Here is a 72,089-nt window from a genome sequence, read left to right as displayed (position 1 = left end):
ATCATCATCGCACACTCCCTATACTTTCGAGATTAGTGTTGAAACTAAATAAGTGTTATTTGGTGTTTGCGTTGAGCATGAATATGATTTTATCATGTTTGTTGCAATACGATTATTCATTTAAATTAGAGAATAATTGTTGTTCTATTTACACGAATAAAACCTTCTATGGTCATACACCCAATAAAATGGTTTGTTGGATCTCGATCATAGTGATACACATATTCATAATATTGAAGCCAAAAGATGCAAAGTTAATAATGATAGTGCAACTTATTTGTGGCACTGCCGTTTAGGTCATATTGGTGTAAAGCGCATGAAGAAACTCCATGCTGATGGGATTTTTGGAATCACTTGATTATGAATCACTTGATGCTTGCGAACCATGCCTTATGGGCAAAATGACTAAGACTCCGTTCTCCGGAACAATGGAGCGAGCAACTGACTTATTGGAAATAATACATACTGATGTATGCGATCCGATGAGTGTTGAGGCTCGCGGCGGGTATCGTTATTTTCTAACCTTCACAGATGATTTAAGCAGATATGGGTATATCTACTTAATGAAACATAAGTCTGAAACAGTTGAAAAGTTCAAAGAATTTCAGAGTGAAGTGGAGAATCATTGTAACAAGAAAATAAAAAAATTTCTGCGATTTGATCGCGGAGACGAATATTTGAGTTACGAGTTTGGTCTTCATTTGAAACAATGCGAAATAGTTTCGCAACTCACGCCATCTAGAACACCACAGCGTAATGGTGTGTCCGAATGTCATAACCGTACTTTATTGGATATAGTGCAATCTATGATGTTTCTTACCTATCTACCACTATCGTTCTGGGGTTATGCATTAGAGACAGCTACATTCATGTTAAATAGGGCATCATCTAAATCCGTTGAGACGACACCGTATGAACTATGGTTTGGCAAGAAACCTAAGCTGTCGTTCCTTAAAGTTTGGGGTTGCGATGCTTATGTGAAAAAGTTTCATCCTGATAAGCTCAAACCCAAATCGGAGAAATGTGTCTTCATAGGATACCCAAAGGAGACAGTTGGGTACACTTTCTATCACAGATCCGAAGGCAAGAAATTCGTTGCTAAGAATGGATCCTTTCTAGAGAAGGAGTTTCTCTTGAAAGAAGTGAGTGGGAGGAAAGTAGAACTTGATGAGGTAACTGTACCTGCTCCCTTATTGGAAAGTAGTTCATCGCAGAAATCTGTTCCTGTGACTACTACATCAATTAGTGAGGAAGCTAATGATGATGATCATGTAACTACAGATCAAGTTACTACCGAACCTCGTAGGTAAACCAGAGTGAGATCCGCACCAGAGTGGTACGGTAATCCGGTTCTAGAAGTCATGTTACTAGACCATGATAAACCTACGAACTATCAGGAAGCGATGATGAGCCCAGATTCCACGAAATAGCTTGAGGCCATGAAATCTGAGATGAGATCCATGTATGAGAACAAAGTATGGACTTTGATTGACTTGCCCAATGATCGGCGAGCCATTGAGATTAAATGGATCTTCAAGAGGAAGACAGACGCTGATAGTAGTGTTACTATCTACAAAGCTAGAATTGTCGCAAAAAGGTTTTCAACAAGTTCAAGGTGTTGACTACGATGAGAGTTTCTCACTCGTATCTATGCTTAAGTCTGTCCGAATCATGTTAGCAATTGCCGCATTTTATGAAATCTGGCAAATGGATAAACAAAACTGCATTCCTTAATGGATTTATTAAAGAAGAGTTGTATATGATGCAACCAGAAGGTTTTGTCAATCCTAAAGGTGCTAACAAAATATGCAAGCTCCAGCGATCCATCTATGGACTGGTGCAAGCATCTCGGAGTTGGAATATACGCTTTGATAAGTTGATCAAAGGATATAGTTTTATACAGACTTGCGGTGAAGCCTGTATTTACAAGAAAGTGAGTGGGAGCACTACAGCATTTCTGATAAGTATATGTGAATGACATATTGTTGATCGGAAATAATGTAGAATTATTCTGCAAAGCATAAAGGAGTATATGAAAGGAGTTTTTCAAAGAAAGGCCTCGGTGAAGCTGCTGAGCATCAAGATCTATAGAGATAGATCAAGACGCTTGATAAGTTTTTTCAATGAGTACATACCTTAACAAGATTTTGAAGTAGTTCAAAATGGAACAGTCAAAGAAAGAGTTCTTGCATGTGTTACAAGGTGTGAAATTGAGTAAGACTCAAAGCCCGATCACGGCAGAAGATAGAAAGAGAATGAAAGTCATTCCCTATGCCATAGGTTCTACAAAGTATGCCATGCTGTGTACCAGATCTATTGTATACCCTACCACTGAGTTTGGCAAGGGAGTACAATAGTGATCTAGGAGTAGATCACTGGACAGCGGTCAAAATTATCCTTAGTGGAATAAGGATATGTTTCTCGATTATGGAGGTGAAAAAAAGGTTCATCGTAAAGGGTTACGTCGATGCAAGTTTTTGACACTGATCCAGATGACTCTAAGTCTCAATCTGGATACATATTGAAAGTGGGAGCTATTAGCTAGAGTAGCTCCGTGCAGAGCATTGTAGACATAGAATTTGCAAAATACTTACGGATCTGAATGTGACAGACCCGTTGACTAAAATTATCTCACAAGCAAAACATGATCACACCTTAGTACTCTTTGGGTGTTAATCACATAGCGATGTGAACTAGATTACTGACTCTACTAAACCCTTTGGGTGTTGGTCACATATCGATGTGAACTATGGGTGTTAACCACATAAAGATGTGAACTATTGATGTTAAATCACATGGCGATGTGAACTAGATTATTGACTCTAGTGCAAGTGGGAGACTGAAGGAAATATGCCCTAGAGGCAATAATAAAGTTATTATTTATTTCCTTATATCATGATAAATGTTTATTATTCATGCTAGAATTGTATTAACCGGAAACATAATACATGTGTGAATACATAGACAAACAGAGTGTCACTAGTATGCCTCTACTTGACTAGCTCGTTAATTAAAGATGGTTATGTTTTCTAACCATAGACATCAGTTTTCATTTGATTAACGGGATCACATCATTAGGAGAATGATGTGATTGACTTGACCCATTCCGTTAGCTTAGCACTCGATCGTTTAGTATGTTGCTATTGCTTTCTTCATGACTTATACATGTTCCTATGACTATGAGATTATGCAACTCCTGTTTACCGGAGGAACACTTTGTGTGCTACCAAACATCACAACATAACTGGGTGATTATAAAGGTGCTCTACAGGTGTCTCCGAAGGTACTTGTTGGCTTGGCGTATTTCGAGACTAGGATTTGTCACTCCGATTGTCGGAGAGGTATCTTTGGGCCCTCTCGGTAATGCACATCACTTAAGCCTTGCAAGCATTGCAACTAATGAGTTTGTTGCGGGATGATGTATTACGGAACGAGTAAAGAGACTTGCCGGAACGAGATTGAACTAGGTATTGAGATACCGATGATCGAATCTCGGGCAAGTAACATACCGATGACAAAGGGGACAGCATATGTTGTTATGCGGTCTGACTGATAAAGATCTTCGTAGAATATGTGGGAGCCAATATGAGCATCCAGGTTCCGCTATTGGTTATTGACCGGAGACGTGTCTCGGTCATGTCTACATAGTTCTCGAACTCGTAGGGTCCGCACGCTTAAAGTTTCGATGACAGTTATATTATGAGTTTATATGTTTTGATATACCGAAGGTTGTTCGGAGTCCCGGATGTGATCACGGACATGACGAGGAGTCTCAAAATGGTCGAGACATGAAGATTGATATATTGGAAGCCTATGTTTGGATATCGGAAGCGTTCCGGGTGAAATCGGAATTTTACCGGAGTACCGGGAGGTTACCGGAACCCCCAGGGGGCTTAATGGGCCATAGTGGGCCTTAGTCCAAGAGAGGAGAGGCGGCCAGGGCAGGACCGCGCGCCCCTCCCCCCTAGTCCGAATAGGATAGGGAGAGGGGGGCGGCGCCCCCCCTTTCCTTCCTCTCTCCCTCCTCTTTCCCCCTCCACTCCTAGTCCAACAAGGAAAAGGGAGGGAGTCCTACTCCCGGTGGGAGTAGGACTCCTCCTGGCGCGCCCCTTCTGGCCGGCCGCACCTCTTCCCCTTGCTCCTTTATATACGGGGGCAGGGGGCACCCTAGAGACACAACAATTGATCGTTTGATCTTTTAGCCGTGTGCGGTGCCCCCCTCCACCATAGTCCACCTCGATAATACTGTAGTGGTGCTTAGGCGAAGCCCTGCGTCAGTAGAACATCATCATCGTCACCACGCCGTCGTGCTGACGAAACTCTCCCTTAACACTCGGCTGGATCGAAGTTCGAGGGACGTCATCGGGCTGAACGTGTGCTGAACTCGGAGGTGTCGTGCGTTCGGTACTTGATCGGTCGGATCGTGAAGACGTACGACTACATCAACCGCGTTGTGCTAACGCTTCCGCTTTCGGTCTACGAGGGTACGTGGACAACACTCTCCCCCCTCGTTGCTATGCATGACCATGATCTTACTACGTTCCCCAACAGTTCCGGCATAAGTTCAAGGCTGATGGTTCGCTGGAGAGGTACAAGGCGCGATGGGTCGTCCGGGGTTTCTCTCAACGCCCTGGCAAGGACTTTGACGAAACCTTCTCGCTGGTCGTCAAGTCTGCCACAATCCGGGTCATGCTCACCATCGCCGCCGCCCGGGAGTGGCCCGTCCATCAGATGGACGTGAACAACGCCTTCCTCCAGGGCTTCCTCACCGAGCGGGTGTACTGCCAGCAACCTGCTGGCTTCGTCGATGCGCAGCACCCCGAGCACGTCTGCCTCCTCGACCGCTCCCTTTATGGGCTCAAGCAGGCCCCAAGGGCGTGGTTCGACCGCTTTGCCAGCTTCCTCCGCACCATCGGCTTCATCGCGGCCCGCTCGGATCCCTCGTTGTTCGTGCTGCGCCAGGCCGACCAGGTGGCCTACCTGTTGCTGTACGTCGACGACATTGTGATCACCGCGTCCACGCCGGCGCTCCTTCACCAGCTTCAGCAGCGCCTCCACTCCGAGTTCTCCATGAAAGACCTCGGGCCCCTCCACTACTTCCTCGGGATCAGCGTCGTCCGCAACGCACACGGCTTCTTCCTCTCCCAAAGCAAGTACGCCGAAGAGTTGCTGGACCGTGCAGACATGTCAAACTGCAAGCCGGTGAGCACGCCGGTCCACACGCGCCACAAGCTCAGTCGGGACGCGGGAGCACCGGTCTCTGATCCATCCGAGTACCGGAGCCTAGTGGGTGCCCTGCAATACCTCACCATGACGCGGCCCGACCTCGCCTACGCCGTGCAACAGGCATGTCTCCACATGCATGACCCGCGCGATCAGCACCTCGCTCTGGTCAAGCGGATTCTGCGGTATGTCCGCGGCTCCTCTTCGCACGGCCTTCATCTGCACCGGTCGGCCTCCCTCGACCTCGTCGCATACTCCGACGCCGACTGGGCAGGGTGCCCCGACACACGTCGCTCCACGTCCGGCTACGCCGTCTTCCTCGGCGACGCCCTCGTCTCCTGGTCATCCAAGCGTCAACCCACCGTCTCGCGCTCGAGCGCCGAGGCGGAGTACCGCGCTGTCGCCAACTCCATTGCTGAATGCTGCTGGCTGCGTCAACTCCTCGGAGAGCTCCATGTCCCGCTCCGCACGGCTACGATCGTGTACTGCGACAACATCTCTTCGGTTTATATGGCGGCGAACCCAGTTCATCACCAGCGCACGAAGCATATCGAGCTCGACATCCACTTCGTGCGAGAGAAGGTTGCTCTTAGACAGCTCCGCGTGCTCCATGTGCCGACTACATAGCAATTCGCGGATGTGATGACGAAAGGGCTACCAACACCGGCGTTCGAAGAATTTCGTTCCAGCTTGTGCATCCGACCACCGGACGCTGCAGCTGCGGCGGGGTGTTAGCAGTTGTGCTGCTGCTCATGTAGATAGCTGACCAGGGGACATGCATGCAGCACGATCCTCACTAACCTACACACGATGTGCACGTCGCGCTCGCGCTCCGCACGCCCCTGTAACTCTATATATACATGTGATATAGATAGGCAACACCCAAGGTGCTCTGCCTAATTCCTCCTACTGTCTACACCGACGATGGCCATCTGCGTACGGGCAGGAAAAGATTGTAATTGCCCGAGTAGCTAGGAAAAAGAGATCTCATGTCCGGTAGGAAAAGATCTGTGTTTTTTTTGAAACAGATCTGTAATCTGTTTGTTCTTGGCCAGCTAATACACGTTTCGTTTGTAATTTTTTTTTTTGCAATCGTTTCGTTTGTAATTAGCAGTAGGAGATCGTATACGTGACGGGCACGAGACGTACACGCTGCTGTACGAAGACACAACAAAAATCCACGTATGATTTTATTTTTTGCGAAATAATCCACGTATGAACTACTAATCCATCAGGAAACGCTCGGAGGGAGTATGTTTGTTGGAATTAGAGACCTGTCCGTGTCCGGCTTGTACATGGAGATGCGTAAGTATAGGCTTAGCTTAGTATATATATACACCAGGTCATGAAAGCAAGTGCAACACGCGCGTATTGCGATCAAGCTCGCGTATTGTTTTGGTCGGCTAGCGTAGGTAGCTCGCCGGAAGTCAGCTGATTGCTACGTGCGTGCCTTCAGCTTCGCCGGAAATCGTTCGGAGCTACGCGTGAGCACATCGTCGACCTCGTCGAGGCCTCTGCTAACAAACGACAATCTATCTTACGATGGCCGGCGCCGAAGGGCTCCCCCGCGACCTCCTCGAGGCGATCTACCGCCTCTGCTCCTCGCCGTATGATCGTGCGCGCTTCGCCGCCGTCTGCACATCATGGCAAGCCGCCGCGTTGGAATGGCGCACCCCGCTACCGGCTCTCCCACTGCTCCTCCCGTCGACGGGCATCGACCGGCGCGACCGGATGACGCGGGCATACAGCCTCGAGGATGGCAGGGTCCTGCGTGCCCCGCTGCCATACTTCCCGTATGGCAAGAGAATCGTGGGGTGCCACGACGGCGGTTGGGTTGCCGCCACCAGTGGCTCCCAGGTCGAGGTTGTGAATCTCTTCACCGGTGCCCGGTTGATGCAAAGGGACCTTACATGTAAATGCCCAACCGTTGTAGGAATGACCGACAAAATCTCCCTCGACAAAGTCGTCTTCTCGGAGGAACCTGTCACAAAAGGCTGCATCATGGCCGCAATAACAAAGAGGTGTAAAATAGTGCTATGCGGGCTTGACGGCAAGGACGACAGTGCGTGGAGCACGCAAGGATGTGGCACACACGAAATTCCCAACCTTATAGACATCACCTTCTACAACGGGGAGCTCTATGGCCTATCGTGTGATCAATTTTTATATAGGTTCGCCATTGGCCGAAACATGGACGGCGCTTCCGTGATCACCTTGTTCAAACAACTGACCACCGAAATACCCATCTACTGTGGCAATGCCGAATACATCTTCGAGCTGCGTGGCAAACTCGCTATAGCAGTGGAAATCCTCAGCATTTGCAACGCTCCAACTTTTAGGGTGTTCGAGCTCGCTGTCTATTGGGACATCATTACCAGGTCATACTACACATGGGTAGAGGTGACGTGTCTGGGCGATCATGCCTTGTTTCTAGGGCCAGGATGCTGCAAGGCGACACGTGTGTCATCAACTGGGGTCACAGATGGTGTTGTGGAAGCTAACCGTATCTACTACACCCGCCCCGAAGGCTATGCAAACCATTTACCTATGTTGGATTTGGGTAGTTGTGCCGTGTATTGCTCGGTAAGCGATGGCGTGCAACGCCCTAATAGGATTATGTCACAGGGATACTATTACCGCAAGAAGGATTACGGATGCAATTACAATGAGAAGGAAGACACTAGTTGGCATAATAGTTGTACGTGGGTTCTCCCTCCACACTTTTAGCTACTTTGCACATGCATGCGTGTACCACATTATTATCATATATAGGGGTAAGATTCATTCTCTTTACTTGGTTTTCTATCCAAAGAACTACTATTGTTATGTTTTATTTGAAGATATTTATAATGACATGTATGTTTATTTTTTTCTTATAATTTAATAGTCTATACATTGTTGATTTCTCGTATAATCAAATCAAATCATGAAAATTAGCTGACTGTGTGTGTGCATGCATGGACCTACATATATACGTGGTCATGGAGTCAAATTTTATCATATGTGCACCGAGTCGTCTTGTCTGCGAAGCTCTCCGCAAGTCCAGGTTGTATTGCAAGGAATTATGCTGGCGGGTCTACGGTGGTCCCTAATAAATTCTTACAAAAATGTAAGAACACTCATTTTGTAACAAGTACTACTATTATATATATAAATTCCAAGGATCCTATGCCGTTATACAATTACCTCGGAGAGCTCGTGATCTTCTTGGTGATAATAGAACCACGTTTGTGGATCAACAGAACCTCGGTTCGTCAGCACCCAGAAAACTCGCTTCCTCGTGCGCTATTGTTGCTACAACTCCTATTGATTGGTTCTTTAGAACAGGCTCATCTATGCTGACCTTGGCGAACCAGTCGGTGGCAAAAGCCAAGCCTGCACCTTGCAGCAGCTGGCTGCCCTATACTTTCCGTCTTCTTATTACTACCAGACTTGTAGTATTGCGATGTGTTACCATGCTCGTATTTGTCCTACCATGGCAAACATAAACATTATATAGAAAATAGTGCCAAGGTCGTCCGCTTGCTAAGGTTTTTTTTTGGTAGATCTGCTTGAATCATGTCTTTGTTTATCTACATACGTGTGTTTACATGTTGAATTCTTCTGATCTACGCTTCTCTTCATCGTCGATGCTTGCTGTTTTGGAGCGCTAGTTTTTTAAGCCCTTAGCACAACGACTTACTGACTATCTACTAAAGAAGGTTTACCCGGCTCCGATGAATGAGGGGCGATGACGTCGGCTCGCCATCGGCTGGTTCTACTGCTTATAATCGTCGCTAGGTGGTATATGGACAAGGATATAATTTTATTGCTTCTTGTGCTCTTTGTACTGCCATGATATATTTCCCGCAAAAAAAGAGTATGTCAGCTAGTAGATAGACGATGGCGCCCCGACAAAGGTGATGTGGAGCAGAATAAAGAGGTTCAGGAGAGACGAAGAACATGCATGTGTGTGTGTGTGTGTGTGTGTGAGAGAGAGAGAGAGAGAGGGACAAAGGGGGAAGGGAGACAACGAGAGAAAACGGCAAAATTATACGGATGTTATACATGAATGACTTTGTACATCTGCAAAATTCTACTCAGAGGATATATAAAAAGATGCTGTATATCACCGAGTATCTTTTGATGAGGGGTTTTACGGTGCAAATTACTAGTCACGGGAGAGACTAGTATTTGAACAGATCCACCGTTGATTTCAAGGGTAATCTAGGCACTTTATATTAGATTTTTTTCTCTTAGCCCAAGGGCAGTTTAGTCCGATAAAAAGTTTACTAATCAACTGAAAGTCCCGACTGAATCGGCCCCTACACCTGCATTCACGTCACCCAAGCCCTAATTGCCGCTCTCTCGCCGCCGCCTGCCGCTGCCGCGCCGTCCGCCTCGGGATCCTTCCTCACTGCCGCGCCGTCCGCCTCCGATCCTTCCTGCCCGTCCGTTTCGTCCGCCGCAGCCAACCCGTGGCTCTCGCCGCCGCTTGCGGCTGCCGTGCCTTCCACGTCCGGAACCTTCCTGCCCGTCCGTTCCGTCTGCCTCTAACAGGAGCTGTGGCCGCCACTTGCCGCTGCACTACCGTCGGCTAATCAGCTGTCACCGTTGGCTCCGCCTGTTCATCCGTCTCTACCACTGCTGGTCGGCCTGCAGAAAGATAATGCTTGAACATGAACAACTCTCTATGTCAGGCCGTTTCATTACTTAGTAGCTTTATTTGTCCTCGTTGTTTGTTCTCATGCGAATCCTGCAAACTACTTAACAAGTAATGAAACGGCCTGACATAGATTAGTCCCAGATCATAGCAGGATGTATATTTCCATGTCAATTGTCCTACGAAACATGAAATCTCCAGGATCACGAAAGCACATTGATAGCAGAATGTTGTACAAATCCTTCATTCAGGAAACCATGTCAAAGAAGCACCACAACTTTTCAAACTACTAGAAAACTTAGCTGCACATAAAGATCACTATCTGAGGCTTTGCACTAAACTGATATTTTTCCTAATAATCAGCTCTTTCCTCAGAGGAATGCACAGTAGAGATTATATTCCTTTCCTAATAATAATCTTGTTCCTCAGAAGGATATACAGTAGTACAACCAACTCATAGGATGATTTTTCTTCTTTGAGAAGCTGTAAGTTGCTATCAACAATTCTCTAGAGCAGGAATTGCTTGCCGGTGTATGTAGCAGAAGTACTTTGATTTACATTTTTTATGATGTAGTCTGGCACTGGAGATGCCTAAATAACATTATTCAGTTTCTTTGTGGATGGCAGTTACACAACATGGATGCTCACCACGTCAGCATAGAGGAAATTGAAGAATATTACATGGTGCTTAGTCAAACATTCACAAGCGAGGAACAAGGTTTCGAGTTCTATAACAGATATGCTAAAGCCAAAGGGTTCAGCGTGAGGAAGGCCAATGTGAAAAACAAGGGAGGCATAAGAATCCAAAGGTTGAACATGTGCAGCAAAGAAGGATATAGGTCCTTGAAAAACTTTGAAAGGTCCAACCGGAAAAGGAAACCAAGGGCACTCTCTCGTTGTGGATGTGACGCTCGACTGCAAATCGAGCTCAATATGGAAACCCGTGAATGGTTTGTCAAGGACTTTGTGGACCAACATAACCATGAATTCACTAAGCCTCTCTTGCATGCCTCTCTTGCTTGCTACAAATCAAGTTCTCTGTCAATATAATACCTCTCTTGCATGTTACAGAGTGGTGCGAAGACCGCTGATAAGATGCCAGTCCGTATGAACCAAGTAGCTAAAGATGTAGCCGAGGAAGACTCAATTGGGTACAGAATCCGTAAAGAAGGAAGGAAGTCTACATCCTTTCAGAAAGATGATTTTCTGTATTACGATGCACCGAAAACAAGAAAGACTAGGAAGACTAAAGTCAAAAATGACAGCTTTGTGTCTGAAGGCAACAAGGATGAGCTTGATGTTGACAAAACCAGAGATTATATAAATGAATCACCAATTTTTGATGATCTTGTTCACATTGATGACGTTTATCTAAAGCAAAGGCATCTAAGTGTCTTAACCAGCGACAATGTTACCCGAGAAAGTGACAAGTGGTTGGGAGAACAGGTATCTTTACTTTCTGATTTGAAAGGGAAAAAATTCATATTGTTGGTTTAAATTGAAATCTTAATTGTGTGTGTTTTTTCAAATAAAATAGCTACTTGATGCTGGCATCGAGTTGCTTAGGGCCAGCAAAGTTGAAGATGTGAGGAAGGATGGAAGGGTCTATCTCGAAAGATCAATCAAGACCCAACTTCTGAAGTGTGATGGGCTTCCTAACATGCAGAAGGAGGTTCTGTCTGGAAAATATGGTACAGAGCAAGGGGACAATTACCTTGCTCATGAGATGGTAAGAACCACCCTACACAAAACATAAACATATGAAAGCCAAAAACTAATTGTATTTTTTTAGATATTCCTGCCTATGAATCTGCAGAACTTTGCCAAAATATCATATTTGACACTCCGTTTTGCAGCTGCTAGGTATGGAAGCACATGTGAATCTATCTCTAAGAATGAAGGGGGCCCAAAATAGCAACTGGCCTGACTCACTACTGTCAAAATGGCCAGTTTTTGTGAAGAAGACCCCACAACAGTCAGATGGGTACATACACAATTGTCAAATTTTGTTTTCAAACTAAATTAGTAGGACTGCGCACTAACAATTATCTTTATTTATTGCAGTTGTTCATGTGGGCTATTTGTTCTTAAAAACATGGAATCCTGGACAGGAGACGAGCACACTGACGAGTTCAAGCAGGTAAAAGCACACAACATATTCATATGCACTAGCAGTTTGACCGGAACTAACTTTTCCTCTTGCATAGGTTCACATTGACAAATTCGGAAGGGAACTACCTGCTATGCTGGTCAGCTCGCCACTTAACAAGTTGAGGAAGCGCTACCTTGAAGCAACAGCCAAGATGGACGAAGACTCCAAGATGGACCAAGACTGAAGACATACACGCGTCCAGGAGTCCCTTTTGAGTCGTGCCATCTAGTTTCAGTCCTTTTCCGCGTTAGCAATTTTTAGGGAATAATATCGCATGAAGACAATTCGTGTTTTGTGGTTTCATTTTTGTGTGTTACCAAACTATTTTTACCATACTCTATTTCTTATGGAGTAATTCGACAGATTTCAATAAAGTGTTAGCAAACTATTTATTATGATGCAATTATGTGAGGAATCTATTTCCTTGTGCATAGCTTCATGATGGAGCAGCGATGTTGTCTTTCTTCAAATCAAGCATATTATCTGACAAGGATGATAAAAACATCCCAAAGATGCATAGTTTATACTAGTACATGCTTCTACACTGAGAACACACAGAAAGAGAAAGCTTTCACTGTACTTATCTAACAGAGACGCTGATTTCAGTACATGTCATTCACATGTTTGCTATCTAAGTGTTAGAAATCTATTTTCCAATATTTATGTTTTCTTTAGTGCGTGCCTATCAATCATCAACATCAATCTGACATTGAAGTTCTTCACTTTATTTAAGGCCTTGCAGCACGATGTGCTTCTCGGCAACAGATTGCCGCTGAATTCACGTCTGCCATGAGAGGCCGGGCTAAAATGGAAGCAGGATTCTATGGTTACCAGTGAACTGCATACTTTTCTCTTTTTCCATGCTGAATTTGATCAAGCGAATATAAACAATTTCTACCCTTTATTTGCTACATCCAAGTAAGAAAGCTTACTATAGAGAAACTTTTACAACGACCAGCTGCAGCAAAGTTATTCCTTTTATAATCTGCATTTCCAAATTCATGCAAGGAACAGAGCTGAACAGCAGAAGGACTGTTAAGATAAACTGATACCATTGCAACAGCCTTTTGCTAAGCAATCCGTTATTCAATTGTATGAATTATTATTTCATACAAGAAGTATGGAAAAAAATTATTAACGAAAGGATTGGTTCTGTTATAGAAAAACTGAGAAGTGGTGATCTAGCAATAGTTTTCCTAATGTTCACTGCCACATCCCTAAGCCACCTTTTCTGTCTGTAACAAAGACTTGTTTGCAATTCCCCAGTTTCCACTCAGTATTTCCCTATTTCAAATCTTTTTTTCTTTTGATTAGAAGGGAGTTAACAGAATTTAATTCAACAGTTTCAAGTATCTTGTTATAGAGTTGATAGAAACTTGAGATTCAAAAGATCAAATTTCACTTCCAACTGCAATTTCTCATCATGCCGGTGTGCTCCACTTTCTATGAACAGAGGAGAGGACAGAGACATACGTCTTCGGTGGGTGATGATCCTCGTCGACGGCCAGCAGCTGGAGTGCACGCACATGGGGGAACACCTTTTTTCATCCACTCTTGAAGCGACGCCAGGTGCTTGCCGTACCTGCCTTCCACCAGAGCCGACGCCGCAATTTCTCCCAGATGCTTCTCCTCTGCTGATACGGCAGGAGGCAACCAGGCGGCCGCACCTTGCTCCCCCCGCCACCGCTTGCCGCCGCCAACCGTACTAGTCCAACGAGCGCCACAGAAGTGCCGGGGTCCGCCCTCCATAGCCTCCATCTTGGCGCCCGGCCTCGCTGGCCGGCGGCGCTGCGGGTTTTACCGGCGATCTGGTGGTAGACGCCGCCATTTGGCGGTCTCCAGTGTCGACGTACCGGCTGCCGGTGGCGGCCTGGAATAGCGCGCAGCCGAGGAGGAGCTCAGTTGGCTGCCGGCGGCGGCCTGGAATAGCGCGCAGCCGAGGAGGAGCTCAGTTGGCTGCCGGCGGCGGCCTGGAATAGCGCGCAGCCGAGTGAGTGGATCTGGTGTGGAGATGTAGTGGGTGGGTGCGCCGCCGAGCGACTGGTGGTGTGTGCGAGAGAGATTTTTTCTTTAGCGAATCTGCAGGAGAAAATTAGATGCCGGGGTGGGCAAATTTCCATCTCCCCAAAATACCCTTTCTGTGTGCGGGATTTTATTTTTTATTTTAATCTCGTGCGGGAGGCGTTTTTTCCCTCTGCCCATTTTGCCCGTCGGAGAAAAAATACTACTCCTTCGCTGGACAAGTATTGATCACGTTGGACCATCAGATCTACTGATTGGATGGCTGATATTTCTTCGTCCTTACCGTAAAAGGCCTCCTTTTGATACTCCTAAAGTAATTAACTAGAGTAGTATAATAATCAAGTAGAAATAAATCCAGTAAAAAAGGAATAGAATACTAGAGTACCTTTTTTCTACTTTTCTGAAACCATTGGTCAAGCTACAAATTAAAACTGGAGCTGCATGTACGTGTCGTACCTACGTGCGCGTCCCGGTGACCAGAGCGTCCGGTGCACGTACGACCTTGCCCTATTGATGTATCTGTATATATAAGGTTTTGATCGTGCGCATCCGATGGAGTTTGATCGTGCCAATCCATTACGATCCGATCCAGTCCACCGTCTTCGACGTAAGCGATCGGGGACCTATCATTACCAATGGCATGTGGCGGCGGCGGCCGGCGGCGGTGGTCCGAGGACCTCCTCTGCAAGATCTACAGTGGCTGCGTCTCATCTCCGTACGAGCGTGCACGCTTCGCCGCCGTCTGTGTGTCATGGCGTGCCGTCGCGTCGTGGCAGCCGGCGCTGCCAGCTCTCCCCCTCCTGCTACCATGGACGGGCGATGCCAAGCGCGACCTAGAGGGGCGAGCATACAGCCTCGAGGATGGTAGGGCCCTAAGTTCCCTGCTCGGGGGGTTGCCGTGGGGCAAGCGGCTGGTTGGATCCCACGACGGTGGCTGCATAGCTGCTGTAACCGGCACTTATGTCATCATCATGAATCTCTTCTCCGGTGCTCAGGTGGAGCTCTCCGCCAAACAAAGCATCATTGGATGTAAATGCCCAACCAAACGCTTGGCATTCAATCAGAGAGCCAATCTTGTCTCCGTCCGAAAAATTATCTTCTCGGAGGACCCATCCTCAAGTGAATGCATCCTGGCTGCGATAACCACAAGATGCAAGATAGCGGTATGCAGAATTGGCAGTCCGAATCGTGGTTGAACGACAAGAGGATGTGGCGCTTCTGGATATGAGGAAGATCACGAACATCACCTTTTGCAATGGCATGATCTATGCGGCTATGCCCTTATGTCGGGCGAATTGTTCAGGTTCAACGTTAGCACGAATGAAAATGGAGTTCGTATTGAAACGATAAGGGACTTGTATGTGGGCATGTTTTCGTCCTACCAAAAATACATCTTCGAGCTACGCGGCAAGCTAGCGATGGCCACGGAGTTCTCCTTGTGGGTCGGCTACTGCAAAGTTCAAACTTTTAGGGTTTTTGAGCTGGTCGATGGTGGCACAACACTATCAATACAATACAGGTTCAGATGGGTAGAGGTGGCGAGTCTGGGCGACCAAGCCTTATTCGTCGAGCCAGCATGCTGCAAGACGGTGCATGTGCCCGTGACTGGTGGACGCGGCAGGGTGAAGAAGAACCACGTCTACTACTCCAAGCTACATTTACGTGCCGACGAGAATGTAGAGTCCTTAAAGGTGTTGGACCTTCACAGTTACACTGTGTATTATGAAAAAAAAAATCAAAGGAGTGGATCTCAAGGAGATGATCATATCACAAAGACACCATTACCGTCATGAGGATAACGCTAATAGGTGTGTTTGGGTTCTACCTCCAGACTTCTAATTCCTCTTTCCTGCATGTATCTCCATCTTATGTTAAAAGGGGGTAATATCCCTATTCTTAAAATTATGTAATTTTCTTTTTTTGGGGAGGTATAGGTATGTTCCATGGTGTACACACATGCAAGCAATTAATTATCTAATCTTGTTCCTGTACTTGTACATGATAAATGTTATATTGTATCATTGAGTTGGAAACAGATAGGGTAATCCCCTCTTGTGACTTATTACGGTTAACCACTTAACCTAGTTGTAGGAATAGGATCATTTATACGCTCAATGCATTTGTACAGTTATGTGACGGCTGCTGGAGCAGCTGCCGGGGATCAGGCCGAATGGCCGACGATTCACCGGTGGGTCGCTGCCACGGCTTGCTGCCCCGGCATCCAATGACACCGAGCTTATTCTTCCTCCAACCCACGTTGTGTGCACTACGTCTTACCAGACATTGCCGTGTTGCTAGCCGGTCCCGGGTTGAGACGGAGTGGGAGGTGGGGATCCGGATTGAGATAATTCCCAGGTCGGCTCATGCCAGCCGCGACGGCGATGACACCTGAGGGTGCCGTTTTTCTTCTTGGAGACGTCGATCTGGTCCGCCCTACCTTTTGCCACCTCACGGTCTCTGGGGTGAAAACCCTAGCGAAGCGACGACGCTCTTGGCGTCGTGTACTTCTTGAAGGCGTTGTCGTGTGAGCTATGTGGTGGTGGGCACCGCTTGGGTGCGTCGGCAGTTGCAGATGGCGTGCCCATCTTCCTCCAGGTGGTAGCTGTTTCGGGGAAAACCCTAGATCTAGGTCTCCCGGATCGGATGATGACTGAGACTTCGGTGCCGTTATCCCTCCTGGGGGCATCGTCTTGGAGCAGTGGTTCATTGAAGAGGCCAACAGGTGGATCGGTGTTACATCAACCGCATTGAAGACGGTGGGTCATTGGCGGCATGGAGCAGTGGAGTCTCAAAGTTAGACGCAGATTGATCGACGCGCGCAGACCGGTGGCACTGTCTGGTAACTAGTTAGAATGTTCATATGTCATGTTTGTTGTTAATTTTTTTAGAAGGACCACCCTGATTTCAAATCCTAGATACGCCACTGCATATATGTAGTCATAATGACACTTAGCTACTTGCTTCCAATTCTTCCTTGAATGCATGTGAAGTATTAATGATCCCGGTTAACGAAAAGAAAAATTGGCTTGCAAAGCAGTCATTAATTTTATCCTGGTATCTGTAATCTGAGTTTGTGGCCTTGTATAAGAGAATGGAGGGAGTATCATATATAGGGGTAATATTCATTCTCTTTACTTGGTTTTCTATCCAAGTAACTACTATAGTTACTATGTTTTATCTTAGTTATTTATAATGACATGTATGTTTATTTTTTCTTATAATTTAATAGTTTATACACTGTTGATTTCTCATATAATCAAATCAAATCATGAAAAATAGCTGACTGAACTAACAACCATGTGTGAGTCATTCATATTCTTCCTCTCTGGACCTACGTATATACGTAGTCACGGAGCCAAATTTTATCATAAGTACCGGGCAATCCTCAATTTTTTTCTGCATCCAAATACCTCATAGTTGAAACCGTAAAACCATCGTCGTTACAGCTCCATGTAGGTCCAAGCTCTACATCGTTCAATATATTTTTGTCTCGGAAAAAAGTAGTCTAAAGTTACTAATGGTAACATGCATATATGCGCCCAGCTAGTTGAATAAAGTTGTCTCTAGTTCTTTTCTTGCGAAGTTGAAAAAATTCTCCTATTTGTACCACCATCAGAGATTATAACTTGCTACATCTGCGTAGATATGCTTGAAAGAAGATATAAGCTTTGACAAAACCTCCATGTTTACTCCTATATTTTCCACGTTCTTCATCACATTGTTTATAATAGGGTAAGTTTATATTTTGCAGGCACATTGTTTGGAGTGATGATAACAGTATCCCAAACACAAAATTAGTTAGAGAATATACTCTAAAGTACATAAATGCCACTCCTAGTACCTAAGATAATAACTTGGTATATGCATGAGCAGATAAGTTACATTTGTGGAGGCAAAACCCAGGTACAAGTATTATGACCATTACCACCATCCTTCTCACCATAATCATAGTTTTCATCCTTCTCGCGGTAAAGGTATCCACGTGACATGATCCTTTCCGAGTCATCCACATTATCGCTTTCCCAACAATAAATGGCGCAGCTACCGAGATCCAATATAGCTAAGCAGTCCACGACGTCACCGTGACGAGAGGAGTAGTATATACGGTTCGCTTCCACAATGCTGTGCATACCAACGCCTGAAACCTGTACCGCCTTGCAAGATCTTGGCCCTAGGAATAACGCGTGGTCGCCCAAGCTAGTCACCTCTGACCATGTGTATTTGTGTGGCCATCTCGTGGAGCTGTTGATAAGCTCAAACACCCTACAATTATGAGAGCATCTCCAGCCCGCCCCCAACAGGCCCTCCCCAGGAATTTTTGACGCGCCGACGCTAAAAAATTGGCCCAGTCGCGCCTCCAGTAGCCCGTTGTTCGCCGGCTCGGGCCAAAACTGGTGCCGGCAAACCAGAGCCGAACCCGGAGCGCCTGGGGGCGCCGGCACAAGGGAAAAGGGGCGCGGGGCCGCCCTGTCGGCGAGTTAAGCACCTCTTCCCGCCGTTTCTTCCCGCTTTTCCCCCACTTCCCTCCCATTCTCTCCATTCCTCCTGCCAATCTCCCTCCCGCTCGCCTCCTAGCCGGCCGCCATGCCGCCGAAGAAGTACGTCGTCCCCCGCGCCGCGGCAACCGCGACCGCCTCCGTCGCCAGCCGAAGCAGAGGAAGCCGAGGGCACCGCCGTCCAAGCCACCGGGCATGACAAACGCCGAGTGGAGGGCGGAAGTTCAGCGACGGGAGGCTGTCACCGCCGACCGGTGGAACAGGGCAATCGCCAAGAAGGCCCGTGACAACGCGGCGCGTGCGGCTGTGGCTTCGGCGGACCAAGCCGACGCCGAGGGGACTCGCGTGGGGATGATGAATCCACCCGGCAACCATGCCCAGTACGCGCCTTAGAGCCAGCGAGCCGTCGGCTCTCCGTCGCCGCAGACATGGGGATGCACGCCATCGCCGGGCTACGCCGCCGGGGATGCGCACGGTGGGTTCAACCCCGACGTCACCTTCCCCCATGGACACCCGGCCCAGCACACGCCCTCGCCCGCCTTCGCCGGCGTACAGTACCCTCCATACAACTACTCGCCGCCGGCCTACGCGTCCTCCCCGACACCCCCTCTCCGCCGTGGCGCGCTGCCCTTCTCGCACCTCGACGACACCAACGGGACCGACGCCGACATGGACGACATCATCGCGGCAGGCTCGGCCAGGGCCGCCGCGTCCCCCGGGTTCGTCGTCTAAGTTTCTCGATGAGGATAATTAATTCGGTCGTTGTGGTCGGACTCTATTATGGATTCCCGGACGACACGGTGGATCTCAGCGGCGGCATGGACGGTGAGCTCGGCTACGTCTACGGCGAGGAGGAACCGGAGGAGCAGGAGGAGGACGACGAAGAGGAGGAGGAGCCGGTGAATGTTCCGGCGAGGAGGCGCAAGAAGAAGAAGCGGGCGGCCAGGACCGGCGAGCCTCGCATCAAGTGGGCTTCCAAGGAGCAGGAGTGCCTCGCCGAAGCGTGGAAAGTTGTCTGCCTTAACCCGACCATCGGCACGAACTAGAGCATCGAGACGTACTGGGAGCGCATCAAGACCGAGTTCGACGAGCGCACGCTCGTCGACCCCTACTTTAAAGGCGTCTACATGCAGCGCGGGGTGAAGGCGATGGCGAACCATTGGGGGCTCATCCAGGGGGCGTCCAACAAATGGCATGGGATCGTCGAGGAGGTCGCGGCTCGCCCGGAGAGCCAGCGCCAGCGTTGAGGATCAGGTATGGCACACCGGTCTCTTGCTTCTCTTCGCCGTGTGCGCCCGCCAACTGTTTGTTCCTCCGCGCAGCTGCTGCGCATGTTCGCCATGTATCGGCAGGGCAACAGCGACGCCAAATTCAAGTACCTCCACGTTTACAAGCGCATTGACAAGTGCGAGAAGTGAGCGGAAGTCCGGCGCACCCTCGACAAGGCCAAGGAGACATACAAGCCGGACGCGCCGACGCCGAGCGCGTCAGAAGGGCGCCCGGACAGCAATAAAGGGGCCAAGAAGGGGAAACACGCCGACGCGGCTACCGCTCGAGTGCAGGAGTCCATCGAGCATTGCCTCGCCGACGCAAAGGCCCGCGCCGCCCTACGTGAAGAGAAGACCGAGGCGCGGTGGTCGGCGTTGTTGTCGAGCAGCGCCGTCAAGCTCGACCTACTCTGGACCAACGTCGCCGCGAAGAAGAGAAACACCGACCTGGCTTTCTTCCTGGACGGGGCGGACATGCTCCAGAGCAACGACGAGGCGCTCAAGGCGTGGTACTTGGCGGAGTGTGGCCTCATCCTGAACCAGCTTCCCTCGACGGCGCCGCCAACTCCCACGCCCACGCCGACGCCGACGCCAAGCCCGAGCGATGATGCCGCCGCGTCTCCCTGCAGCACAGAAGCCACGCCGACGCCGCCCAGCATAGAGACCCCAAGCCCGCGCACGCCGACTCCGCCGACGCCAGAGGCCGACCTCGTCGTCTGATGCGCACGCGCGTCCTTTCTTTTTTTGTACGCCGAATTTGTGTCGTCTATTTTTTGAGCGGGAATGACTACGTTTGAATTTGCCGCGGCTGGGGGACGGCGCCTGGGAGGCGTGGCTGGGAGTTAGGTCGCCCCCAGGGGCCAATCTAGCGCCGGTTCATCCTCAGGCCGCTCTTTTTCGGCGCCCTGGGGGGCTGAACAGCTGGAGATGCTCTAAGCCTTGTAATGGCTGACCTGCACCGCTATCGCCAACTTGCCGCGCAGCTCCACTATGTAGTAGGCATAGTGTAGCATCCCATGTCCATGCCCGTTGATGGGTATGTCGAAAGTTACTATATTGATTGCGGTGACTACTAGAGCTCCAGAGCTGTTTCGGCCAAGCACGAACCTATATAACATCCCAAAACTCACGAGGCCAAAGAGCTCGTTGTTGTAGAAAGCAATGTCTGCTAGGCTCGCATCCTCGTGTGGTCCACCCGTCTTTATCCAAGTGTATGGACCGCAATACCACATCTCGTGGTTATCGCGGCGAGGATGCAGCCTTGTGAGGAAGGGCTCTTGGAGAAGATAATTTTTTTGATGAAGATCTTGCTAGTGGTTTCTTGAGTAGTGGGACATCGACATGCAAAGTCTGTCGCACATGAAGAGGTTTACGAGCACGACCTGGGGTCCCAGGACGGCAGCAACTCATGCGCCGCCATGGGATCCGACGATCCGCCAACCCCTAGGGAAGCACGGCAGGGGGTTGCGCAAGACCCTGCCCTCCTCGGGGCTGTACGCCCGCATCGATCGCCCGGTCACGCTGGCCGTTGCTGGTCGACGGGACCAGTAGCGGGATGGCCGGCGGCTTTGGATGCCACGACGCGACCGTGCAGACCGCCGCGAGGAGCACAGTCCGTAGATCGAGCGCAGGAGGTCGCCGGGCAGGTCCGGCCACCGCCCTTGGACGTCGCCGGCCATCGATGGTTGGAGCTCGTACGTGTAGGGTTGTGTTGCGAGAGAGATTGATTGATCGAAAAGAGTTGTACGCACGTCAATGTCCTTGGGCGGTTGGGCCTGATATACGTACGCACAGATGGAGCGGATCATCGGCTGATCTTCCTTCCTTATGGCGGCCAAGGATTGTGTCTGTCATGTCAAAAAAGGGAAAAAAGAATTGTATCTGTGTCTGTAAAGCCAGTGATAAAGAGCCCAACGAACGTGAGACAAACGGAGCCGCACCTATATGTCCCAAACCTTGTAGTTGCGTGGTTAACATAATCTTCTCTCTTATATATACCTCATGCACGTGATAAATAGGAGTATATGCGTACGTTCCGTCAAGCACTTCGCATACCAAACTTGATTTGGCCACGGCCAGATCCGATCCACCGCGGAGGCTCGCCAATGCAAAGTATGTCTAGCGACGGACGAGGATCTGAAACATGCACTATTACACTGTCCACACGCTTAACGCTTCTGGGAAGAGGCTTGTGCGTGGTTTGGACTTCGGCTCTCCAACTTTCATTCCGAGTCATGGGCGCGGGATATCACTTTTGTGCTCCAAGTTTCTCTTCTGATGATTGAGCAATGATCACAACCATTATGTGGTCCATTTGGCATTCCAGGAACCGCATCAAGCATGGAGAAGAGGGTAGAGACCCCATGTCTACCATACAAGCCACTAAGGAGGCCATTGCACTCCTTCATCTACCACGCAAAGATGCACAGGTTTTGCCTGGCTTTGGATGGCGCCCGCCCGACGAGGGTTTTGTCAAAATTAACACTGACGGCGGACTGAACCTGGCGGTCGGCCGGGGGGGGGGGGGGGGGGGGGGAGGGTGCGGAAGGAGTTGCACGCTCTCCCTCTGCTCTACTTGGTGCGTGGTGCAAGCCTTATTCGGGGATCACGGACCCCCTAATTATGGAAGGTCTTTCCTTGCACGATGGTGTTCGCTTTGCTTCTCTCCGAGGCTTCTCCCATGTGTTAATGGAAGTGGACTGCTCGGAGTTGGTGACACTCTGGAATTCTCGCCACAATTCTCGTTCTATTGTGGCCTACTTATTAGATGAGATAGGAAAGCTCAGTACTTACTTTACATCTTTTGATATTTGCCATGTAAGTAGATCAACTAATCTCCCTGCGCATCTATGTGCTAAACGTGCTTGTGCACTGGATGTTACATATAGCTGGCTAGATGAAACTCCAAGCTTCTTGGTAACCAGACTTTAGGCTGATTGTTCTAAGAATGCTTTTATATGAATAAAGCTCTCCAATTAGCCTGCAAAGAAAAAAGATCCGATCCACCGCCCCTCTTGCTGCAACCATCAAGGGGTAATCACATGGCCGCCGCCGCCGGCGGAAGCGTCCAACAAGGGTGGTCCGACCTCCCGGACGAGCTACTCGACGCAGTATACCTTAGGTGCTCATCGGCGTATGACCATGACCGCTTCAGGGCGGTCTGCAGGTCCTGGCGCGCCGTCGCGTCATGGCACCCTGCGCTGCCCGCCCTCCCGCTGCTCCTCCCCTTCACCGGTGATGCTGACTACGACCAGGAGACGCGAGCGTACAGCCCCGAGGATGGCAGGGCCTTGCGCGTCCCACTCCTCTCGTTCCCGAGAGGCACTAGGCTCGTCGGAGGCCACGAGGGTGGCTGGGTCGTCGGCGAGACGCTCGGATCCGGGATCTCGATCATCAACCCCTTCTCTAGTGCGGCGGTGCCTCTCTCCGAGAAAAAGAGGACTATTTTCTGTAGATGCATAAGCCCGAGGCCATTCGCTGCCACCCCCATTAAAAAGGTCGTCTCCGCTAAAAAAATCATCTTCTCCAAGGAACCTTCCTCGACCGGCTGCATTCTCGCTGCGATGATCACGCTGTGTGAGATAGCGGTTTGCACGATTGGCTCTCCCGGCGGGTGGACAACACAAGGAATGTGGCACAGCCACGCTTATGCATGGTATGGCGCTCACAGACATCGCCTTCTGCAATGGAAGGCTGCATGGCCTTACACAGAATCAAATTCTCATAATTGACATGAACTCATACAAAGATGACACCCCGGAGGTCACCAGTGTCTACCATCAAACCGTCTCAATGACCGTGTTGCAATTCTTCGAGCTCGATGCGATTTCTATCTTCAAATACATCTTCGAGTTGCATGGCAAACCGGTGATTGCGGTCAAGGTCGGACCAACAAGCGGCTATTCTAAAGATCTATTTTTCAGGGTGTTCGAGCTCTACAACCTGAAAGAGGTGACAAGCCTGGGAGACTATGCCTTGTTCTTGGGGCCAACAGGCTGCAAGGCGGTGCACATGCCGGGCACGGGCAGGCGTGGCGGGGTGGAGAGAAACCGCATCTACTATTCCGAGGGACATTTGCCGTTCTATGATGATGTGGAGAGCTTACCGAGGTTGGACCTTTGTGGTTGCGTCGTGTACTGCAGGGAAGTAAAGGCATGCATCGCTTGGAGAAGATCATGTCACGCGGATTTCGTTACCTCAACAAGAATAGCATGTTGGACCGCCTTGCTGCATGTTGGACCCAAGAATAAAGCATGGTCACCCAAACTCGTCACCTCTATCCGTTTGAACCTGTGGTGTATTGGCCGCGTTGTGCCTCTATCGGCAAGCTCAAAAACCCTAAAAGTTTTAGCTTTGAAGCAGCCCACGTATGACGGGGACTCCACAGCTATCGCTAGTCTGCCACATAGCTCCAAGATGTATGTTTGGTGGTACCGGGACTCAAACCGCACATACAAGAACTCTCACTTTTCAATCAGAACACCGTTTTCATTCGTGCTGATGTTGAACCTAAACAATTTGCCGGACATAAGGGCATAGATCGATCATGCCGTTGCAAAAGGCGATGTCTGTGATCTCCTCATATTCGGAAGCGCCACATCCTCTTGTCGTCCACCCATGATTCGGACTGCCAATTCTGCATATATACCGCTATCTTGCATCTTGTGGTTATCGCAGCAAGGATGCATTCACTCGAGGAGGGGTCCTCCGAGAAGATGATTTTCTGAACGGAGACAAGATTGGCTCTCTGATTGAATGCCAGCAGCCGTTTGGTTGGGCATTTACACCCAATGATGCTCTGTTTGGCGGAGAGCTCCACCTGAGCGCTGGAGAAGAGATTCACGATGACGACATGAGTGCCGGTTGCGGCGGCGATCCAGCCACCGTCGTGGGATCCGGCCAGCCGCTTGCCGCACGGCAACCCCTGAAGAGGGGAACGTAGGACGCGGCCGTCCTGGAGGCTGTATGCTCGCGCCTTTCGGTCACGCTCGGCGTCGCCCGTCCAGGGTAGCAGGAGGGGGAGAGCTGGTAGCGCGGGGTGCCACGACGCGACGGCGCGCCATGACGCACAGACGGCGGCGAAGCGAGCACGGTCATACGGAGATGAGACGCAGCCACGGTAGATCTTGTCGAGCATGTCCTCGGGGAGCTCGGACCAGCGCGGCCGGCCGCTGCCGCCACATGCCATTGATAGGGTCCTCGATCGTTTGCGGCGAAGAAGGCGGGCTGGATCGGATCGGATCGTAATGGATTGGCACGATCAATCTCCATCCGATGCGCCTTTGAACAGATACATAAATCGGGCAAAGGTCGTACGTACGTACCTACGGCTACGGGGCTGCGGCCGGACGCTCGGGACACCGGGACGCGCACGTACGTACCTCAATAGTTTCGGGGGTTAAACAAACTTATCTCGTACGGGGCTGCTAACAAAATCTCCCATAAGTTTAGGAGCCACGGCCGGCAATTCCAATTCACGACGAGTATGACGGCGGCCACCTGAGACGCGGATCTCGTCTCCTCCTCCTCCTCCTCCGTTTCCTTCAGGTACAACACGATCCCCAACCGCCTAGTCCCCTCTATTTTCAATCTTCGATGACGCCTAATCTGTGTAGTGCAGGTCTCCAGGTGGGGCTGCAGCTGCAACTTCCCATGGAGGCGACCTCAAAGGTCTGCAACTTCGATGATGCTCTCTATGGCCATGGTGGCACCGGGGAGCCAAACGTGGCCGCCAAACCAAACGGCGCTATGTGGGAGAACAGTTGGCGACGAGATTCGGTACGGGTGGTTGCCGCAAGGGGCGCAAGACCGTAGCGCCATGGAGATTTCAGATTGGGTACAAGCGGCCGCGGTCACAGGGTTTAAGCCAGGACGACGGATCTCATGGACTTCCTGCAACTGGAACTTCCAAGTCCAGAGATGAGTCCAAACATATAGGAGCTGCTGCTTCTGTACCCAAGAAGACGAAGGCTGAAAACGGTGGTCGTCATCGTGCAATGCCAAAGAACAGAGTCGCCATCAGCAGAGAAAGCGTCATGGCTTCTTTGCAGGAATTCCGGGTAATTTACGGGAAGCTTCTGGCCCAAGAGAAGGCCAAATGCAACAAACACGAACATGATCTTGCAGCTTTTCAAGTCTTCAGGGAGAGGCTATGTGTTGAATTTGATGATAGGAGGTACGTGGGCGGCGTCCCTGGAGTTCATGTTGGTGACGTGTTTGATTCGGACGCCGAGCTTTTCCTTGTTGGTCTCCATCGTAAACTGCAGTCGCGTGTTGATTACATCAACCGGAACGGGGGCACGACATGTCTAGCCGTTAGCATTGTGTCGTACGCGCAACAGTCTGTCCAAAATAACAATCTGGATTTCTTGCTACATGTTGGGTCTGTGGCTGCCACCACTGGTCAGAAGATGGAAGGTACCGACTTGGCGCTAAAGCAGAGTATGGATACCAAAACACATGTGCGTGTCATTTATAGGTTTGTTATCACCGGCCGTGAGGAGCTTACATACTATGTTTATGGTGGTTTATATTTGGTCGAGAAATTTTGCAAAGAGAAACTGAGGGAAGACAAACATATTAGCACTTTTCATCTGACAAGATTGTCGGGGCAACCGCGCATCAACATTCAACAACTTGTGGAAAGAGAATGGCTGAACCATCCAATGGAACTTTTACTGTAGATATATCGGCAGGTCTCGAGAAGATCCCTATATCTGCAATCAACTCCATATCAAACGAGGCCCCAGCTCCATTTTTCTACATTTCACACATACAATACCTCGGGAAGTATCAGCTAGATCCTCCATCGGGTTGTGATTGTGTTGGTCCATGTTCGGACTCGCAAAAGTGTGCATGTGTAATGAAAAATGGAGGGAAGACCCCTTTCAGAAAGACCGGTGGTCTCCTAGAGGAAAAACCTCTTATTTACGAGTGTGGACCTTCATGCAAGTGCCCTCCAACTTGTCGCAATAGAGTGGGCCAACATGGAATTGCTTTTCGCCTTCAAGTCTTCAAGACAGCATCGATGGGTTGGGGAGTACGAAGCCTTGATTTTATACCTACGGGACGTTTTGTGTGTGAATATATAGGGGAGTTGTTGGATAACGAAGATGCTCAGGAGAGGGATAATGATGAGTACTTGTTCCTTATTGGAAACAACTATTATGATGTATCCCGCTGGGATAACTTACAAAAGACTATCCCCTCACTTAGGAATGGCCCTGGGGAAGAGGAAGAAAATTTCTTTGCGGTGGACGCACTGAAATGTGGCAACCTTGCAAGGTTCATCAACCATAGCTGCACCCCTAACCTTTTCACACAAAATGTCCTTTATGACCATGACAACAAGGGTATGCCTCACATCATGCTCTTTGCTTGTGAGGATATTCAGCCTCTTGAACCACTATCATATGACTATAATTATACCATAGATGGGGTCCATGACTCTGAAGGTAACATCAAGAAGAAACGATGCTTATGTGGCTCTGTTGAGTGCACTGGATGGTTGTACTAGATTTTCTTTCTTGTAGAGGTTTTCGTCATCACCTTGTATCGGTTCGGCCATGTTATAAAACGAGGCGAAAGTCTTTTTCAGTACTAGATTTTCTTGTGTACGATTTATTATGCCATGATAAAACTTTATTGGTTTGGCGACAATATTCTCTCTTACGGACTATACCCTAGCTTGATTTACAATACTAGATGACCCGGTTGCGCCAATGGCGCAAGAAGCCATTTAGAAGGAATGTTAGTAGTGAATAAGTAAGAGACGTAAATGAAAAGATGATGCAATGTGGATTGTATTACAGATAGTAGAATGGCTTAAACCGGTTAGCGCAAAAAGCTAATTAAAACCAAGAATTATGGTATCGATAACCATTTTATATGCACAAAGATCATTTCATTATTGGCCAAAGAGAAAACAAATATGTTCATGCCATATTGTTCGAAGCCACTCTCAATAAAATAGCATCCAGTATAACATGAACCGTTTTGAATAATTTGGAATCATAGATATCTAAACAAGCAACATCCACCTTCAGGACCTGATGCATAAGAAATGGTCTCTCAGGAACCATATCCATTCAAGTAGGCTGTAAAGGGAAAGAAAGATAAAGATAAATGATTAACAATGTTGATAGCATGAAGCAAGACATATGGAAACTGAAGCAAATGTGTCACAGATTGCAGAAAAGTATTTCAACCATGAAGATGGGTACGAAAGCTAATATCACGCTTATTATTACACAACTGATTAAGTATAAATAAGTGAAGATATTCATTGCTGTACAATATTAGCATGTAGGCCTAGGATATGGTTCCATTCTTAGTCCATCTGGAGCAGCCCGTATAGTTATTATCTGTGGCATATCTTGGTTTTCAGACCATCTGCAGATGCCCATATAGTTAAAAGGCCAAATGGCACAAAATACAAATTCAGATGAGGAGATATTAGCAAATAAATGCTTAGCATTACAGATAGTACATAACAATCAAATTTTTGCTACTGAAGTGCATCCTTTTCTCTGAAATTAACGGTCGGGTGGAACATATATATTCACCAAGTATATCCCCTCTTCTTAGACCAAGACGACACAATGAGGTATCATCTGTTTCCTAATTAAGCTGTAACCTGAAATCTGTGTGCATACGTGCATGGGCATGTCCATTTATTCCTAATAGGAAAATATGCCAAAACATCGGTCACTTTCTCTTTTGAGCTGGAAAGACCGATCACTTGGATGCATGCAGACACCTCTAATCTAAACAGAGGAACTAAACAATCAGTCACTATGATTTTATTAACTATATACATATACATTCTAGTCAAGCGTCTTTTTACAAAGTGACATGCTTAGCTGTGATTTTCTTAAATATGCGCCACCAAATATTGAAAGGTAGAATAATATCATCATCCTTTTAGTTCCCATCCATATGGAGGAGCATAAAGATAGCAAAAATGTTAGTACTCTATGCACACCTACTGTAACTCATCCTTTTAGGTGTTTAGTAGGACCTACTTCGTATGTGTCTCTCACTGTAGGTGGGCAATACATTCCCTTGACCAGGTTAGGAATGTCCAAAATATTGTTTCCAAAAATAAACATGAGTTACAGTTTAGTAGGACCGAGAAGGATTCAAGATTATAAAAGGAGCTGGGATACACATTCTTATTAAAGTTATTGGTTCAGATCTGTGTAGCTTTCAGGGGCCTACCAATCAATCCATATGTCCATCCCTACAATACTTTCAGGAGGGTACCACTCAATCCATTTGAGCATCTCCTTTTTGCATTAATAGAAGAGGAGCTAGCATACCTGCAGATGGGCTGGTGACGGTTAGAAGCTTCTTGTCCATCCCAGGGCTAGAAGCTTCTCGTTTAAGACAACAAGTTGCAATACCAGAACATATTTTAGTGTATGAAGTGCTAAAGAATCTAATAGTCTAGCAAATACAACCTGGTTTCGTACATTATTTAACCTGTAGGATCCAACTAAAGCGAAATAAAGAGTTTTCAACAATTTCAACCATGGGGATGATCTAAGAATTTTGAATAAGAACACATATAGCAAATGAGGAAAAACACATCCATATGCTTACCAGTCAACCCCCTAGCCGCTGTAGTACATCAAAAGGTTGCCTCCTTTCCCTTGTGTATGCAGCCTTGTTCTTTGCAGCTTCTGTTGCAAACATATCCTACAAATCAATGACAGAAAAATTTATGAAACTCATGAGATTGAATACTGAATTTATGGGGTTCAGAGTTATTGTGGCACAACTTCAAAAATCACTGCAGCCAAATTGAACTTTGGATGCACTGCCAAATATTCCTTGATCTCAGACAAGGGTGCACTGTTTCTCCACCTTCAAGAGTGAGTGTCTTTGATGTCCATTTTTCAATAGCTGCATAGTTAACAAAGAAAATGGTTATGCGGCTCTCTATAAGGAGAAAAAATATATCTTAATGGCTAATCTTCAGATTTGCACCTCTCCTTTTGCATCTGTATCCAAGAAGAGAAGAGGAGGAGGAGCTAGCATACTTACAACAGATGGGCCGGTGGGTGAGGTCGTGGGCAAGTAGTCCAGCTCTGGCCATGGACACTGGCTCCCACGCGCTGCCGGGATGTGGGCAACCACCACGAGCAGGAGCACCCATGGCAGGGAGACACCCTCGATCTTTGCCGGTGGCTACCTCCACAGATAGCCACGGATTGTGATGGTGAGGTCCGAGGTCGAGGCAGACGCGATTGGAGAGGAGAGGAAGCATAGGCCGCTCAAGCGGCGCCGACGCCCCTCTAGAGCGTGCGGGCTTCCCCGCTATGCAGCGCCGCGAGATGGGAGGCATGGGTCTGCCGTGTGCAGCGCCATAGAATAGGAGGCGGCAGGGCTAGGGCGGGGCGGGGGGGGGGAGAATACTCGCCCCCTTTGTTGCGTCTCCTCTATTGCCGCATCATGGATCCTCTCCCGTATGGCTGAACTCCGGCACGGGACTGGGATTGGAGCTCCGAGAGCGGCGACTCTGGCGAGACAAGGAGGGCGGGGAGAGGCGGCGACCACGCGGGGTAAGCATGGGGATCGAGAGCGGGGAAGGAAAGGGGTGGGGTGGGGGATCGAGGATGGGGAAGCGTGGTCCAGAAACAATACACCAGCACGGCGCTGGCAAGTTCACCGTCCAACGCGCTGTAAATACGAAAAGAACCGACGCGCACACACCCCTCCGGCTGACAATACGGGACCACCCCACGTAAGGGCCAGCCGCAGCCACACGAGCACAGAGAACCGACGCTGCAGCCCTCACCCGCGAACGACCCTCCCTTTTAACCAGGGGCAACCCAATCGGCATCGCTTTACCCAGCGTGCAACAGAGTTGCGCCCACCCCCTTTCACGCACCCAACTCAATGCCATGCGGGGCCATCCCGAAGCAGGGGCAGGAACACAACTGGGTACAGCCATGGCGGGTAGGATAGCAGCGGCACATCCCTCACCCACCCACGTCGCGTCACTCGGTCAGAAGGCACGCGCGCCACTCCCCAATCGTCTTGCACGAAAAATCCCGCGTTGAATGCCCTGCAACCCATTGGACGCTGCAACATCCCTTTTTGAATGACCGGCACGCACGCGTGCAACACCCACTGCAACGTTGGCCCTGCGCGTAAGGGTGGCCCATCCGTCATCAGCTGTGGCCTGATTACGCAACGTACAGAAAAACGGACGATCAGATTTTTACCAGGGCGATGGAAAGGACACTGGCAATGGACAGCGAGGTAAATCTTGCGGGCCTGATCGAACTGAAACGACGATGGCGCTAGAACGGCGGGTACTCTAGGAGGGTTTATATGTTCAATTAGATCTGGCAAACAAATTCTTGCACTCAAAATATAAGGAGTGAGGAGTACCTTTAATTATGATTTACACAATTCTTGTTTCTTAACGTGTGGATCAAAATCGGATTTGAAATTCCGTGACATACATGGCGGCTTTTCATGTTTGATGACATTTCTTGTTTCTTAAACCACACGTTGACCATCTATCATCATTCTGTGCATTGTGTACATGAGTGTCTAATCTCAGGTTTTCATTAATTATTCTAGGAAAAAAAATCTAATTTAAATGCAGAAAAGTGATGAGGCTCCCAGAATACCTAGAAACCAACCGAAAATGTCTAGCGAAGACTAGGCCAGGCCTGCCTTTGGTATTACAACGAATCTTGAGATTCCTCTAAATTGGTGCATACCGCAAAATTTCAAGCAACACGTGTACAAATCAGTTGGTCTAGCAACTTTCACAATAGCAAGGATTACATGCAGTGTTAGTAAATAATGACCCAGATGTTACTTTTGGCTCCCAATACAGAACTTTCGTTTGGACAAGAAACAAACTTCCGATCATCAACAAAAGCCTCAACTGAACCGACTATGAATTCTGAACACTGGCAGATTATTGAGAGGGAAACACAGCCACGTATGGGATGCTACTGAAGACTAACCGTGGAAATAATGCCAACTTGTATATTCACAGTCAGCCTGATCAAAATAGGAATTAACCTATGATGATTTCTAAATGAGTCTTCAGAACTCCTGCACTGAAGTAGGCACTATTAATTCTGAATAATTATCAGATTCTTCAGAACATGGTACTGAACCATGCGAACATAACAGGACCACCTATCGCTGATCCATCCCCGCATACTTCTGGCAGAAATTTATTGTGAAAAAAAATAGCATTCGACGGTGGGAGGCGGGAACTGAATAAGGGGAAACCACGCAGGTTAGTTCCTTTGTCATTGCCGGAGAGTTCTTGGCAAAGAGACCTTAGGATAAGTTGCGAAAACAAACAGAGGGGACGATCGACCCATTCAGTAGAATTCCGAAGAAAGACTGTTGGCAGCAGGTGGAGACATTTCTTTGGCCCCCTTCCAAATAAATGCAGGCAGGGTAGAGTTTGGCAGAGGGTTCGAGAATAGCTAGGGTAGGGTTTTTTACAGTCGGGTCCCCTACCACTAGTCCAGCTAGCCTTCTTTCGGGCAGGAAGCAGGCCTAAACCTTCCTTGCAGATTGCGGCCAAAACGAAGTGGGAACGTCCCATCAACCTCCCAAAACCATGTCAGTGTTTTAATAAATAAATAAAAATTGAGAATCTCTTTCCTCCTCCAGAAGAAAACAGCCCAAGCTTTCCTCTTCCTTCTGTCGGCGTCGCCGTCGGTTCGCCCCATCAAACGAGCTAGTCTGATAGAAGCTCACTAGGGACATGTTGTTGTTTATGTACCCACGCATGTATTTGAGTTTTCGATCAATACAATTATAGCATGTATAATAAACGATTATCATGAACAAGGAAATATAATAATAACCACTTTATTATTGCCTCTACGGCATATTTCCAACACTCCCCTCCTCCCTGCCCGCCGGTAGGAGGGACTCTGTTCTCGTTCTTGTTAGGTTCAGTGTCTTGGTTGAGGCTGTGTGGTGACGGCGATGTCCCTCGGTAGGAATAATGTCTCCCATGTTCTATCCCCGTTCTGATGATACGTCTAGCATTGGAGGTGTGTCTCCGTTGGAGCTCGCGGGATTCGCTCGGCGCTGGTCTTCAGTGTATCTGTTTGGATCTGATTTTGTTCGTCTTGGTTTGTGTGTTTACAGGTTTGATGCTTTCAATCTACGACTTTATTCATCGGTGATGATTGCTGCTCTGATGTGCTGGTCCTGTGGGGGTTTCGCACGACGACTTCCCGACTGTCTAATACAACTAGGTTTGCCTGACTGCAACGAGGGAGGGACGATGATGGCGGGGCACCTTCGACTCGCTTCAGTGCTTGTAGTTGTTGCTAGGTGGTCAACTGACCTGATTGTAATTTTTATTACCTTCGGTGTTCTTTGCAGTACCATGATTTGAGATGAATAGATTGGAAGTTTCTCGATTTTTTTTTAGGAAATACCAGTTAAACCCACATCTAATAGTGCTGGATGGCCTTCTGTAGCAACGAATAGCTCTATGTTTTAATCTCCACTGTTAATTAAATTATGGGGGGGCGACAAGTAATACCTCTATAACATAATCTACCATGTTGATATTACATGCTGGATGGCCTTCTGTGATTAGGACGAGAGACTCTGATTGATGAGGATATATCGTATCTACTTTTGTAATAGGCCGTACATTCTAGGAGTAGCGTCAAATAAACAGAAGCACGCACAGGCTACCCGACTGGGCCGGCCCATTTTGACCCAGCGCACAACCCCTCTCCTTCATGGGCTCGGTCCACTTACTTTTTCCGTTCTTTTAAATTTCAAAAAACCTATGCGAGTTGTGGGACTCGAACTCCCTTCGTGTAGTTTCCTTCAAGCGGACCTAACAAACTAGTCGAACTTACACGCTATGCCCACTTCCTTCCTTTTTTTTTGTGTAGTAAATATAATGATAAAAAAAGAAGCGCAATATCAGCCTGGTATTTAGTTTTCTTTTTTTCTGATTGGCAATTTTTCTTCAGGTTTTTTTGTTTTCTCTTTTCTCTTTCTTTTTTTTCCTTTTGTAATTTTCTTTTCCTCGTTCACAATTTTTTTTGTTGGTTTCTCTTTCTTTTTTTCCTAATTGGCAAAAAAATTGTGAATTTTTCATATCCATGAACTTTTTCCCAAATTCGTGAATTTTTAGCGGTAACCTCTTGTTTGAATGCATGAACTTTTCTTTCAAATTCGTGAACTTTTTCAAGACTTAAAAAAAAACTGATTTTCATGAACTTTTTTTGCCCCCATTTTTTCGAATTTGTGAACTGATTAGCCGTGAAGTTTTTTTCAAATGCATGATTTGAGCTTGTGAATTTATTTCAAATTAGTGATTTTTTTTGAATTTTTGTTACCTTTTTACAAATTTCCTAAAAACATCCATATTGCTGAACTGTTTCAAATTTCTTGAACTTTTTCAACTTTTCATCAATTGTTTTCCAAATTAGTGAACTTTTTTCAGATCAACAAATTTTTCCCAAAATCATGAATTTTTTAGCCATGAACCTTTTTCAAATGCATGAACTTTTAGCTCATGAACTTTTTTTCAAATTTTGTGAACTTTTTTCAAGTTTTGTGAACATTTTCCACTTTTCATGAAGGGTTTTAAGCACGCGAACTTTTTCCAAATTCGTGAACTTTTTTCTCAACATCCATGAAATCACCCCAATTTTTTCGAGATTCATCAAATGACCCCGAATTTTTCATGACCTTTTATGACCAATTCAAGACACCATATCCACTTATTTGGATTTTCGATATTTTTGCATTTTCTGAAGTTTTCTCGGTGAAAAAAGACACATAAATGGCCGGACATGACGCAATGTGCATCCGGTATCGGAATTCATCCAAACCAATGGGCATGCCCACCTGGTGCCAAAAGTTTGGGTCACATGCATGTCCAAAAATGGATCGTATTCAACGGAGATGAGCATCTTTTTTTTACAGTTTTCAAATGGCTCAAAAAAATCCTATGGTCTTGTATAACCAATTCAAGGCACCATGCAAAGTTTTTTTTTGTTTTCAATAGATTTTGCATTTTTTGGAGTTCTCTCGACAAAAAAAGGTCGATAAATGGCCGGATGTGTCGCAAGTTGCATACGGTGTCGGACGTTCAAACCTGATATAGATACCTACCATGACATGCCCATCTGCTTGCAAAAGTTGGGGTCATTTGAAAGATGTCCAAAAATAGACGGAGGGTGTTTGGGTAGTCTAGAAGGCTCTGTGTATGAGCACGTTGTTTCTCGACATCCTTGAAATGATCTCAATTTTTTTCTATAGCTTTTGTATGACCAATTTAAGGCACCATGCCAAGTTGTTTGGGTATTCAACAAGCTTTGCATTTTCTGGAGTTTTCCTTGTGAAAAAGGCCAATAAATGCATGGACATGTCGCCACATGCAAATGGTGTCGAAATACCTTTAAACATGGCATGGATGCCTACCATGGGCATGTTGGAAATATGCCCTAGAGGCAATAATAAAATGGTTATTATTATATTTCCTTGTTCATGATAATTGTCTATTGTTCATGCTAAAATTGTGTTATCCGGAAATCGTAATACATGTGTGAACACATAGACCATAACATGTCCCTAGTGAGCCTCTAGTTGCCTAGCTCGTTGATCAATAGATGGTTACGGTTTCCTGACCATGGACATTGGATGTCATTGATAACGGGATTACATCATTAGGAGAATGATGTGATGGACAAGACCCAATCCTAAGCATAGCACTAGACCGTGTAGTTCGTTTGCTAAAGCTTTTCTAATGTCAAGTATCATTTCCTTACACCATGAGATCGTGCAACTCCCGGATACCGTAGGAATGCTTTGGGTGTACCAAACGTCACAACGTAACTGGGTGGCTATAAAGGTGCACTACAGGTATCTCCGAAAGTGTCTGTTGGGTTGGCACGGATCGAGACTGGGATTTGTCACTCCGTATGACGGAGAGGTATCTCTGGGCCCACTCGGTAATGCATCATCATAATGAGCTCAATATGTGACTAAGTAGTTAGTCACGGGATCATGCATTACGGAACGAGTAAAGTGACTTGCCGGTAACGAGATTGAACGAGGTATTGGGATACCGACGATCGAATCTCGGGCAAGTAACGTACCGATTGACAAAGGGAATTGTATACGGGATTGCTTGAATCCTCGACATCGTGGTTCATCCGATGAGATCATCGTGGAACATGTGGGAGCCAACATGGGTATCCAGATCCCGCTGTTGGTTATTGGCTAGAGAGCTGTCTCGGTCATGTCTGCATGATTCCCGAACCCGTAGGGTCTACACACTTAAGGTTCGATGACGCTAGGGTTATAAGGAAGATTTGTATGTGATTACCGAATGTTGTTCGGAGTCCCGGATGAGATCCCGGACGTCACGAGGAGTTCCGGAATGGTCCGAGGGTGAAGATTTATATATGGGAAGTCATCATACGGTCACCGGAAGTGTTCGGGGGTATGCCGGTATTGTACCGGGGCCACCGAAGGGGTTCCGGGGGTCCACCTGCCCCGGAGGGCCCTATGGGCTGTATGTGGAAGGGAACCAACCCCTAAGTGGGCTGGGCCCCCCCTAGGGCCCATGCGCCTAGGGTTGGGGGGAACCCTAAAGGGGGCGCCCCCTTGCTTGGGGGGCAAGCCCCCTCCCCCTTGGCCGTCGCCCCCCCTCTAGATCTCATCTAGAGGGGCCGGCCCCCTTCCCCCTTCTCCCTATAAATAGAGGGGTGGAGGGAGGGCTGCAGGACCACATCCAAGGCGCAGCCCCTCCCCTCCCCAACACCTCTCCTCCTCCGCGTGAGCTTGGCGAAGCCCTGCCGGAGAACTGCCACTCCATCACCACCACGCCGTCGTGCTGCTGTTGGAGCCCTCTTCCTCAACCTCTCCCTCCTCCTTGCTGGATCAAGGTGCGGGAGACGTCACCGGGCTGCACGTGTGTTGAACGCGGAGGTGCCGTTGTTCCGCGCTAGGATCGGAATCCACCGCGATCTGAATCGCTACGAGTACGACTCCCTCATCCGCGTTCTTGCAACGCTTCCGTCTCGCGATCTTCAACGGTATGAAGATGCACTCCCCTCTCTCTCGTTTCAAGTTACTCCATAGATTGATCTTGGTGATGCGTAGAAAATTTTTAATTTCTGCAACGATTCCCTACAGTGGCATCATGAGCTAGGTCTATGCGTAGTTTCTATGCACGAGTAGAACACAAGTTGTTATGGGCGTCGATTTTGTCAATTTACTTGCTGTTACTAGTCTTATCTTGATTCGGCGGCATCGTGGGATGAAGCGGCCCGGACCAACCTTACACGTACGCTTACGTGAGACAGGTTCCACTGACTGACATGCACTAGTTGCATAAGGTGGCTAGCGGGTGTGTGTCTCTCCCACTTTAGTCGGATCGGATTCGATGAAAAGGGTCCTTATGAAGGGTAAATAGAAATTGGCATATCACGTTGTGGTTTTGGCGTAGGTAAGAAACGTTCTTGCTAGAAACCTATAGCAGCCACGTAAAAAAATTGCAACAACAATTAGAGGACGTCTAACTTGTTTTTGCAGCATGTGTCATGTGATGTGATATGGCCAGAAGAATGTGATGAGTGATATATGTGATGTATGAGATTGATCATGTTCTTGTAATAGGAATCACGACTTGCATGTCGATGAGTATGACAACCGGCAGGAGCCATAGGAGTTGTCTTCATTTATTTATGACCTGCGTGTCAACTGAAACGTCATGTAATTACTTTACTTTATTGCTAACCGTTAGCCATAGTAGTAGAAGTAATAGTTGGCGAGACAACTTCATGAAGACACGATGATGGAGATCATGATGATGGAGATCATGGTGTCATGCCGGTGACGATGATGATCATGGCGCCCCGAAGATGGAGATCAAAAGGAGCAAAATGATATTGGCCATATCATGTCACTATTTGATTGCATGTGATGTTTATCATGTTTTACATCTTATTTGCTTAGAACGACGGTAGCCTAAATAAGATGATCTCTCACTAAAATTTCAAGAATTGTGTTTCCCCTAACTGTGCACCGTTGCTAAAGTCCGTTGTTCCGAAGCACCACGTGATGATCGGGTGTGATAGGTCCTAACGTTCGCATACAATGGGTGTAAGCCAGATTTACACACGCAATACACTTAGGTTGACTTGACGAGCCTAGCATGTACAGACATGGCCTCGGAACACGGAAGACCGAAAGGTCGAACATGAGTCGTAAAGAAGATACGATCAACATGAAGATGTTCACCGATGATGACTAGTCCGTCTCACGTGATGATCGGACACGGCCTAGTTGACTCGGATCATGTATCACTTAGATGACTAGAGGGATGTCTGTGTGAGTGGGAGTTCATTAATAATTTGATCAGATGAACTTAATTATCATGAACTTAGTCTAAAATCTTTACAATATGTCTTGTAGATCAAATGGCCCACGCTAATGTCAACCTCAACTTCAACGCGTTCCTAGAGAAAACCAAGCTGAAAGACGATGGTAGCAACTATACGGACTAGGTCCGGAACTTGAGGATCATCCTCATAGCTGCCAAGAAAGCATGTGTCCTTGAAGCACCGCTAGGTGAATCACCCGTCCCAGCAAACCAACACGTTATGAACGCTTGGCAAACACGTGTTGATGATTACTCCCTGGTTCAGTGCGGCATGCTTTACAGCTTAGAACCGGGGCTCCGAAAGCGTTTCAAGCAGCACGGAGCATATGAGATGTTCCAAGAGCTGAAAATGGTTTTCCAAGCTCATGCCTGGGTCAAGAGATATGAAGTCTCCGACAAGTTCTACAGTTGTAAGATGGAGGAGAATAGTTCCGTCAGCGAACACATACTCAAAATGTCTGGGTTGCACAACCGCTTGTCTCAGCTGGGAGTTAATCTCACGGATGATGCGGTCGTTGACAGAATCCTTCAGTCGCTTCCACCTAGCTACAAGAGCTTTGTGATGAACTTCAATATGCAGGGGATGGAGAAAACCATTCCTGAGGTATATTCGATGCTGAAATCAGCGGAGGTGGAGATCAAAAAGGAACATCAAGTGTTGATGGTGAATAAGACCACTAAGTTCAAGAAAGGCAAGGGTAAAAAGAGCTTCAAGAAAGACGGCAAGGGAGTTGCCGCGCCCGGTAAGCAAGCTGCCGGGAAGAAGACAAAGAATGGACCCAAGCCTGAGACTGAGTGCTTTTATTGCAAGGAAAATGGTCACTGGAAGCGGAACTGCCCCAAGTACTTAGCAGACAAGAAGGTCGGCAACACCAAAGGTATATGTGATATACATGTTATTGATGTGTACCTTACCAGTACTCGTAGTAGCTCCTGGGTATTTGATACCAGTGCGGTTGCTCATATTTGTAACTCAAAACAGGAGCTTCGGAATAAGCGAAGACTGGCGAAGGACGAGGTGACGATGCGCGTCGGGAATGGTTCCAAGGTCGATGTGATCGCCGTCGGCACGCTACCTCTACATTTACCTACGGGATTAGTTTTAAACCTCAATAATTGTTACACATATTCATAGTGTGAATGCCAAGAAATGTAAGGTTGATAATGATAGTCCCACATACTTGTGGCACTGCCGCCTTGGTCACATTGGTGTCAAACGCATGAAGAAACTCCATGCAGATGGACTTTTGGAGTCTCTTGATTATGAATCATTTGACACGTGCGAACCATGCCTCATGGGAAAAATGACCAAGACTCCGTTCTCCGGAACAATGGAGCGAACAACCAACTTATTGGAAATCATACATACTGATGTGTGCGGTCCAATGAGCGTTGAGGCTCGCGGTGGCTATCGTTATGTTCTCACCCTCACTGATAACTTAAGTAGATATGGGTATGTCTACTTAATGAAACACAAGTCTGAGACCTTTGAAAAGTTCAAGGAATTTCAGAGTGTGGTTGCGTGACAGGAAAATAAAGTTCTTACGATCAGATCGTGGAGGGGAATATTTGAGTCACGAATTTGGCACACACTTAAGGAAATATGGAATTGTTTCACAACTCACGCTGCCTGGAACACCTCAGCGTAATGGTGTGTCCGAACGTCGTAATCACACTCTATTGGATATGGTGCGATCTATGATGTCTCTTACCGATCTACCGCTATCATTTTGGTGTTATGCTTTAGAGACTGCCGCATTCACTTTAAATAGGGCTCCGTCGAAATCCGTTGAGACGACACCGTATGAATTATGGTTTGGAAAGAAACCTAAGCTGTCGTTTCTTAAGGTTTGGGGACGCGATGCTTATGTCAAGAAACTTCAACCTGAAAAGCTCGAACCCAAGTCAGAAAAATGTGTCTTCATAGGATACCCTAAGGAAACCATTGGGTATACCTTCCACCTCAGATCCGAAGGCAAGATCTTCGTTACCAAGAAGGGGTCCTTTCTGGAGAAAGAGTTTCTCTCGAAAGAAGTAAGTGGGAGGAAAGTGGAACTTGATGAGATGACCCCTCTCGAACCAGAAAGTAGCGCAGCACAAGAAAATGTTTCTGTGGTGCCTGCACCGACTAGAGAGGAAGTTAACGATGACGATCATGATCAAGTTACCACTGAACTTCGTAGGTCCACAAGGACACGTCCCGCACCAGAGTGGTACGGCAACCCTGTCCTAGAAATCATGTTGTTGGACAACGGTGAACCTTCGTACTATGAAGAAGCAATGGCGGGCCCAGATTCCAACAAATGGCTTGAAGCCATGCAATCCGAGATAGGATCCATGTATGAAAACAAAGTATGGACTTTGACAGACTTGCCCGATGATCGGCGAGCGATAGAAAATAAATGGATCTTTAAGAAGAAGACGGACGCGGATGGAAATGTTACCATCTATAAAGCTCGACTTGTCGCTAAGGGTTATCGACAAGTTCAAGGAGTTGACTACGATGAGACCTTCTCACCCATAGCGAAGCTGAAGTCCGTCCGAATCATGTTAGCAATTGCCGCATTCTACGATTATGAAATATGGCAAATGGACGTCAAAACGGCATTCCTTAAGGAAGAATTGTATATGATGCAGCCGGAAGGTTTTGTCGATCCTAAGAATGCTGACAAGGTATGCAAGCTCCAGCGCTCAATCTATGGGCTGGTGCAGGCATCTCGGAGTTGGAACATTCGCTTTGATGAGATGATCAAAGCGTTTGGGTTTACACAGACTTATGGAGAAGCCTGTGTTTACAAGAAAGTGAGTGGGAGCTCCGTAGCATTTCTCATATTATATGTTGATGACATACTATTGATGGGAAATGATATAGAATTCTTGGAAAGCATAAAGGCCTACTTGAATAAGTGTTTTTCAATGAAGGACCTTGGAGAAGCTGCTTACATATTAGGCATCAAGATCTATAGAGATAGATCGAGACGCCTCATAGGTCTTTCACAAAGCACATACCTTGACAAGATATTGAAGAAGTTCAATATGGATCAGTCCAAGAAGGGATTCTTGCCTGTATTGCAAGGTGTGAGATTGAGCACGGCTCAATGCCCGACCACGGCAGAAGATAGAGAAAAGATGAGTGTCATCCCCTATGCCTCGGCCATAGGGTCTATTATGTATGCCATGCTGTGTACCAGACCTGATGTAAACCTTGCCGTAAATTTGGTAGGAAGGTACCAAAGTAATCCCGGCAGGGAACACTGGACAGCGGTCAAGAACATCCTGAAGTACCTGAAAAGGACTAAGGATATGTTTCTCGTTTATGGAGGTGACGAAGAGCTCGTCGTAAAGGGTTACGTCGAGGCTAGCTTCGACACAGATCTGGATGACTCTAAGTCACAAACCGGATACGTGTATATTTTGAATGGTGGGGCAGTCAGCTGGTGCAGTTGCAAGCAAAGCGTCGTGGTGGGATCTACATGTGAAGCGGAGTACATGGCAGCCTCGGAGGCAACACATGAAGCAATCTGGATGAAGGAGTTCATTGCCGACCTAGGAGTTATTCCCAATGCATCGGGGCCGATGACTCTCTTCTGTGACAACACTAGAGCTATTGCCCTTGCCAAGGAGCCCAGGTTTCACAAGAAGACCAGGCACATCAAGCGTCGCTTCAACATCATTCTGAAAATGTTCAAAATGGAGACATAGATATTTGTAAAGTGCATACGGATTTGAATGTCGCAGATCCGTTGACTAAACCTCTTCCACGGGCGAAACATGATCAACACCAGAACTCTATGGGTGTAAGATTCATCACAATGTAACTAGATTATTGACTCTAGTGCAAGTGGGAGACTGTTGGAAATATGCCCTAGAGGCAATAATAAAATGGTTATTATTATATTTCCTTGTTCATGATAATTGTCTATTGTTCATGCTATAATTGTGTTATCCAGAAATCGTAATACATGTGTGAACACATAGACCATAACATGTCCCTAGTGAGCCTCTAGTTGACTAGCTCGTTGATCAATAAATGGTTACGGTTTTCTGACCATGGACATTGAATGTCATTGATAACGGGATCACATCATTAATTAGGAGAATGATGTGATGGACAAGACCCAATCCTAAGCATAGCACTAGATCGTGTAGTTCGTTTGCTAAAGCTTTTCTAATGTCAAGTATCATTTCCTTAGACCATGAGATCGTGCAACTCCTGGATACCGTAGGAATGCATTGGGTGTACCAAACGTCACAACGTAACTGGGTGGCTATAAAGGTGCACTACAGGTATCTCCGAAAGTGTCTGTTGGGTTGGCACGGATCGAGACTGGGAATTGTCACTCCGTATGACGGAGAGGTATCTCTGGGCCCACTTGGTAATGCATCATCATAATGAGCTCAATATGTGACTAAGTAGTTAGTCACGGGATCATGCATTACGGAACGAGTAAAGTGACTTGCCTGTAACGAGATTGAACGAGGTATTGGGATACCGACGATCGAATCTCGGGCAAGTAACGTACCGATTGACAAAGGGAATTGTATACGGGATTGCTTGAATCCTCGACATCGTGGTTCATCCGATGAGGTCATCGTGGAACATGTGGGAGCCAACATGGGTATCCAGATCCCGCTGTTGGTTATTGGCTAGAGAGCTGTCTCGGTCATGTCTGCATGATTCCCGAACCCGTAGGGTCTACACACTTAAGGTTCGATGACGCTAGGGTTATAAGGAAGATTTGTATGTGATTACCGAATGTTGTTCGGAGTGCCGGATGAGATCCCGGACATCACGAGGAGTTCCGGAATGGTCCGGAGGTGAAGATTTATATATGGGAAGTCATCATACGGTCACCGGAAGTGTTCGGGGTTATGCCGGTATTGTACCGGGGCCACCGAAGGGGTTCCGGGGGTCCACCGGGAGGGTCCACCTGCCCCGGAGGGCCCTATGGGCTGTATGTGGAAGGGAACCAGCCCCTAAGTGGGCTGGGCGCCATCCCCCCTAGGGCCCATGCGCCTAGGGTTGGGGGGGAACCCTAAAGGGGGCGCCCCCCTTGCTTGGGGGGCAAGCCCCCTCCCCCTTGGCCGCCGCCCCCCTCTAGATCTCATCTAGAGGGGCCGGCCCCCTTCCCCCTTCTCCCTATAAATAGAGGGGTGGAGGGAGGGCTGCAGGACCACATCCAAGGCGCGGCCCCTCCCGTCCCCAACACCTCTCCTCCTCCGCGTGACCTTGGCGAAGCCCTGCTGAAGAACTGCCACTCCATCACCACCACGCCGTCGTGCTGCTGTTGGAGCCCTCTTCCTCAACCTCTCCCTCCTCCTTGCTGGATCAAGGTGCGGGAGACGTCACCGGGCTACACGTGTGTTGAACGCGGAGGTGCCGTTGTTCGGCGCTAGGATCGGAATCCACCGCGATCTGAATCGCTACGAGTACGACTCCCTCATCCGCGTTCTTGCAACGCTTCCGTCTCGCGATCTTCAACGGTATGAAGATGCACTCCCCTCTCTCTCGTTGTTAGTTACTCCATAGATTGATCTTGGTGATGCGTAGTAAATTTTTAATTTCTGCAACGATCCCCTACAGGGCATGCCACCTGCTTGAAAAAGTTGGGGCAATTTTAAGGATGTCCACAAATAGACCATACTGAATGTAGGGTGTCCGGATAGGCCAGAAGCCTCCCTCTGAGGGCACGTTGTTTGTCGACATCCTCGAAATGACCCTATTTTTTCCATGGATTTGTAAGACCAATTAACGAAACCATGCAAGGTTGTTTCGTTTACGACGAATTTTGTATTTTCTAGAGTTTCCTCGGTAGAAACAAGGCAGATAAATGGCATGGATGTGGCGTCGAAAGACGTTCAAACCTGGCATGGATACCTTCCATGGGTATGCTCACCTGCTTGCAAAAGTTGTGGTTATTTCAAAAATGTCCAAAAATAGACCATGTTCGATGGAGAGTGTTCGAGTAGATGCCAGAAGGGTCCGCTTGAAAGCACGTTGTTTTCGACATAAGTCAAATGACCCCAAATTTTTGACACCAGCTTCTGTGACCAATTCAAAGCATCACGCCAAGTTGTTTAGATTTTTGACAAGGTTTGCCTTTTTGGAGTTGTCTTGGTGAAAAGGGCCGATAAATGGCCAGACGTGTCGCAACGTGCAAACGGTGTCGGAAGTCGTTCAAACCAGGCATGGATGCCTCGTATGTCCGCACCAGGCTGCTGCAAGAAGTTGTGGCATTTATCCATACCCCAAAAAAATCACCAGTTGAGAGGAGTGTGTGAGACTAGGCCAAACGGGTGCATCCATGAGGTTATAGTTTTTCCTAATTTGAATTATAATGTTATTTGCAATTTCCATCATTATCAATCAAAATGAACAATTTCTTATATCTTAACCATTTCTTGAAATTTGCCAACAACTTTGGAACTTCAAATTGTATATGAAATATTTACAAACTTGAACACTTTTCCAAAAAATCTTAACAAATTCTCAAAAGTTGATGAAAATTTTGAAGACAAACCACGCACCTTTTTTAAAAGTTTATCATTTTTTTAAACACAAACATTTCTTAAATTTGTGAACAAAACATTCAAAAATGGAAACATTTTCTGAAATTACACAAAAAATTAAAAATTGTAGATAGTATTGAAAAATAACTTTTTTTGTTATTCCAAACAATATTTTGAATTTTGAACAGATTTTAAAAGGAATAATAAACTTGAATAAGGAGAACAATGAATTATAACAAAAAAAAGAAGGAAAAAGAAAAACAGAGAGCAAAAAAAAAGCACTTAGGCCTCTGCCCAATAAGGCAACGGTATCTCTCCCGTAGGGCGCCTGTAGGGTGAGCCTTAGCGTTCCCTTTATGTATTTTTTTATTTTCCGTATTTCATATTTCCTTTTTCTTTTCTCGTTTTCTTTATTTTTCCTTTTTTCCTTTTTATTGATTTATTTTTGTTTTATTTCTTTTCTCAAGTTTAGTTTTTGTCAACAATTGTTGAGAAAGTTTAAAAAATTGTTCACACTTTTTCAAGTAAGTTAAATAGTTTAGAAAATGTTCCTATTTTAAAATTTTGCTTTAATATTCTCAGAAAGATTAGAATTTAAAAAATTATTAGCTATTTTTTAAAAAAATAGAATTTTAAAAATTGTTTGCTTCTTTATGTTAAATTGTCAGAAAAGTTTAGTATTCCAAATTTCAAACAAATCGCATTATTTATTTATTTTTTCACAAATCTAAAAAATGTTTAGGAATTTCAAAAAAATTACTGTTTGAAAACAAATGCAATTTCAAAAATGTTTGAAGAAGTTCAAAAAATTGTTCATAGTTTCAAAAATATTCGCGTTTCCAAATTTTTCCTGTCAAAAAATGTTCATGTTTTCTCAAAAATATTTTTTGATTGCCAAAAAATGTTCACGTTTTCACAAAATTAAAAAAGTCTTGGTAATTTTGGAAACAATTCATAAACTATTTTAAAAAATAGATCTGCCACTAGTTCTTGCGAAGTCGTGCAACTCGTTAGTCACTCAGACACTTTTGCTCCGGCGGCTTCGAACTCCTTTTAGCAAGCGTGAGGTCTGTGCTTCGATATCCACACCCAATGGGCCGGGCCGGGCCGGGCGATATGTACACGCCAAGCTCGGTGAGGACTACATATTTATGACAATCCTTTATTATGAAGGGGTATGCATAGATCTCGTCCGTTGATGTGTTTAGAGGGTTTGTACCGAAGCAGAAATGCTAATTTAAATCGGGTAAACATGGGACGAAGCAAAGTAATCAACTGAGCCAACGGTGGTCAAGCACAGAGAGTACTAGCATTTAGGAGAATGTTATCGTGCGCGTCGTGGAGTACTGGCGTGCTGACGGTTGCGCCGCGCATCCGACGTGATAGATGACACAGATCTGATCTGAGCCACCATCTCGCTAACCTAAGCCAATGGCTGGTGATGGTGACAGTGAAGGCAAGGCGGCCGGCGACGGCGAGGGTCGTGGTCCGAGCTCCCTGGTGACCTCCTGGACGTGGTCTACGGCAAGTGCTACTCCTCGACGTACAACCGTGCCCGCTTCACCGTTGTATGCACGTCCTGGCGCTGTGTTGCATTTTGGCACCCCGCAGCTTCTCCCATTGACGGGCGATGGCGAGCCGAGTGCGCGACCAGGAGACGCGAGCGTACACCCTCGAGGATGACAGCAGGGCCTTCCGCCTCCCTCTCCCATGGTTTCGGATGGCCATGAAGCTTGTCGGATCCCACGAGGAACCTCTTCTTCGGTGCATCGGTGGCGCTCTCTTCTCTGTGAAACAGAGCACCCTTGAATGTGCATGCGGAATACCCGATCCGAGTTTCAGCACCTCCGGGCAGCTGCATTCTCACTGTATTCTCGCGCCATAATCACACGGTGTAACATAGCACTCTGCAGGGTATTTGGCGCTATATATGTTAAACCCTAAACCCTAGTTCTTGCAAAGTGTTAAAAATCGGCCCGGTCGCGCCCCCAGTAGCCCACTTTTTGCCGGTTAGAACCGAATTTGGCGCCGGCGGACCCAGGCCAAACCTGGTGCACCGGGGGAAACGGTTTTGGCGCGAAAACCTAGCGGGCCCGCCGAGTCAGCGACCGGGCACGCTCGTCGTCCTCATCGCCTCGGTTTCCCGCGGGGAACCAATGCCAAGGCTGCCGCGCCGGTCAGCCTTTCATTGATGCCTCACGGGCATCGCAGTGAAGGCACGGCGACGCGCGTCCCACCCGCTCCCGCCACGCGTACGCACGCATGCCGCCCGCTCGCCCCCCCCCCCCCCTCCCCCGCCATTATAAAAGTCGGGCCCTCCCTTGTCGGTGAGCGCACGCCCTCCATCGCCATAGAACCCTCTCCCCCTCTCGACCTACCACCACCGACGCGCGTCTCTCCTCTCCCTCCCCCAACGACGAGCATGGCCGAACGCTACCCAGGCGATGGTGTGGCGGCCAACGTCGGCCGCCGCCACCTGCACGAGGACGAGGCACAACTCCTCTATGAGGCCGACTACCCGGCGCTGCCGGACGACATGCGGGTGCCGGGTTCCTGGAGGCTCAGCGCCGACGGCGTCCCGGTGCCTCCAATGCCCGCTGATCGGTGCGCCGAAATCACGCGCATCCGGTCCTCGTTGCCGGCGGCGGCGAGGAACGAGCTGAGGTACGCCCCCGGCAGCAACGCGCTGTGGACGGCGTACTTCGCCCGGCGACAAGAGGAGCAGCTCGCCTCCACCAACGCGTCGAGCCCCGCGGCCGCCTCAACTCCGACGAGCGGCGCCAATGGTGGGGTGTCCCTGGCCGCACCCTCGAGGCCGTCCTCGAGTACATCGAGGGCGGCAACACGCCGCACCTGAAGTACCCGGCGCCCCCTCCTTCTCTCGTCGCCGCGGAAGCTCCTGGACGTCGCGGCGAATGGAGACGGCGACGTCCTCATCGTCGGGCTCCCTCTCCTCCGGCTCGCCGGCATTCCGCCCCGTCAAGCCGGAGCCACAGGAGACGCCGCTCAGGCGCCGCACCCGTGGCGGCGCCCTCGTCATCAACGAGGGCGGCCATGGCCCCTCTCCTCCCTCTTTTCGCCTCGTCAGGCCGAAGACCGAGCCGGGTCTTCTCCCCGTGAAGAAGGAGCACGAGGCCATGGCCGCCGACAATGAGACCGCCCTCAAATGGGCGCGGCAGCACTACGTGCACGAGGAGATGGCGCGCCAGTGCCGCGCCCTCGAGGAGATCGCCGCTCATCGTCGCGGACGCAAGGAGGGCGGCGTCGTCGTCCTCGACGACAGCGACGACGAGGCGCCCGGTCCGCCCAACCCCCCACGCATCGGCAACCCTGATCAGGGGTGCAACAGGGACGGCGGCCGCACGCAGGACGGCGGCGGCGACTACACCAAGTTCTACAGGCTGCTCGGCATGTAGAAGACGGACGGCGGCGGCGGGGGCGCAGTAGTCGTAGTTTTAGTTGTTTTTAAATTATGTTTTTAGTTTTTTTTACAAATATCAATAAAATCACTTATTTTGGACGAAATTTGTATCGTGTTTGCCTGATTTTCGATCGAGTTTGGTTTTAAAAAACGGCGTCTGGGGCGACCTTGGGGCGGATGCCAGGAAACCCACCGCCCCCACGCCAAATTTATCGCCGGTTCGCCCTCAAACGGCACTATTTCAAGCCCCTGAGAGCCGAACGGCTGAAGATGCCCTAACACATACTCCTACAAGGTGCATCTACTACTCGGAGCGACACTACCGATAGCTGCTATCGGAACGACAACTTGGAGTCCTTAGCGAAGTTGGACCTTAATTGTTGCGCCATGTATAACGCGGAAAAGCAAAGGCGTGCATCCCTTGGAGAGGATCAGGTCAACGGGATACCACTACCACGAGGACTTTACTAGTAGTAATTGTTTTTTACGAGGGTAAAAGAGTTTTATTTCATAATTAAAGGATTAAAAAAATTAAAGGGTTAACCGGCCTTGCGTATGAAAGGTTTCGATTAGGCCTGGAGACACCAGGTAGAATCCTTCATGCAAAAAGGAAGTGTTGGAATTAAAGTGAATGACGACATAAGTCACTACTTCCAAACACATATGGGCCTGAGACAAGGAGATCCGATGTCACCTATTCTGTTCAACATAGTAGTCGACATGTTGACGATTCTAATAGGAAGGGCTAAGGATGCTGGTCAGGTAGGTGGCCTGGTTCCTCATCTAGTTGATGGAGGTGTGTCTATCCTACAGTACACCGATGATACTATCATCTTCATGGAGCATGACTTGGCAAAAGCGAGAAACATGAAGTTGGTGTTATGCTTATTCGAACAATTGACCGGGTTAAAGATTAACTTCTATAAAAGCGAATTGTTCTATTTTGGAAGAGCTAATGAGGAACAAGATGCTTACAAACAATTGTCGGGTGCGAATTGGGGGCTTTACCTTTCACGTATTTGGGTATACCAATTCACCATCGTAAGCTGACAAACAGAGAATGAAAGTGCAGTGAGCATCGATTTGAGAAGAAACTGAGCTACTGGAAGGGCAAGCTGATGTCATATGGAGGCCGATTAGTTCTCATTAATTCGGTTCTCACGATTATGCCCATGTTTTTTTTGTCCTTTTTCGAGGTACCAGTTGGAGTTCGGAAAAGGCATGACTTCTATCGTTCCCGCTTCTTCTGGCAGAGTGATGAACTTAAGCGAAAATACAGACTCTCTACATGGGATATTATTTGTCGACCGAAGGACCAAGGGGGTCTAGGTATTGAAAATCTTGAGGTGAAGAACAGATGTCTTCTCAGCAAGTGTCTGTGTAAGTTATCTGTAGAGACGGAGGCCACATGGGCGCAGATTCTGCATAATAAGTATCTTCATTCCAAAACTTTGTCCTAGGTGACAGTGAGGCCGACGGACTCGCCTTTCTGGAAAGGACTGATGAGAGTTAAATCAGTTTTTTTCAATAAGACAAAGTTTATAGTCGGAAACAGTACCACTAAGAGATTCTGAGAGGATACATGGCTAGGGGAAACACCTCTTGCTCTTCAATATCCTTCACTTTATAGCATTGTTCAACGAAGAGACACTTACGTTGCAACAGCACTTCAGTCTACTCCTCTCAATATTTACTTCAGGAGGACGCTAGCCGGAAACCGTTGGGAAGCCTGGCTCCATCTTGTGAGAAGACTGATGGATGTTTAGCTTTCTCAATGGCCCGATCAGTTGTGCTGGAAGCTAACTAGGAATGGAGAGTTTACGGTTAAATCCATGTATCTGGATGTTATCAATTCTAGCTCTATTCCTAGTTCGAAACATGTTTGGAAAGTCAAAGTACCTTTGAAAGTTAAAGTGAATATGTGGTTTGTACATAAACAAGTCATTTTAACTAAGGACAACTTGGCAAACGCAACTGGAGAGGATCTACAAGATGTAGTTTTTGTGATCGGGATGAATCCATCAAACACCTCTTTCTTGACTGCACTTGGCGGACGGTTCACATAGCCTTTAATATTACTCCTCCGAATACTATCAGCATGTTATTTGGGACGTGGCTTGACGGGTCACGGGATATATTCCGAAACAGCGAGACATATTCGAGTAGAGTATGTGCTTTATTATGGGCAGTCTGAAACTGCAGAAATGATTTGGTCTTTAATAGAACAACAAACATTCATTTTTTGCAGGTTATTTTTGAAGCCACTGCGTCGATCCGCATGTGGTCGCTACTCACTCCGACGGAGGCCATGGAGCGTATGGTTACTGGATCTATCCGATTGGAGATGGTAGCACGGGCTATTTTCAACCGGTTTGGATGGCGATTATGTAATAGGATAGGCAATTAGTTTTTCTATCTTTCTTATGCCAGCCGGTTATGGCTTTACTTTTATTTTTCTGCTCTTTGTGAGCATTTTTTGTTCTTTTGTTTGAGACATCAAGACTTGTATTGAACTTATTTGTTTTTTAATAATTATGGCCGTATGCATCGTTCTGATACAGAGGCCGGGGTGCTCCCCTTTTCGGAAAAAAAAACAATCGAGAGGCAAAAGATCCTCCACACACAGTGGTTCACTACATAGCCATACAGCAGTAGTACTCTTCATATGACTATATACAACTAGTAGTAATTGTTGCATCCTGCTTCTACCTCCATTGATATAGTTCCTCGACCCGGCTTATACCGAACATTTATCTTGCGTGGGAGTATTTTCTTTCATGAATCTTAGGTGATCTGCTATCGAGGGGGCTTCAATTGCTTCAATGGAAAACATGAAAGCTTATAGATGTCGTGTTCCAAATATGTATGGTGCTTTACGATGATCTGGTGATCTATACTTCCTCCGTCCAGAAATAGTTGATGCTCAAACAGATGTAATTCCGGACATACAAAGTATTTGCGATCAAGCTCAGTGCGATGAACTATGCAGGGCGAACAATTGGACAGTTGGGAGATGATATGTCTATTCTTTGCGTGTTGTGTGATTTATGAAGCGCGACAAAGGCAATACCAACATAGGAAGCTAACTTGAAAACAATGGACATAAAGGTTATCCAAAACAACACAAGAAACTAACCTTCTCGAAAAACAATGAACATAAAGAAAATATCCATATTCCTAAAAACAAAACAAATATAAATGCTTGTGTTTCATCACAATACGCATAGGAGTTTTTTGTTTGTAGAAATGGTTGCATGAGAAAAGACTCACAGACAACTCCATACACGCATGTGACCTGAGCAAGTTGCATAGTAGCTCAAGTTACAATGGATTCTCTTGCCTTTTTATATCTGTTTAAGTGGTGAGCACAGGAGTATGGCGATTTTGACGATATGCTGGCTGGATGGGACGAGCTTGACCACCGCGCACGCTTCGCGAAGGATTCTCTTCTTGTTTTTGTTGTTTTGATTTTGAAGCTCTCATCGATACGTAATTTTCTATCCTTCCAACGTCAACTAAACAAAACAAATGACCCAGTAGACTCTCACTCCAATGGATGGTTGGTCTTTGGTGTGCGGACTACGCGTGGCATTCATGGACACGGGACAAATTTCCTTTTTTTAGTTGATGGACACGAGACTGTCAAGAACTAGTAGTACCAAATTAATCCCCACAAGGAAAGGATCCTGACTGCTTTCTTCGAGGAGTGGTCCGGGGCAACAGTAGTTAACTCTTCTAGATTAATCTCCACAAGGAAAGGATCTGACTGCTTTCTTCGAGGAGTGCTCCGGGGTAAGGCTGGTCATATAACACTAGTATAAGTTACTATCTTCATAGTGCAAAGTAACATAATAGTAGTATTATAGATGGGTCTATTTATTAGCTTGTAGACTCATCATTTCTCGCGAAGCGCTATGTTACAGTAACATATTATGTTACTCTAAACACTTCTCTCCTCATTAACTACATGCCACATAAGCAAAATTTTCTTGAAGTGCGCTATGTTACTACCTAATTTACTCCCACTATGACTAGCCTAATAGTACTCAAATTTCCAAACTACTCTCTCAATCTCATAATATAAGAGCGTTTACACCAGTGCCGGAAGGAGTATTAACTAGTAACTCTCCCCCTCAATTTTACTAGGGTATGCCCTCCTTCCCCTGTTTTTCCCATCCTAATACTCCACATCAGCGAGTTCATAAAATTCTTAAGTAACCTTTGCGTAACCGCTACTGTAGCACAAGTTGCCTTCTCTTGTTTACGTTTGAGTTATCGGGATGGGTGAGGAGTTTCGCTGGATACCATCAAAGCAAGACGAATGACCCGGGATTTAGATTGACGCGCGATAAAAACCGATGGTTGAGAAGACTCCGGTCATTTTACAGATTGTCATCAGCTGAGTTTGATATAGTTTAGCTAATTTCTTGATTTCCATGTATGGCATTTGCGACTATTATCCATCTACAAACAAACGGCACACTCACAACCTCATCTGACATACACAAGTGCTCTAGATGGCGCTAGGAGGCGCAGTAGACCAGTAGCATCGAACAACCAAGTAGACAGAAAGAGATTTGGGTCCTGTTTGGTTCATAAGTCCTAGGACTTTTTCTAGTTCAAACTAAAAAGTCCCTCCCTGTTTGTTTTCAGGGACTAAAAAGTCCCTAGTCCCTCCCTAAAGGTTATTAAATGACCATGTTCCCCCTAGTATACAGAAAAATAACAACCAAACAACACCATGGGGCGGCGGGGCAATGGGTGCAGGAAGGGGCATTGTTGGAAAAGTCTCAAAAAGTCTCAAAAAAGACTCTCCTTGAGAGTCTTATTCATTTAGTCCCAAAAAGCAACTTTTAGTCCCTAGTAGTCCCTCGTGTTTGGTTAAAAAGTCTCTAAGAGGGACTTTTTCTAATCCCTACACCAAAAAGTCCCTGGAAACAAACACCCCCTTGGGCAAAAAACCATGCCCTAGCCCCGACGCCCCCCTCCCCTCGTTGCTTGTGTCTCCCAGGAAAACCATTCTAAAACTATTAGGATTAGTAACACGTGAAATGTGCAAATCTAATTTTTATAGAAATTATCACTACATTCTCATGCTAAACTCCGAGTCAAACCATACTAACCGTCGAATCGATTAATACTACACATAATTTCTGTAGTACCATGTATCATAGAAAGTCTCTTCGTTTTTGTTTAAACGGTCGGGAGGAGCATGGCGGTTTTGACCATATGCTGGATGGATGGGCCGAGCTTGACCACCGCACACTCTTTTCTTGGAGGATCTAACTTCTTCCGTCTATTTTGTTGTGCAAGGAAGACGTACTTTGTTCTGTTAACACAATATGTTAAACAGGCTCAAAATAAACACAATAAGTTAACGAACAATTAGCATATTGATGAAGGTACAGTACATTAGTAAGTAGTAGGATCTTGCAATAGTAAGTAGTAGTATCTGATTTTAAAAATATTTTTCCACCCTCACGTCGTTAGAGAAAATAAATGACCAAAATACCATTCGTAAATTTGTATTCTTCCTCAAAGCATCCCTTTGTAGTTACTTCAAATGGATGCTTGGTGTGTGTGTGCGCCGACAATGCATGTATGACTTTCATGGACACGAGGCAATCAAAACTAGATTAATCCCCACAAGGAAAGAATCCTAGACTGACTCCTTTAGTTGAGGAGCTGGTCTAGAGTGCAGGCGACGGGCGTGTGGGGCGAGGCGTTGATGAGGCTGGTCATAGTGAGAGTAGCTAGTAACGTAATCACTTTAAGATAAGTTTGCTTATGTGACATGTAGTTAACGAGAAGAGAGGTATTTAGAGTAAGACTACCCACAGTGGAAGTAACATAGATGGTAATGATACGTTTCCAACGTATCTATAATTTTTGATTGCTCCATGCTATATTATATTATGTTTTGCGCATTATTGGGCTTTATTATACACTTTTATATTATTTTTGGGACTAACCTATTAACCGGAGGCCCAACCCAGAATTGTTGTTTTTTGCCTATTTCAGAGTTTCGCAGAAAAAAAATATCAAACGAAGTCCAAACGGAATGAAACCTTCGGGACGTGATTTTTGGAACGAACGTGATCCAGAGGACTTGGACCCTACGTCAAGAAAGCTACCAGGAATGCACGAGGTAGGGGGGCGCGCCTACCCCCCGGGCGCGCCCTCCACCCTCGTGGGGCCCACGTTGCTCCACCGACGTACTTCTTCCTACTATATATACCTACGTACCCCCAAACTATCAGATACGGAGCCAAAAACCTAATTCCACCGCCGCAACCTTCTGTACCCATGAGATCCCATCTTGGGGCCTTTTCCGGAGCTCCGCCGGAGGGGGCATCGATCACGGAGGGCTTCTACATCAACACCATAGCCTCTCCGATGATGTGTGAGTAGTTTACCTCAGACCTTCGGGTCCATAGTTATTAGCTAGATGGCTTCTTCTCTCTCTTTGGATCTCAATACAATGTTCTCCCCCTCTCTTGTGGAGATCTATTCGATGTAATCTTCTTTTGCGGTGTGTTTGTTGAGACCGATGAATTGTGGGTTTATGATCAAGTTTATCTATGAACAATATTTGAATCTTCTCTGAATTCTTTTATGTATGATTGGTTATCTTTGCAAGTCTCTTTGAATTATCAGTTTGGTTCGGCCTACTAGATTGATCTTTCTTGCAATGGGAGAAGTGCTTAGCTTTGAGTTCAATCTTGCGGTGTCCTTTCCCAGTGACAGTAGGGGCAGCAAGGCACGTATTGTATTGTTTCCATCGAGGATAACAAGATGGGGTTTATATCATATTGCATGAGTTTATCCCTCTACATCATGTCATCTTACTTAAAGCGTTACTCTGTTCTTTTGAACTTAATACTCTAGATGCATGATGGATAGCGGTCGATGTGTGGACTAATAGTAGTAGATGCAGGCAGGAGTCGGTCTACTTGTCGCGGACGTGATGCCTATATACATGATCATACCTAGATATCCTCATAACTATGCTCAATTCTGTCAATTGCTCAACAGTAATTTGTTTACCCACCGTAATACTTATGCTCTCGAGAGAAGCCACTAGTGAAACCTATGGCCCCCGGATCTATTTTCCATCATATTAATCTCCCGACAACAAGCTATTTCTCGCGCCGTTTATTTTGCTTTTATTTTACTTTGCATCTTTATCATAAAAATACCAAAAAAATTATCTTATCATATCTATCAGATCTCACTTTCGTAAGTGGCCATGAAGGGATTGACAACCCTTTATTGCGTTGGTTGCGAGGATTTTATTTGTTTGTGTAGGTGTGAGGGACTCGTGCGTGGCCTCCTACTGGATTGATACCTTGGTTCTCAAAAACTGAGGGAAATACTTACGCTGCTTTACTGCATCACCCTTTCCTCTTCAAGGGAAAACCAACGCAGTGCTCAAGAGGTAGCAAGAAGGATTTCTGGCGCCGTTGCCGGGGACTCTACGCAAATGTCAACATACCAAGTACCCATCACAAACCCTTATCTCCCGCATTACATTATTTACCATTTGCCTCTCGTTTTCCTCTCCCCCACTTCACCCTTGCCGTTTTATTCGCCCTCTCTTTTCCGTTCGCCTCTTTTTCGCTTGCTTCTTGTTTGCTCGTGTGTTGGATTGCTTGCTTGTCACGATGGCTCTACCTAGATTTGGTGATCTTCACCTTAAAAGGTTAGAAGAGATCGAAAGCAACGTTGGGAGTTTTATGGTCTTACAATTTGAGCATAATAATTTCTTTAGAAACGAGCTTAAGGAACAAAAAAGCTTTATGGGTTATATGAATAAAGAGCTCGATGATATGTCTAAAGAATTTGATGGTTTGAAATCTCAGATTGCTCATCTTGAGAAGTTAATAGCTGAAGTTTTGGATAAGCAGGCCACCTTAGTTAATAAGATGGCCGCTAAGCCGGATTTTTTTTGGGAAAATAAAGATGAAGATCTAAAAGTTATTGATGTGTCCCCTATTAAATCTTTGTTTTCCAATATGAATCTTGATAATGATGGGACTGAATATGATCCACCTTTACCTAGAAGGCGTTCCAAAAATTCGGAGTTTTTAGATCTTGATGCAAAAATTGGTAAAAGTGGGATTGAAGAGATCAAAACTCTAGATATTAATGAACCCACTATTTTGAATTTCAAGGAATTTAATTACGATAATTGCTCTTTGATAGATTGTATTTCCTTGTTGCAATCCGTGCTAAATTCTCCACATGCTTATAGTCAAAATAAAGCCTTTACCAAACATATCGTAGATGCTTTGATGCAATCTTATGAAGAAAAACTTGAGTTGGAAGTTTCTATCCCTAGAAAACTTTATGATGAGTGGGAACCTACTATTAAAATTAAAATTAAAGATCATGAATGGTATGCTTTGTGTGATTTGGGTGCTAATGTTTCCACGATCCCAAAAACTTTATGTGATTTGCTAGGTTTCCGTAATTTTGATGGTTGCTCTTTAAACTTGCACCTTGCGGATTCCACCATTAAGAAACCTATGGGAAGAATTAATGATGTTCTTATTGTTGCTAATTGGAATTATGTGCCCGTAGATTTTATTGTTCTTGATATAGATTGCAATCCTTCATGTCCTATTATTCTTGGTAGACCTTTCCTTAGAACGATTGGTGCAATTATTGATATGAAGGAAGGGAATATTAGATTCCAATTTCCATTAAGGAAAGGCATGGAACACTTGCCTAGAAAGAAAATAAAATTACCTTATGAATCTATTATGAGAGCCACTTATGGATTGCCTACCAAAGATGGCAATACCTAGATCTATCCTTGCTATTATGCCTAGCTAGGGGCGTTAAACGATAGCGCTTGTTGGGAGGCAACCCAATTTTATTTTTTATTTTTTTGCTTTTTGCTTCTGTTTAGGAATAAATATTTGATCTAGTCGCTGGTTAGACTTGTTTTTATGTTTTAATTAGTGTTTGTGCCAAGTTTAACCTATAGGATCTTTTTGGATGATAGTTATTTGATCTTGCTGAAAATTCCAGAAACTTTCTGTTCACGAAAACAATTGTTAAAAATCGCCAGAACCTGATAAAATATTGATTCCAATTGCTGCTGATCATTAAACAAATTTTCTAGGTCGTCCTATTTTTGCTGAATTTTTGGAGTTCCAGAAGTTTGCGTTAGTTACAGATTACTACAGACTGTTCTGTTTTTGACAGATTCTGTTTTTCGTGTGTTGTTTGCTTATTTTGATGAATCTATGGTAATAAAACAGTTTATAAACCATAGATAAGTTGGAATACAGTAGGTTTAACACCAATATAAATAAAGAATGAGTTCATTACAGTACCTTGAAGTGGTGTTTTGTTTTCTTCCGCTAACGGAGCTCACGAGATTTTCTGTTAAGTTTTGTGTTGTGAAGTTTTCAAGTTTTGGGTGAAAGATTTTGATGGATTATGGAACAAGGAGTGGCAAGAGCCTAAGCTTGGGGATGCCCATGGCACCCCAAGATAATCTAAGGACACCTAAAAGCCAAGGCTTGGGGATGCCCCGGAAGGCATCCCCTCTTTCGTCTACTTCCATCGGTAACTTTACTTGGAGCTATATTTTTATTCACCACATGATATGTGTTTTGCTTGGAGCATCTTGTATTATTTGAGTCTTTGTTTTTTTAGTTTACCACAATCATCCTTGTTGTACACACCTTTTGAGAGAGACACACATGATTCGGAAAGTATTAGAATAATCTATGTGCTTCACTTATATTTTTTGAGCTATATAGTTTTGTTCTAGTGCTTCACTTATATCTTTTAGAGCACGGCGGTGGATTTGTTTTATAGAAACTATTGATCTCTGATGCTTCACTTATATTATTTTGAGGGTCTTTAAAACAGCATGGCAATTTGCTTTAATTATAATATCATGAGAAATTGATACTAGATAATTGTTTTGAGATATAAAGGTGGTAATATCATAGTTGTGCTAGTTTAGTAATTGTGGAATTGAAAAATACTTGTGTTGGAGTTTGTGATTCCCGTAGCATGCACGTATGGTGAACCGTTATGTAACAAAGTCGGAGCATGAGGTATTTATTGATTGTCACCCTTTGTGTGGCGGTCGGGATCGCGCGATGCTTAACTCCTACCAACCCTTCCCCTAGGAGCATGCGTAGTAGTACTTTGCTTCGAGGGCTAATAAATTTTTGCAATAAGTATATGAGTTCTTTATGACTAATGTGAGTCCATGGATTATGCGCACACTTTCCTTTCCGCAATTTTCTAGCCTCTTCGGTACCGTGCATTGCCCTTTCTCACCTTGAGAGTTGGTGCAAACTTCGCCGGTGCATCCAAACCCCGTGATATGATACGCTCTATCACACATAAACCTCCTTATATCTTCCTGAAAACAGCCACCATACCTACCTATTATGGCATTTCCATAGCCATTCCGAGATATATTGCCATGCAACTTTCCATCGTTTCGTTTATCATGACACGCTCCATCATTGTCATATTGCCTTGCATGCTCATGTAGTTGACATTGTATTTGTGGCAAAGCCACCATTCATAATTCTTTCATACATGTCGCTCTTGATTCATTGCATATCCCGGTACACCGCCGGAGGCATTCACATAGAGTCATATTTTGTTCTAAGTATTGAGTTGTAAGTAAATAAAAGTGTGATGATCATCATTATTAGAGCATTGTACCAAGTGAGGAAAGGATGATGGAGACTATGATTCCCCCACAAGTCGGGATGAGACTCCGGACTAAAAAAAACGAGGCCATAAAAAAAGTGAAAAGGCCCAAATAAAAAAATGAGAGAAAAAGAGAGAAGGGACAGTGTTACTATCCTTTTACCACACTTGTGCTTCAAAGTAGCACCGTGATCTTTATGATAGAGAGTCTCTCATTTTGTCGCTTTCATATACTAGTGGGAAATTTCATTATAGAACTTGGCTTGTATATTCCAATGATGGGCTTCCTCAAAATGCCCGAGGTCTTCGTGAGCAAGCAATTTGGATGCACACCCACTTAGTTTCTTTTGTTTGAGCTTTCATACACTTATAGCTCTAAGTGCATCCATTGCATGGCAATCCCTACTCCTTGCATTGACATCAATTGATGGGCATCTCCATAGCCCGTTGATTAGCCTCGTTGATGTGAGACTTTCTCCTTTTTTGTCTTCCCACATAACCCCTACCATTATACCTTATTCCACCATAGTGCTATATCCATGGCTTGCGCTCATGTATTGCGTAAGAGTTGAAAAGGCTGAAGCACGTTAAAAACTATGAACCAATTGCTTGGCTAAAACCGGGGTTGTACATGATATGAATATTTTGTGTGGGGAAGATGGAGCATAGCCAGACTATATGATTTTGTAGGGATTACTTGCTTTGGCTATGTTATTTTGATAAGACATAATTGCTTGGTTAGCATGCTTGAAGTATTATTGTTTTTATGTCAACATTAAAATTTTATCTTGAATCATATTAAATCTGAACATTCGTGCCACAATAAGAAGAATTACATTGAAATTATGCTAAGTAGCATTCCACATCAAAAATTCTATTTTTATCATTTACCTACTCGAGGACGAGCATGAATTAAGCTTGGGGATGCTTGATACGTCTCCAACGTATCTATAATTTTTGATTGCTCCATGCTATATTATATTCTGTTTTGGACATTATTGGGCTTTATTATACACTTTTATATTATTTTTGGGACTAACCTATTAGCCGGAGGCCCAGCCCAGAATTGTTGTTTTTTGCCTATTTCAGAGTTTCGCAGAAAAAGAATATCGAATGGAGTCCAAACGGAATGAAACCTTCGGGAACGTGATTTTTGGAACGAACGTGATCCAGAGGACTTGGACCCTACGTCAAGACATCAACCAGGAAGGCACGAGGTAAGGGGGCGCGCCTACCCCCCCCCCCCCCCCCCAGGCGCGCCCTCCACCCTCATGGGGCCCACGTTGCTCCAGTGACATACTTCTTCCTCCTATATATACCTACGTACCCCCAAACTACCAGATACAGAGCCAAAAACCTATTTCCACCGCCGCAACCTTCTGTACCCGTGAGATCCCATCTTGGGGCCTTTTCCGGAGCTCCGCCGGAGGGGGCATCGATCACAGAGGCCTTCTACATCAACACCATAGCCTCTCCGATGATGTGTGAGTAGTTTACCTCAGACCTTCGGGTCCATAGTTATTAGCTAGATGGCTTCTTCTCTCTCTTTGGATCTCAATACAATGTTCTCCCCCTCTCTTGTGGAGATCTATTCGATGTAATCTTCTTTTGCGGTGTGTTTGTTGAGACCGATGAATTGTGGGTTTATGATCAAGTTTATCTATGAACAATATTTGAATCTTCTCTGAATTCTTTTATGTATGATTGGTTATCTTTGCAAGTCTCTTCGAATTATCAGTTTGGTTTGGCCTACTAGATTGATCTTTCTTGCAATGGGAGAAGTGCTTAGCTTTGGGTTCAATCTTGCGGTGTCCTTTCCCAGTGACAGTAGGGGCAGCAAGGCACGTATTGTATTGTTGCCATCGAGGATAACAAGATGGGGTTTATATCATATTGCATTAGTTTATCCCTCTACATCATGTCATCTTACTTAACGCGTTACTCTGTTCTTTTGAACTTAATACTCTAGATGCATGCTGGATAGCGGTCGATGTGTGGAGTAATAGTAGTAGATGCAGGCAGGAGTCGGTCTACTTGTCTCGGACATGATGCCTATATACATGATCATACCTAGATATTCTCATAACTATGCTCAATTCTGTCAATTGCTCAACAGTAATTTGTTTACCCACCGTAATACTTATGCTCTCGAGAGAAGCCACTAGTGAAACCTATGGCCCCCGGGTCTATTTTCCATCATATTAATCTTCCAACACTTAGCTATTTTTATTGCCTTTTATTTTACTTTGCATCTTTATCATAAAAATACCAAAAATATTATCTTATCATATCTATTAGATCTCACTTTTGTAAGTGACCGTCAAGGGATTGACAACCCCTTTATTGCGTTGGTTGTGAGGATTTTATTTGTTTGTGTAGGTGCGAGGGACTTGTGCGTGGCCTCCTACTGGATTGATACCTTGGTTCTCAAAAACTGAGGGAAATACTTACGCTGCTTTACTGCATCACCGTTTCCTCTTCAAGAGAAAACCAACGCAGTGCTCAAGAGGTAGCAGGTAACATCACACTTATCTAGGCAAAATAGATGATGTTGCATGTAATTAATGAAGAAAGAGAGGCATGTGTAACATAGCTAGTTACTGTAACATCACACATATCAAGAAAAGATGAGTCTACAACCTAATAAACGAAGTGATGCATGACACAACACATATGTTACTCCCCACTATAGAGGTACTACCTCCTTTCCGGTTTATATGGCTCAATTCAAAAATCTCACCAACCAAGGTTGATGATGTGTGGTGAAATAATTTTCGTGGTTTGTAATAGCACACAATTAATGCGCTCGTTTTCCTCAAAGAATTGTGTTTACCAATGCATGCATGCATGATGTACATGCATTGGTCAAGTTTCTCATTAATCCTTGTATGCAATGAATTAATGCACCTTGAAATCTGAGCATGTGATGGGGAACAATCAAATTGAGACTTATAAAATGGGAAACCGAAATTTTTGAGATAAGCCCTATAAACCGGGAAGGAGGGAGTAGTAACATAGACTAGTAACATATGCATGTTACTACTCCAAGTAACTCCCCACTGTGACTAGTCTAACATAACATAATATAACGCAACCCAAAGCAACATAAATCTACGGTCTAATAAATACAAGCATTTATGAGAGTACTTTTATGTTACTTTGTAGTAAAAGTATGTGTGACACTAGTCTAAATTACTCCCCACTATGACTAGCCTCACCTAATTGGAATCACTTGCTATAGAATACTAACCAAGGTACAATCATCGGTAAATTATGTAGAATCTTACTTCGTTAAGCAGGATCTTATTTCGTGAATTGAGGGTAGTTCAAACGGTTAGATTCCTTCGGGTGAAATTATTTCATCAAGTTCAAGTCCTAGACTTGGTACAATGGTATTGTTGGTCGTATTTTACTAAATTTATTTTAGGCATCTCGTTCAGTAGAAATAGAAGTTTAAGTCAAGTACAAGGCGTCCGTAATAATTTTGTCAATCACAAAATGTTATCTCGGCTTACTATCGTGCATGGGTCCTTCAAGATTTGTGTATATGAGCATCTACGATTGTACTATGTTAAAAAAAAGAGTAAAATCTTGTTTCGAAGCTCCTCGATATGTGACCTAATATTTTGTACTTCCAAATGGATAATTTTTTAACACATTACAAACGCAGACGCTCATATATACGCGCACATACTCATTCCTATGAACACACAAACGCACAGTGATACGTCTCCAACGTATCTATAATTTTTTATTGTTCCATGCTATATTATATTCTGTTTTGCACATTATTGGGCTTTATTATACACTTTTATATTATTTTTGGGACTAACCTATTAACCGGAGGCCCAGCCCAGAATTGCTGTTTTTTGCCTATTTCAGAATTCCACAGAAAAAGAATATCAAACGGAGTCCAAACGGAATGAAACCTTCGGGAACGTGATTTTTGGAACGAACGTGATCCAGAGGACTTGGACCCTACGTCAAGAAAGCTACCAGGAAGGCACGAGGTAGGGGGGCGCCTACACCCTGGGCGCGCCCTCCACCCTCGTGGGGCCCACGTTGCTCCACCGACGTACTTCTTCCTCCTATATATACCTACATAACCCCAAACTACCAGATACGGAGCCAAAAACCTAATTCCACCGCCGCAACCTTCTGTACCCGTGAGATCCCATCTTGGGGCCTTTTTCGGAGCTCCGCCGGAGGGGGCATCGATCACGGAGGGCTTCTACATCAACACCATAGCCTCTCTGATGATGTGTGAGTAGTTTACCTCAGACCTTCGGGTCCATAGTTATTAGCTAGATGGCTTCTTCTCTCTCTTTGGATCTCAATACAATGTTCTCCCCCTCTCTTGTGGAGATCTATTCGATGTAATCTTCTTTTGCGGTGTGTTTGTTGAGACCGATGAATTGTGGGTTTATGATCAAGTTTATCTATGAACAATATTTGAATCTTCTCTGAATTCTTTTATCTATGATTGGTTATCTTTGCAAGTCTCTTCGAATTATCAGTTTGGTTTGGCCTACTAGATTGATCTTTCTTCCAATGGGAGAAGTGCTTAGCTTTGAGTTCAATCTTGCGGTGTCCTTTCCGAGTGACAGTAGAGGCAGCAAGGCACGTATTGTATTGTTGCCATCGAGGATAACAAGATGGGGTTTATATCATATTGCATGAGTTTATCCCTCTACATCATGTCATCTTATTTAAAGCGTTACTCTGTTCTTTTGAACTTAATACTCTAGATGCATGATGGATAGCGGTCGATGTGTGGACTAATAGTAGTAGATGCAGGCAGGAGTCGGTCTACTTGTCGCGGATGTGATGCCTATATACATGATCATACCTAGATATTCTCATAACTATGCTCAATTCTGTCAATTGCTCAACGGTAATTTGTTTACCCACCGTAATACTTATGCTCTCGAGAGAAGCCACTAGTGAAACCTATGGCCCCGGGGTCTATTTTCCATCATATTAATCTCCCAACAACAAGCTATTTCTGGCACGGTTTATTTTGCTTTTATTTTACTTTGCATCTTTATCATGAAAATACCAAAAATATTATCTTATCATATCTATCAGATCTCACTTTCGTAAGTGACCATGAAGGGATTGACAACCCCTTTATTGCGTTGGTTGCGAGGATTTTATTTGTTTGTGTAGGTGCGAGGGACTCGTGCGTGGCCTCCTACTGGATTGATACCTTGGTTCTCAAAAACTGAGGGGAATACTTGCGCTTCTTTACTGCATCACCCTTTCCTCTTCAAGGAAAAACCAACGCAGTGCTCAAGAGGTAGCAAGAAGGATTTCTGGCACCGTTTACGGGGAGTCTACGCAAAAGTCAACATACCAAGTACCCATCACAAACCCTTATCCCTCGTATTACATTATTTGCCATTTGCCTCTCGTTTTCCTCTCCCCCACTTCACCCTTGCCGTTTTATTCGCCTTCTTCCCGTATGCCTTTCTGTTCGTGTTTCCACATGCCTTCTATTTGCTTGCATTTTTTGCTTGCTAAGAATCTATTGATATGGACCCACTTAAAGTGTTCTACTTGGATCATCTTCGATCCCTTTGCGCTTGTGCTGAAACCCCAACTAGCCTAGTTGATGGGAAATCTTTAGATGAGCATGCTCATTTTGTGCATCACCGTTTGTCTGAAAAAGGGAGACTCTTATGGAATCAAATAAACAAATTGATGTGTTATTCTTGGAATCTTTGTGAAATTTATGATTTTACTTATTGCTCTGAAAACATTAAGAAACACCTTCCCTACCAATGTGAGTTTAGTGATAATGGAATCGTATCTTCATATGCTAGGGGTGTTTATAATTACTATGATGTTCAACAAATTGAAGAATTTGTTGTTTTTAAGGGTGCTTATGAAATTGCTTCTTTGATTGAAACGTATGGTGCTACTCTTTACAAATATGAAAAATTTGCCATACTTAAATATTGTTATGATAATTATGCTTCCAATGCCTATGTTAAACCATATATTGAGGACTCCTCCGCTGTCCAAGAAGAAGCTAATATTTCGCAGGAGTCTATGAAAGAAGAAAATAATGATATGCATGAATCTATATATAATTATGATTCCGATGATTTGATTGAAATATCCCTTGATGAACATGATGCTTGCTATTCTTGTGGCCATGATGCCAATATTTATGAAGATGAATTTGCTATAGTTCCTTATGTTAAACATGAGATCGTTGCTATTGCACCCATACTTGATAGTTCCTTCGATAAAAAGCATGATCGCAATGATTTTACTATAAATTCTCTTGATTTCAATTGTGCTAATAATATGCAAAACCCTAAGCTTGGGGGTGCTAGTTTTTCTATGTCTACTACTTGTTGCAATGATCATGATTGGGGAGATTCTTCTTTTGATCTTGAAAATTTATTTAAGCCCCATGATGAATATGAGATTGATAATAGTTTTTGCAATAATATTGAAAGTGGGTTTGGAACAGTGTCAACTTTATATCCCACATATTTGGAGAATGTTCAATCGTATGGTATTTTTGATAAAAGTGGGTTTGGAGAGGTCATGACTTTAGTTAATGTTAATCCCACTATTTTGGAAGAGTGTCAACTTTGCATGCATGTGGATCCTGTTGAAAATATTTATTGTGATAGCTATTTTGTTTAATTTGCTTATGATCCCACATGTAATTATTATGAGAGAGGAAAATATGGTTGTAGAAATTTTCATGTTACAAAATTACCTCTCGTTATGTTGAGATTGCTATTGTTTCTTTCCACTTCCTTGCATATGCTAGTTTTTGCTTGCTATGATAATTTGTTTGCCTATAAGATGCCTATGCATAGGAAGTATGTTAGACTTAGATGTGTTTGTCACATGTTTGATGATGCTCTCTTTGCGCTTCAATTCTTGTCTTTCATGTGAGCATCATCGAAATCTCAATGCCTAGCTAGGGGCGTTAAACGATAGCGCTTGTTGGGAGGCAACCCAAATTTTAATTTTAGTTTTTTGCTTTTTGCTTCTGTTTAGGAAATAAATATTTGATCTAGCCTCTGGTTAGATTTTCTTTTATGTTTTAATTAGTTTTTGTGCCAAGTTTAACCTATAGGATCTTCTTGGATGATAGTTATTTGATCTTGCTGAAAATTCCAGAAACTTTCTGTTCACGAAAACAATTGTTAAAAATCACCAGAACGTGATAAAATATTGATTCCAATTGCTGATGATCAATAAACAAATTTTCTAGGCCGTCCTATTTTGGCTGAATTTTTGGAGTTCCAGAAGTTTGCGTTAGTTACAGATTACTACAGACTGTTCTGTTTTTGACAGATTCTGTTTTTCGTGTGTTGTTTGCTTATTTTGATGAATCTATGGCTAATAAAATAGTTTATAAACCATAGATAAGTTGTAATACAGTAGTTTTAACACCAATATAAATAAAGAATGAGTTCTTTACAGTACCTTGAAGTGGTGTTTTGTTTTCTTTCGCTAACGGAGCTCACGAGATTTTCTGTTAAGTTTTGTGTTGTGAAGTTTTCAAGTTTTGGGTGAAAGATTTTGATGGATTATGGAACAAGGAGTGGCAAGAGCCTAAGGTTGGGGATGCGCATGGCACCCCAAGATAATCTAAGGACACATAAAAGCCAAAGCTTGGGGATGCCCCGGAAGGCATCCCCTCTTTCGTCTACTTCCATCGGTAACTTTACTTGGAGCTATATTTTTATTCACCACATAATATGTGTTTTGCTTGGAGCGTCTTGTATTATTTGAGTCTTTATTTGTTAGTTTGCCACAATCATCCTTGTTTTACACACCTTTTGAGAGAGCCACACATGATTTGGAATTTGTTAGAATCCTCTATGTGCTTCACTTATATCTTTTGAGCTATATAGTTTTTGCTCTAGTGCTTCACTTATATCTTTTAGAGCACGGCGGTGGATTTGTTTTATAGAAACTATTGTTCTCTCATGCTTCACTTAGATTATTTTGAGAGTCCTACAAAAAAGCATGGTAATTTGCTTTAATTATGATAGGCATTCAAGATTAGTAAAAAAAATTATGAGTGTGTTGAATACTATGAGAAGTTTGATACTTGATAATTGTTTTGAGATATGAAGATGGTGATATTAGAGTCATGCTAGTTGAGTAGTTTTGAATTTGAGAAATACTTGTGTTAAAGTTTGTGATTCCCGTAGCATGCACGTATGGTGGACCGTTATGTGATGAAGTCGGAGCATGATTTATTTATTCATTGTCTTCCTTATGAGTGGCGGTCGGGGACGAGCGATGGTCTTTTCCTACCAATCTATCCCCCTAGGAGCATGTGCGTAATAATTTGCTTTGATAACTTGTAGATTTTTGCAATAAATATATGAGTTCTTTATGACTAATGTTGAGTCCATGGATTATACGCACTTTCTTCCTTCCACCATTGCTAGCCTCTCCAATATCACGCACTTTTCGCCGGTATCATACACCCACCATATACCTTCCTCAAAACAGCCACCATACCTACCTATCATGGCATTTCCATAGCCATTCCAAGATATATTGCCATGCAACTTAGCACCGTTCAGTTTATTATGACACGCTCCATCATTGTCATATTGCCTCGCATGATCATGTAGTTGACATCGTATTTGTGGCAAAGCCACCGTTCATAATTCTTTCATACATGTCACTCTTGATTCATTGCATATCCCGGTACACCGCCGGAGGCATTCACATAGAGTCATATTTTGTTCTAAGTATTGAGTTGTAAGTAAATAAAAGTGTGATGATCATCATTTTTAGAGCATTGTCCCAAGTGAGGAAAGGATGATGGAGACTATGATTCCCCCACAAGTCGGGATGAGACTCCGGACTAAAAAAAAGAGGCCATAAAAAAAGAGAAAAGGCCCAACTGAAAAAATGAGAGAAAAAGAGAGAAGGGACAATGTTACTATCCTTTTACCACACTTGTGCTTCAAAGTAGCACCATGATCTTCATGATAGAGAGTCTCCTATGATATCACTTTCATATACTAGTGGGAAATTTTTCATTATAGAACTTGGCTTGTATATTCCAATGATGGGCTTCCTCAAAATGCCCTAGGTCTTCGTGAGCAAGCGAGTTGGATGCACACCCACTTAGTTTCTTTTATTGAGCTTTCATATACTTATAGCTCTAGTGCATCCATTGCATGGCAATCCCTACTCACTCACATTGATATCTTTTAATGGGCATCTCCATAGCCCGTTGATACGCCTAGTTGATGTGAGACTATCTTCTCCTTTTTTGTCTTCTCCACAACCACCATTCTATTCCACATATAGTGTTATGTCCATGGCTCACGCTCATGTATTGCGTGAAGATTGAAAAAGTTTGAGAACACCAAAAGTATGAAACAATTGCTTGACTTGTCATCGGGGTTGTGCATGATTTAAATACTTTGTGTGGTGAAGATAGAGCATAGCCAGACTATATGATTTTGTAGGGATAACTTTCTTTGGCCATGTTATTTTGAGAAGACATAATTACTTAGTTAGTATGCTTGAAGTATTATTATTTTTATGTCAATATTAAACTTTTGTCTTGAATCTTTCGGATCTGAATATTCATACCACAATTAAGAGAATTACATTGAAATTATGCCAACTAGCATTCCACATCAAAAATTCTGTTTTTATCATTTACCTACTCGAGGACGAGCAGGAATTAAGCTTGGGGATGCTTGATACGTCTCCAACGTATCTATAATTTTTTATTGTTCCATGCTATATTATATTCTATTTTGGACATTATTGGGCTTTATTATACACTTTTATATTATTTTTGGGACTAACCTATTAACCGGAGGCCCAGCCCAGAATTGTTGTTTTTTGCCTATTTCAGAGTTTCACAGAAAAAGAATATCAAACGGAGTCCAAACGGAATGAAACCTTTGGGAATGTGATTTTTGGAACGAACGTGATGCAGAGGACTTGGACCCTACGTCAAGAAAGCTACCAGGAAGGCACGAGGGGGCACGCCCTCCACCCTCATGGGGCCCATGTTGCTCCACCGACGTACATCTTCCTCCTATATATACCTACGTACCCCCAAACTATCAGATACGGAGCCAAAAACCTAATTCCACCGCCGCAACCTTCTGTACCTGTGAGATCCCATCTTGGGGCCTTTTCCGGAGCTCCGCCGGAGGGGGCATCGATCACGGAGGGCTTCTACATCAAGACCATAGCCTCTCCGATGATGTGCGAGTAGTTTACCTCAGACCTTCGGGTCCATAGTTATTAGCTAGATGGCTTCTTCTCTCTCTTTGGATCTCAATACAATGTTCTCCCCCTCTCTTGTGGAGATCTATTCGATGTAATCTTCTTTTGCGGTGTGTTTGTTGAGACCGATGAATTGTGGGTTTATGATCAAGTTTATCTATGAACAATATTTGAATCTTCTCTGAATTCTTTTATGTATGATTGGTTATCTTTGCAAGTCTCTTCGAATTATCAGTTTGGTTTGGCCTACTAGATTGATCTTTCTTGCAATGGGAGAAGTGCTTAGCTTTGGGTTCAATCTTGCGGTGTCCTTTCCCAGTGACAGTAGGGGCAGCAAGGCACGTATTGTATTGTTGCCATCGAGGATAACAAGATGGGGTTTATATCATATTGCTGTTGGGGATCGTAGCAGAATTTTAAAATTTTCTACGCATCGCCAAGATCCATCCATGGAGTGTACTAGCAACGAGAGGGAAGGAGTGCATCTACATACCCTTGTAGATCGCGAGCGGAAGCGTTCAAGTGAACAGGGTTGATGGAGTCGTACTCGTCGTGATCCAAATCACCGATGACCGAGTGCCGAACGGACGACACCTCCGCATTCAACACACGTACGGAGCAGCGACGTCTCCTCCTTCTTGATCCAGCAAGGGGAAAGGAGAGGTTGATGGAGATCCAGCAGCACGACAGCGTGGTGGTGGAAGTAGCGGGGATCCCGGCAGGGCTTCGCCAAGCGCAAGCGGGAGGGAGAGGTGTTGCAGGGGGAGAGGGAGGCGCCAGGGGCTGTTGTGCTGCTGCCCTCCCTCCCCCCCCACTATATATAGGCCCCTTGGAGGGGGGGCGCAGGCCCTGGAACCCATCTACAAGGGGGGCGGCGGCCAGGGGGGGAAACTCCCCCCCCCCCCAAGTCAAGTGGGGCGCCCCCCACCTCTAGGGTTTCCAACCCTAGGCGCAGGGGAAGGCCCAAGGGGGGCGCCCTAGCCCACTAGGGGCTGGTTCCCCTCCCACTTCAGCCCATGGGGCCCTCCGAGACAGGTGGCCCCACCTGGTGGACCCCCGGGACCCTTCCAGTGGTCCCGGTACAATATCGATAACCCCCGAAACTTTCCCGGTGGCCGAAACTGGACTTCCTATATATAATTCTTTACCTCCGGACCATTCCGGAACTCCTCGTGACGTCCGGGATCTCATCCGGGACTCCGAACAACTTTCGGGTTTCCGCATACTAATATCTCTACAACCCTAGCGTCACCGAACCTTAAGTGTGTAGACCCTACGGGTTCGGGAGACATGCAGACATGACCGAGACGCCTCTCCGGTCAATAACCAACAGCGGGATCTGGATACCCATGTTGGCTCCCACATGTTCCACGATGATCTCATCGGATGAACCACGATGTCGAGGATTCAATCAATCCCGTATACAATTCCCTTTGTCAATCGGTATGTTACTTGCCCGAGATTCGATCGTCGGTATCCCAATACCTTGTTCAATCTCGTTACCGGCACGTCTCTTTACTCGTACCGTAATGCATGATCCCGTGGCTAACTCCTTAGTCACATTGAGCTCATTATGATGATGCATTACCGAGTGGGCCCAGAGATACCTCTTCGTCATACGGAGTGACAAATCCCAGTCTCGATCCGTGTCAACCCAATAGACACTTTCAGAGATACCCGTAGTGTACCTTTATAGTCACCCAGTTACGTTGTGACGTTTGATACACCCAAAGCACTCCTACGGCATCCGGGAGTTACACGATCTCATGGTCTAAGGAAAAGATACTTGACATTGGAAAAGCTCTAGCAAACGAACTACACAATCTTGGCGCTATGCTTAGGATTGGGTCTTGTCCATCACATCATTCTCCTAATGATGTGATCCCGTTATCAATGACATCCAATGTCCATAGTCAGGAAACCATGACTATCTGTTGATCAACGAGCTAGTCAACTAGAGGCTTACTAAGGACACGTTGTGGTCTATGTATTCACACATGTATTATGATTTCCGGATAACACAATTATAGCATGAACAATAGACAATTATCATGAACAAAGAAATATAATAATAACCATTTTATTATTGCCTCTAGGGCATATTTCCAACAGTCTCCCACTTGCACTAGAGTCAATAATCTAGTTACATTGTGATGAATCGAACACCCATAGAGTTCTGGTGTTGATCATGTTTTTCTCTAGGGAGAGGTTTAGTCAACGGATCTGCTACATTCAGGTCCGTATGTACTTTACAAATATCTATGTCTCCATTTTGAACACTTTCACGAATGGAGTTGAAGCGACGCTTGATATGCCTGGTCTTCCTGTGAAACCTGGGGTCCTTGGCAAGGGCAATAGCTCTAGTGTTGTCACAGAAGAGAGTCATCGGGCCCGACGCATTGGGAATCACCCCTAGGTCGGTAATGAACTCCTTTATCCAGACTGCTTCCTGTGCTGCCTCTGAGGCCGCCATGTACTCCGCTTCACATGTAGATCCCGCCACGACGCTTTGCTTGCAACTGCACCAGCTTACTGCCCATCCATTCAAAATATACACGTATCCGGTTTGTGACTTGGAGTCATCCAGATCTGTGTCGAAGCTAGCGTCGACGTAACCCTTTACGACTAGCTCTTCGTCACCTCCATAAACAAGAAACATATCCTTAGTCCTTTTCAGGTACTTCAGGATATTCTTGACCGCTGTCCAGTGTTCCGTGCCGGGATTACTTTGGTACCTTCCTACCAAACTTACGGCAAGGTTTACATCAGGTCTGGTACACAGCATGGCATACATTATAGACCCTATGGCCGAGGCATAGGGGATGACACTCATCTTTTCTCTATCTTTTGCCGTGGTCGGGCATTGAGCCGTGATCAATTGCACACCTTGCAATACAAGCAAGAACCCCTTCTTGGACTGATCCATATTGAACTTCTTCAATATCTTGTCAAGGTATGTACTCTGTGAAAGACCAATGAGGCATCTTGATCTGT

The 72,089-nt window shown here is 45.5% G+C and overlaps 2 protein-coding genes and 1 long non-coding RNA gene across 6 annotated transcripts; 2 read left to right on the top strand and 1 right to left on the bottom strand.

Moving 5' to 3' along the window:
• The first annotated feature begins 22,844 nt into the window (after positions 1-22,844).
• Positions 22,845-24,342, top strand: LOC109777305 (uncharacterized). Its single transcript, XM_020335958.1, has 3 exons — positions 22,845-23,379; positions 23,474-23,912; positions 24,282-24,342. Exons 1-3 carry the CDS (start codon positions 22,845-22,847, stop codon positions 24,340-24,342), a joined length of 1,035 nt encoding a protein of 344 aa, XP_020191547.1.
• A 1,496-nt stretch (positions 24,343-25,838) lies between these two features.
• Positions 25,839-27,319, top strand: LOC109777308 (histone-lysine N-methyltransferase, H3 lysine-9 specific SUVH5-like). The gene is made up of 2 exons (XM_020335960.1): positions 25,839-26,220; positions 26,487-27,319. The coding sequence occupies exons 1-2, from the start codon at positions 25,839-25,841 to the stop codon at positions 27,317-27,319; spliced, it is 1,215 nt and encodes a 404-aa protein (XP_020191549.1).
• Positions 27,320-27,784: 465 nt separating this feature from the next.
• LOC109777307 (uncharacterized) lies at positions 27,785-30,395 on the bottom strand. 4 transcript variants are annotated; one of them, XR_005752959.3, is made up of 3 exons: positions 29,851-30,395; positions 29,407-29,709; positions 27,785-29,177 (listed from the first exon to the last, which is right to left on the bottom strand). It is a non-coding gene; the product is annotated as an uncharacterized lncRNA (long non-coding RNA). The 4 variants fall into 4 exon arrangements; XR_002236292.4 differs by having other exon boundaries at positions 27,785-29,502; positions 29,586-29,709; XR_005752958.3 differs by having other exon boundaries at positions 27,785-29,709.
• Between the last annotated feature and the right edge of the window lie 41,694 nt (positions 30,396-72,089).

This window comes from Aegilops tauschii, chromosome 3, assembly GCF_002575655.3.
Source record: "Aegilops tauschii subsp. strangulata cultivar AL8/78 chromosome 3, Aet v6.0, whole genome shotgun sequence".
Classification (NCBI taxonomy): domain Eukaryota; kingdom Viridiplantae; phylum Streptophyta; class Magnoliopsida; order Poales; family Poaceae; genus Aegilops; species Aegilops tauschii.
The sequence above is the reverse complement of the archived record's forward strand: the minus strand, read 5'-3'. Positions and strand labels throughout refer to the sequence as shown.

Bases quoted from the DNA above. Each gene is read 5' to 3' on its own strand.
- LOC109777305 (XM_020335958.1), top strand. From the start codon at position 22,845: ATGGCCGCCGCCGCCGGCGGAAGCGTCCAACAAGGGTGGTCCGACCTC. The intron at 23,380-23,473 runs GTGAGATAGCGG...TGGCGCTCACAG, and splicing joins CGCTGCGATGATCACGCTGT to ACATCGCCTTCTGCAATGGA. The intron at 23,913-24,281 runs GTTGGACCTTTG...CTTTTCAATCAG, and splicing joins GATGTGGAGAGCTTACCGAG to AACACCGTTTTCATTCGTGC.
- LOC109777308 (XM_020335960.1), top strand. From the start codon at position 25,839: ATGGCTTCTTTGCAGGAATTCCGGGTAATTTACGGGAAGCTTCTGGCC. The intron at 26,221-26,486 runs GTACCGACTTGG...CTTTTACTGTAG, and splicing joins CACTGGTCAGAAGATGGAAG to ATATATCGGCAGGTCTCGAG.